Here is a 72,089-nt window from a genome sequence, read left to right as displayed (position 1 = left end):
CATTTCAAGCTTCCTATTGTTCCTGGATTGTGAGGTTACTTCCTTTCAAGGCATGTTTGGGTAACATGAGGCTTAAGAAGGGCCAAAGAAGGTGTGAGAGGTATTATGTCTTGATTATAGGTTGTATAATAATAATAAAGAAGGAAGGGAGGGCAGCATCTTCTTGAGGGAGCTGAAGAAAAATGGGAAAAAGAAGTAGCACTCTTGTGGCATGTAAATTTCCAAAGCTGTAGGAAAAATTACATGGTACATCAAGGGGTTTGAATGTGATGTGCACCATTTTTTGTCAGCAAAATTAAGTGATTTGATAGGCAAAGGGAAGATATGCAAATGGAAGTCTGCAAAAAGCAACACATGATCGACTGCATCTTTGCCTATGCATGCAGTTAGTGACATGGTAGAATCAAAACTTGGAATCCTATGAAAGACAAAAGTGCAAGTGGAGATGCTAATAGTTGATTATTGGAAAGACTCTGTTTGGAGTGAGCAACTCTACCTTTCTCTTTGCGTTCTCGCAGTTTTGTTGTTTTGTACTAGCCATAGAAATAGGCAAATGATGTTACTCAAGGATCTTAACAAAACAGAATCCATTACAAATTTTAAACCTCTAGATTAACTTTTTATACCAAATTCATCTTTGAAAGAAGTTGTAGTCAATGGGGCTTCGTTTACTTGTTGATCATTGAAAGCCCCAAAATTCTAAAACCATGACTGGAAGTATTTTTGAGTGTTGAATATTGATTTTGGTTAATTTCAAGGTGGGTATAAAGGATTGAGTAAGCAAAGAAGGGCATGCCATATATATGCAGTCGAGAAGATTAAGGTAGGCAATGCTCTCCGTACAAAATTTCAACCACCTCACAAGAGGGCACAATATCCTTTTGCCACAAAACCAATGGCACGTGTGCTCTTGCTATTTCCTTCCATTTTATACCAAGATTGGGAGGACTCTCTCAGGGACATCGTCTACTTTGCAACTAGAACGCTGAGGACTCATGATGACGTGCCTTTGGGGTATGGCAAAGGGGTGATTGTGGATAGTATCAGGAAAGGCTCATATAAACAAATGAGAAATATAAAATACATATTAAGGAATTGTTCTTTGAATTGAGCTAGGATGGAATAAGCAAGTTCAAAGGATAATAGACAGATTTTGCTACTAGAAGTTCATCTAAATTGGGTCAAAGAGAGTGTTGCATCATGGAGGAAATAACTCCAGTGAGAGAGTCTTCTTCATGGTGAGATATAGTTCTAGTGAGGTTGTTTTTATAGAGTTAAAGGTAAACATTCCTCAGATTCATGTGCCCATTTAGATTAGAGAATATCGGTGGGGGAAATAAGCAAAGAGCACCTAGGTTCCAATTACATAGCAAGCATAAGTTACGAACACTTCTTGTGATAGGCTTACAATGAAAAGATAAAATTTTAGGAGTTGTAGGTTTAGTGCCATTCAAAAAGGTATCAAAGAAATATCGTAAAGATCCCACATTAGTAAGGTATGAAACTAACAAGATTCATTTGGGATCTTGGTTCTTTACTACAATGTTGAGCCGCATCCCAAGCTAAGGCAAAGTAATAGCATCCCAAATCCAATTGCAAGTTTCAAGTTCATCATCAACCTTTTCCAATTAATTGAGAAACAAAAATCATTTACCAAATGCCTCCAAGTGAATGGCACTAAGCTTCCCAAGTACGAAAATTCACTATGTTCTTTGCCGTAAAAACAAGAGTCCTGTAGACAAGAAGAACAATGCCATACATATAGACCAATGGAGTAAACTCTTCTTGCCATTTGGGCATTCCTCATACACTTTTGAAACCCATTAACTACCATATAGGGGGCTTCTTTGGCTTATTTTCATTTGTTGTTCTCTATGTTGAACCTTTGACTAATGAAAAATTGAAAACTATTTTTGAAAACAAAAACACACTTGTTGAATGTATGGAATGGTGATAAAAAGCCTTTCACCAAATGATGGATCAAAATATTTTATAAAACATCACATAGTATTATAGTGTGCTTGATAGGCTTCATTAAGATCCATCTCTGAAGATGTTTTCGAAAGTCCAAAGAGAATAAGGTCTACATTAATCTCAAAGCGAGATAATTCCAACAATTAAATACAAATTTCTTTAATCATTGTAGGTCCTAGCTAATGGTTGACACAATGGGCAGATATTTTTTGAGGACAGAAGATTAATAGGGCCCTTCATCCCACCCCCTCGTTCAGTCCACATAAGTTAAGGACAGTTTGCGAAACACACTTATGCATGCACATCTAGTGTGTGTAAGCCAACCAAGTTTGTACCACATGCTTAGGAAATAGATTAAACATCCACTGCTGTCTCCCACATTTCAAAGTAAAAAATGACAGGATTTAGACCAACATTGCCAGCATGTAAATCTTGAAAGTGAAGTAGAATTTCAAACAAAAACTTCATTCTGTAGATGTCCTTTCTTGACAGCTTTTCTATCAAGATGAATTGCCTCGAGCAACCTTCAAAGCTCTCACATGAAAAGCAAAGATTATTAAGAAACGTAAGTAGATGTCCTCCACAATCTGTATAAGCTACAACTCATTATAGCCTAACTACTTCCCAGTAAGAACCTATTGGAAATTAAACTATGGCACAAGGTCAAGTTCTTGCTTGCCAATTCCTTCCTGATACACAACCCCTCATTTACTAATTGTCTTTCTCATTCCTCCATCTGAACAAATAGCCCACTCTTGCAATCACCCAAGTCCACAAAGCCCTATACCAATGCCTTCTTTGTGGCCAAATATTCCCTTGTATAGCTCCCTCTGCTTCATATATAATTGCTTGTCTTGTTCAGCCAGTGACCGCAGCTCCATAACAACGGATGTATCTTTTGGAGCCAAAGTTTGGAGTTTCTTGAAATTCTCTCTAGTTTCATCTGTTTGATTCATAGTAGCACACACCTTGCCTCTTCTGTGTAATGCGTTGACATTATTTTCATTCTTATGTAGAACGTGTAAACAAGGAAAGTGATTTAAGAAATAAGATTGCCTCTCCAAGTCATGGATGGCGTCCTTCTAAAACACATGCATATGAGTGTATGCATCACCACAGATAAAAGCCTAACGCACACATGTACCAGATTTTTAATTCAATACAAATTTCTCTTGGGCCACTTACTTAAATCAAAGGTGGAGTTTCCATGCACCTAACTAAGGAGCAAGAGGAAACAAAAAAAGAAAAAAGGATTTTTTGACGTGATGGAAAAGCCGTGAAGCCTAAGGAGGACGATAGTGCTTGAAGGAAGAGGAGCCAACATAGAAGGGGCTGATTCCAGTGCATGAAGAGGGTGGTCTTTGGAGGGCAATGCACACATAGGGGGAGGAAAGGTCAAAGGTATGAAGAGGGAGGGCTGAAGATAACGCTCTTGAAGAGGAGGAAGAGGTAGTGAAAGCATGGCATGAAGAGGCAGTTTCATGGCGTTGCAAGCATAAAGACGTGGCACCTTTGGAGCATGGGGGGACCATGCCGAAGGGAAGGAGTTGATGTGGCGTGCTACAGACGAGGTGAAAGGGGTGTTGAACAAAGGGCACACAAGGACGAGGAGAGAAAGGCTCATGATTGGGCACAAAAAAGAGCTATGCCAATGGAAATCAAAAGTACCCCGTTCTCGTAGACGACCTTGTTATTAGACATGTTCACAAAACCACATCGCAAGCTTGAAAAACAAGAGACATTTATTGGGATTTTACAAGTGTTTTTTGAAGCCACCATAATTTTGTATTGAGCCATGTATGCCTACCCATTATTGAATCATCTTGTTTCTAAAAATTATATGCACCTTTTGGCACACGCCTTTTAGACTGCAACACAACTTGCATATGCAAAGCTCCAGACATTTAATGCACATGTTTTAATCACAACACTACTTGGGATGGTTTGGGACATAAACATGTAAACATTCATGGCTTTACTTAACTGCAATATTTCCCTTCGGCTCGTACAGATGATACGTTCACCAAACCAACAATTTATAACTGCTTAAGTGCTTATAATTTTTGCATCTACTCTTGTGGCATGTAAATTTCCAAAGTTGTAGGCTAAATTACATGGTACATCGAGGGGGTTTTAATGCGATGCACACCATTTTTTGTTGGGGCAATCAAGGGTTTGATAGGAAATGGGAAGATATGCAAATGCAAGTCTGCAAAAAGCAACACATGATCGACTAGATCTTTACCTATGCATGCAGTTAGCGACATGGTAGAATCAAATGTTGGAATCCTATGAAAGACGGAAGTGCATGTGGAGATACTAATAGTTCATTATTGGAAATACTTTGTTTGAAGTGAGCAACTCTGCCTTTCTCTTTGCATTTTTGCAGTTTTGTAGTTTTTAACTGACCACTGAAATAGGCAAATGATGTTACTCAAGGATCTTAGCAAGACAGAATCCCATTACAAATTTAAAACCTCTAGCTTAACTTTTTATTCCAAATTCATGTTTGAAAGAAATTATAGGCGATGGTACTTCTTTTACTTATTGATCATTGAAAGCCCAATAATTCCAAAACAATGACGAAGTATTTTAACGTGATGCACACCATTTTTTGTTAGGGAAATCAAGGGTTTTGATAGATAAAGGAAAAATATGAAAATGGAAGTCTGCAAAAAGCAACGCATGATCGATTGCATCTTTGCCTATGCATGCCGTTAGTGACATGGTAGAATCAAAAGTTGGAATCATATGAAAGACGAAAGTGCATGTGGAGATGCTAATAGTTGATTATTGGAAAGACTCTTTGGAGTGAGCAACTCTACCTTTCTCTTTGCGTTCCCGCAGTTTTGTTGTTTTGTATCAGCCATAGAAATAGGCAAATGATGTTACTCAAAAATCTTAACAAGACAGAATCCCATTACAAATTTTAAACCTCCAGTTTAACTTTTCATGCCAAATTCATGTTTGAAAGAAGTTAGAGGCAATGGTACTTCTTATACTTGTTGATCATTGAAAGCCCCAAAATTCCAAAACATGGTATTTTATAAGTCATTGAGTGTTGAATATGATTTTGGTTAGTTGCAAGGTGGGTATGAAGGATTGAGTAGGCAAAGAAGGGCATACCATATATATGCAGTCGAGAAGATATAGGTAGGCAATGCTCTCATTACAAAATTTGAACCACCTCACAAGAGGCACATTATCCTTTTTCCACAAAACCAATGGCACATGTGCTCTTGCTATTTCCTTGCATTTTATACCAAGATTGGGAGAGCCATCGTTTTCTTTCCAATTGGCACAGTGAGGACTCATGACGACGTGCCTTTGGGGTATGGCAAAGGGGTGATTGTGGATAGTACCAGGAAAGGCCCATACAAACGAATGAGAAATATAAAAGATATATTAAGGAATTGTTCTGAATTGAGCCAAGATGTAATAAACAAGTTCAAAGGGTAAGTGAGGTATTCCTCTGCTAGGAGTTCATTTGAATTTGATCAAAGAGAGTGTTGCATCATGGAGGAAATAACTCCAGTGAGAGAGTTTTCTTCTTGGTGAGATATAGTTCTTGTGAGGTTGTTTTTTTAGTGTTAAAGGTAAAAATTCCTCAGATTCATGTGCCCATTTAGATTAGAGAAGGTCACTGTGGATAATAATCAAAGAGCACCTAGGTTCTGATTACACCCCAATTACATAAGCAAGCATAAGCTACGAACACTTCTTGTGACAAACTAACAATAAAACAATAAATTTTTGGGGAACGTAGGTTTAGTGCCATTCAAAAAGGTATCAAAGCAATATGGTAAAGATACCATAGTAGTAAGCTATGAAACCAATCAGATGCATTTGGATCTTGGTTCTTTACTACAATGTTGAGCCGCATCCCAAGCTAAGGCAAAGTAATAGCATCGTAAAGCCAATTGCAAGTTGCAAGTTCATAATTTACCTTTCCCAGTTGAGTGAGAAACCCTAAAAAAAAAGAGTCTTGTAGAAAAGAAGAACAATGCCAAATATGGCATTAGACCAATGGAATAAACTCTTCTTGCCACTTGGGCATTCCTCATGCACTTTTGAAACCAGTTTTCTTTGGAAAAAAATCAACACACTTGTTGAATGTATTGAATGGTGATAAAAAACCTTTCACCAAGTGATGGATCAAAATATTCACACATCACATCAAGTATATGCATTGAAGTATTATAGGGCGTTTGATAGGCTTCATTAAGATGCATCTCTATTTTTTCCCCAAAAGTTCAAAGTGAATAAGCTCTAAATTAATCTCAAAGTGAGAGAATTCCAACAATTCTATCAAAACTTTTGAATTTTGTAGGTCCTAGCTAATGGTTGACCCGAGGGGCAGATATTTTTTGAGGACACAAGATTGATAGGGGCCCTTCATCCCACCCCCTCATTTAGTCCGCATTAGTTAAGGATAGTTCATGGAACACACCCTATGCATGCGCATCTAGTGTGTGTGAGCCAGCCAAGTTTGTACCGCATGCTTAGGAAATAGATTAAACATCCACTATGGCCTCCCAATTTTCAAAATAAAAAATGTAACAGAATTTAGACAAACATTGCTGGCATGTAAATCTTGAAAGTGAAGTAGCATTTCAAACAAATACTCCATTCTGTAGATGTCCTTTCTTGACAGCTTTGTTGTCAATAGGTGAAGTAGCATTTCAAACAAAAACTTCATTTTGTAGATGTCCTGTCTTGACAACTTTGCTATCAAGATGAATTGCCTCGAGCAACCTTCAAAAAAACACAGGAAAGGGACGATTATCAAGAAAGGTAAGTAGATGTCCTCCACAATCGGTATAAGCCACAACTTAATTCAAACTACACACTTCCCAGTAAGAAACAGTTGGAAATTAAATTATGGAACTAATTCCCTATTGATACACAACCCGCCATTTACTAATGGTCTTTCTCATTCCTCCATCTGAACAAACAACCCACTCTAGAAATCCCCCAGCTCCACAAAGCCCAATACCAACTCCTTCTTTGTGGGCTTACTATAGGTGGAGGGGGCCAAATATTCCCTTGTATAGATCCCTTTGCCTCATATATAATTATTGGTCATGTTCAGCCCCAGTGACCGTAGCTCCTTGACAACATACAGTTTGGAGTTTCTTGAAATCCTCTTTAGTTTCATTTGTCCGATTAAGAGCAGCACATCTTGCCTCTTCTGTCTAATGCCTTGACATTATTTCCATTCTCTTTTAGAACCTATAAACAAGTAAAGCGCCTTAAGAAATAAGATTGCATCTCCAAGCCATGGATGTCGTCCTTTTAAAACACATGCATATGAGTGCGTGCATCACCACAGATAAAAGCCTAACACGCACAAGTACCAAATTTTAGTTCAATACAAATTTCTCTTGGGCCACTTACTTAAATAAAAGGTAGAGTTTTCATGCACCTAACTAACAAGCAAGAGGAAGCAAAAAAAAAAAAAAAAGATTTATTGACGTGATGAAAAGGCCATGAAGGCCTAATGAGGATGATAGTGTTTGAAGGAAGAGAAGCTAGAGTACAAGGGGCTGATTCCAGTGCATGAAGAGGGTAGTTTGTGGAGGGAAGTTCCCATTGGGGTAGAAAAGGTCAAAGCAATGAAGAGGGAGGGCTGAGGATAATTCTCTTAAAGAGGAGGAAGAGGTAGTGAAAGTATGGCATAAAGAGGCAATTTCATGGCGCTGCAAGGAGAAAGATGTGGCAGCTTTGAAGCATGGGGGGCCATGCCAAGGGAAGGAGGTTTAAGTGAAGCTACAAAAGAGGTGAAAGTGGTGTTAAAGAAACGGCAGCCAAGGCCAAGGAGAGAATGACTCATGAGTGAGCACGAAGAAGAGCTACGCCAATGGTAATCAAAAGTACCTCGTCCTTGTAGATGTCATTGTTTTGAGACTTGTTCGCGAAACCAGATTGCAAGCTTGAAAAACAAGAGACGTTGATTGGGATTGTACTTTTTTTTTTTGAAGCCACCATAGTCTTGTACTGGGCTGTGTATGCCTACCCATTACTACGCATGATCTCAGTGCATCACCTTAATGCACATGCATGATCATGTCATGCATACTGAATCATCTTGTTTCTAAACGTTATGTGCACCTTTTGGCACACAATATACCATACACCTTTAAGACTGCAACACAACCTGCATATCCAAACGTACAGACATTTAATGCACATGTCTTAATCACAACATTAATTGGGCTGGTTTGGGACATAGACATGTAAACATCCATGGCTTTAGTTAACTACAATATTTTGCTTCGGTTGGTATAGCTTGTGGGAACTTTGTTGGCCGGCACAATTTGGGCAGCATGAGGCTTACAAAGGGCCAAAAAAGGTGTGAGAGGTATTATGTCTTGATGATGGGATGCATAATAATAATAAAGCAGGAAGGGAGGGCATCATCTTCTTGAGGGAGCAGAAGCAAAATGGGCAAAAGAAGCAGCACTCTCATAGCTCTAAAATGACTCTAGAGTTTGGTGACTGTCATCTAATAAAATATTTTGCAAATGATGATAAGGGAAGCAACTTGCTGAATAAAGCCTTACAAGGATATTGATTTTCTCACATCTTCCACACAATGCACAAATAATTTTGAAAGGGTCAAGGGGACACTACATGGCTTCTTGATGATACACCCAAATATGAATAAGACAAGTGCCTCTCTTGAAAAGTACTTCTAGAGATGGTCACGGAAGTCATTTTCTCTAGAAGTCCCTCAAGCTTCATGGAAGAGTATTGATTCAAATTTCATGCACACACGACATTCCCACTTCAACAGATGTTTATGCATTACACATAAAAGGAGAGGGGGGACATGTGCACAATGCTCCAAAAACAATTTTTTTTAAAACCCTTGTAAACACCTTGTTTAGATGATACTTTAACCAAACAAAACATTTATTAATGCTTAAGTCCTTATCATTCTTGCCTCTACTCCTGTGGCATGTAAATTTCCAAAGTTGTAGGCCAAATGAAATGGTACATAAAGGGGTTTTAATGTGATGCGCACCATTTTATGTTAGGGAAATCAAGGTTTTGATAGGCAAAGGGAAGATATGCAAATGGAAGCCTACAAAAAGCAACACATGATCGACTGCATCTTTGCTTATGCATGCCGTCAGCGACATGGTAGAATCAAATGTTGGAGTCCTATGAAAGACATAAGTGCATGTGGAGATGCTAATAGTTGATTATTGCAAAGACTCTATTTGGAGGGAGCAACTTTCCCTTTTTCTTTGCATTTCTATAGTTTTGTAGTTTTCTACTAACCATAGAAATAGGCAAATGATGCTACTCAAGGATATTAACAAGAAAGAATCCCATTACAAATTTTAAACTTCTAGCTTAACTTTTCATGCCAAATTCATGTTTGAAAGAAATTATAGTCGATGGTACTTCTCTTACTTGTTGATCATTGAAAGCCCCAAAATTCCAAAACCATGACTAGAAGTATTTCAATTTTTTATTCTAGAACATCCTCCTCCTCTGTGATCTCCTCAATCACCACTTCAAGCTCTTTTGCCTTTCTTGATGGGGGTATGTTGAGAATATTGAAGGTTTTCTCATCTTGTAGAGGTACTGGCTCAAGGATTTTGTTGAAGCTATACCTTAATCTCTTCAAAATAATCATATCTTTGTCCACAAGTGTTATCATGTGAGAGTGGATTGCACATATGTGTGCAACTTGGAAGATCTCAATAAGATAGTCTTTAGCAACCTCTTGCATATGTGCCAAGGCACCTCTTGTCCATCTCATATCAATCTTAAACTACTCTACTATTTGCCTATAGAGCCTTTGAAAAGGAAGACTTGGTCTTGCAATACTCAAAGTCTTTTGTGCTCTCCTTGTCTCCCTCAAGCATCTCACCTTCTGAGAGAATCTCCTTTTCTTTATAGGTGGGAGTTTTATACCGCTCCCTTTCTGGCTTGTTGCTTGGAGGATGCAGCTCCCTTATCTCCTTGTGAGCTCTCACCTTTGTCCACCTTTGAGCTCTTACCTTTATCCCCATTTGAGCTCTCACTTTTGTCTGTTCATTTGAAATCATTTGGCGTTCCCTTGACATCTCATGGTTTGACATTTTCTCTAGGAACCTTCCTTGCAGTTTGTTTGGCCCTTGCCAAATCTATAAACTAGACCTAAAAGGAGGAAAATATATAGACATAGAGTCACTATAGTTATTCTTCACCCATAAACCTCTTCATTAACTTCAAAAGGACACGTCCTAACAATGTTGAACCAAGAAAATAAGGTTGTATTCTCTCTATGCAAAAATAGTCTAGCCGGCCGGTTACACTATTTTTGCATCGAGAGGACACATTCAAGAAAAGTTATTAAAGTATCTCTAATGAATATATAAAGACAAAGAGTTAAGTTACCTTTTTTCCTTAACACATTATGTTGGATCTCTTTATTACGTTCAAAAGGACACAACCTTCAAAATAGTGTAGTCGGACCCATGTCCGACTACCAAAAAAAGGTATTCAATAGATTTTGTGTCCTCTCTATGTGAAAACAGTGTTGCCGGACCCATGTCTGATTACATTGTTTTCGCATAGAGAGGACACGACCAAAAAATGTTTTTTTAAAAACACACTTGTCGTCTCTATGCAAAAATAGTGTAGTCGGTCGGACATGCGTCCGCCTACAATATTCTTGCATAGAAAGGACACAATTGCTTTAGGAAGAATATACCAAAAAGAACTATCAAAAAAGCACTTATGTCGTCCCTAGGCGAAAACAGCATAGTCGGGCACATGTCTGCCGACTACACCGTTTTTGCATAGTGACGACACGATGTGAAACAAACTATTTCGTAATTTTTTAAGAAAAATTCATTAATAGTACGAGGGATTACCTTACAGCGGGAATCCCTCGTACTAGAATAGGCAAGAAGAAATTTGGTGAAGACGTGAAGGTTTGGTTGAAATCAATGTTGTTAATAAGTGATAGAAGAAAGCCCATATATTTGAATAGAGAAAGCGAGAAGAAATTTGGTGAAGACGTGAAGGTTTGGTTGAAATCAATGTTGTTAAGCGATAGAAGAAAGCCCATATGTAATTCGGCCTTGAATCGACTTTGTGGATCAATATGTAGAGAAGAATGGAGCTAACTTTTAAAAAAAATGCAAAAATCTTGTTCTGGTGCGGGTGCGGGTGCCTCTATGTATAGGAGTGCACAATTACCTAGGTAAAAATTTGAACTAAGACGATATACAATGCATGGATTTGACCATTGTGCATGGATTTGATCGTTGGACACGTGTCCCAAGGTGCATGATTGGCATGATTGACTTCTATTTATAGCTCTGAAAGCGGCTATATATAAGAATTTTACATGAATCCGTTGTATTTTGTGAATATTCTTATATAGATTTTAAAGCTAAGCACCTTAAAATGTTCCTAAGGAAACATAAAGGTAAGCATTTAGATTCGGATTTTTTTTGTAACATTTTTTTTTTGTTTATGTCGTCTCTATGCAAAAATAGAGCAACCGGCGGGGTGCTCTATTTTCGCATAGAGACAACACAATTAGGTGAAGCCAAGACAAGATGAGAAGTATGTAGTATGTTACTTGAAACAAATTGTGTCGCCTATATTCAAAAAAAAGAGCACTGGGACGACTAAAAGAGCACCCAAACAATCATGCGAGTGCTCTATTTTTGCATAACGAACACACAATAAAGAGTAAATAATTTTAAATATACTGTGTCATTTGTATGCCAAAATAGAGCATCCGAACAGCCGTCCGAGTGCTCTATTTTTGCATAGCAACGACACAATAAGGTGAATAAAAGATAAGTTTTCTTTTCGCCCCTATGCAAAAATAGAACACCCAAACATACGTCCGGGTGCACTATTTTTGCATAGCAAAGGCACAAATTGATGTGTATATATTATTTTGTTTGAAACATATTGTGCCGTATGGGAAATTAGGCACCCGGACAGCCGTCCAAGTGCTCTATTTTGGCAAAGCGACGACACAATTAGGTGAATATTAAAAAACATATTTTTTTAAACATTTGTCACTCGTATGTGAAAATAGAACACCCGGATAGCCTTTCAGGTGCTCTTTTTTTGCATAACGATGACATATGACTATGGTTATTTTAGAATCAATATGACCAATCTTTTTTCCAAGTGTATGACATTTAAAGTTTTTGTGCAGAAAAGTCTACTAGGAAGAGTTTGGAGGGTGTTGATATTGAAGAGGTTGAGGAGACGTGCGATGACAGGTTGATGGACCTACTATACCAATTCAAAGTAACTGTTTAAGTTTGCCAATGTGAAAGAAATCTTTAATGTTCCTTTTGAAAAACAGGTGGAATCACTTCACAAAATGATTGTGATGCGCCTCTCATGTTTCCTTGTGAGCAGTCTGGTTGAACTAAGGACCTAGGGTAAACACAAGGAAAGACTATAGCACTCAAAGATACCAACTTGCAAAACAAATATCAATTTGAAAAAAAAAACAAATTTTACCTCACTGCTTTGATTTTTCTGCTGCAGCCTCCACCTCCTCACTTGAGACTCTCAATATTCTTCAACTTCCTTTGTCTTTGTCTAAGTCCAAGCTCTATCCTCTTTCTTCTGACTGTATTCAATAATGATTGGAGGTTCTTTACCTTCTTCTTACTTTCTTGAAGATGATGATTAAGAGAATCCTTGAACTATAGTACCAAATGGTTTTCTAGCTTAAGAATGTCCATATCGGCTGCAAGGTTTTGTGTATAGCCTAATAGCCCTTTCATACCATCTTCTATAAATCTCATCAATGAATGGTGGGGTGCATTTGGTTATGGGTCTATGTGATACAATCTACCATCTGTCCATAGATCAATGTGCTTCTTTTGTTCTAATCTCATTGCTTCTATGGGAGACGGAGGATTTTCACAAAGCCTATTTCTTTTTTGGAGAGGAGAATATTCATCTTCCAACTCGACATGGAGATGACAGATACCTCTTTTGGCATGAGACATGGAGATGATGTGGGGAAGATGGTGATTTGGATATGGTGTAGAAAGATACAGAGAAAGGTGTAAAGAAAGGATAGAATCAATAGAGGGAAATTTGGAATTTGGACCAAAAGAGAAAAATGATACATTGGGAGGAAGAATTTTGAGATTTGAAAACGACACTACATGTGGGGCCCCCTTTTGAGTTTTAAAATTTCTTGTTCATTTTTCCAGAAATAAAAAGTATTTTCTCTCTCTACCATTTCTTACAGAGCGAATTCGAGTGTTTGTACCACATGCTTCGAAAATAGATTAAACATCCACTACTACCTCCCAAGTTTTAAAATAAAAAAGCAACAGAAGTAAGACAAACATTGCTAGCATGTAAATCTTGAAAGTGAAGTTGCATTTCAAACAGAAGCTCCAGTCTGTGGATGTCCTTTCTTGACAGCTTTGCTATCAAGATGAATTACCTGGACCTTCGAATCTCCCACATGGAAAGCAACAACTATCAAGAAAGGTAACTAGATGTCCTCCACAATCTATATAAGCTACAACTCGGTACAAGCTACTTGTCTCCTAGTGAACTCAATACAAGCTACTTGCTTCCTAGTAAGAACCTCCAAGGTCAAGTTCCTGCTTGCCACTTCCCTACTAATACACAACCGGCCATTTACTAATCGTCTTTCCCATTCCTCCATCTGAACAAACAGCCTACTCTAGCAATCCACCAACTCCACAAAGCCCAATACCAACGCCGTCTTTGTGGGCTCGTGTAGGTGGAGGGGTGCCAAATATTCCTTTGTATAGCTCCCTTTGCTTCATCTATAATTTTTGGTCATGTTCAGTCCCAATGGCCGTAGCTCCTTGACAACGGATTTATCTTCTGGAGCCACAGTTTGGAGTTTCTTGGAATCCTTTCTAGCTTCATCTGTCCGATTAAGAGCAGCACGCACCTTGCCTCTTCTGTATAATGCCTTGACATTATTCCCATTCTCTTGCACAACTTGCAAACAAGGAAAGCACCTTAAGAAATAAGATTGCCTCTCCAAGCCATGGACGTCGTCCTTTCTAAACACATGTATTTAAGTGCGTGCATCACCACATATAAAAGCCTAACGCACAAGAACGAGATTTTAGTTCAACACATATTTCTCTTGGGCAACTAACTTAAATAGAAGGTGGAGTTTGCATGCACCTAACTAACGAGCAAGAGGAAGGAAAAAAAAAAGATTTTTTGACGTGATGAAAAGGCCATGAAGGCCTACTAAGGAGGATGATAGTGCTTGAAGGAAGAGGAGGGTAGTCTTGGAGAGCAGTGCCCACAAGGGAACAAAAGGTCAAAGCAATGAAGAGGGAGGGCTGAGGATAACACTCTTAAAGATGAGGAAAAGGTAGTGAAAGCATGGCATGAAGAGGCGGTTTCATGGTGCTACAAGGAGAGAGACGTGACAGATTTGGAGCATAGGGGGCCAAGCCGAAGGGAAGGAGGTTGATGTGGCGCTACAGAAGAGGTGTAAGCAGTGTTAAAGAAAGGGAAGCGAGGAGAGAAAGGCTCATAAGTGGGCACCAAGAGGAGCTACGCCAACGGCCTCGTCCTCGTAGATGACATTGTTTTAGACTTTTTCGCAAAACCACGTCGCAAGCTTGAAAAACAAGAGAAATTGATTGAGATTCTACAAGTTTTTTGTGAAGCCACCATAGTCTTGTACTGAACCATGTATGCCTACCCATCACTAAGCATGATCTTTGTGCATAACCTTAATGCACATGCATGATCGTGTCATTCATACCGAATCATCTCATTTCTAAACATTATATGCACCTTGTGGCCCATAATATACCATACGCCTTCAAGACTACATCACAATGTGCATATGCAAAGCTACAGACATTTAATGCACATATCTTAATCACAACACTACTTGGGCTGGTTTGGGGCTTAGACATGTAAACATCCATGGCTTTACGTAACTGCAATATTTGCCTTCGACTGGTACAGCTTGTGGGCACTTTGTTGGTCCGCACTGTTTATGTGTCTGTTGCATGGTAGATGCTTACATCATTAGAATCTTTAGGTGATGTTGACGCTCTGCCACCATGAAGTCAATGGACATGTCCTAAGGATCGTGTGTCGTATGATGCATTGGTGTTGTGCGGACTTGTTGGGCCAAAGCACCTCTTTGGCTCTCTAGGCATATGCAAGAACCTAACGTTGTTCTTTCCTTTGGGAGTTACCCTACCATGGCTATTTTGGGCACTGAGCTAGCTTTATCCAAGGGTAAAGTGGATAACTTTGCTCAACATACCAATGTTTTTGGAGGGTTTCTCAACCATGCCTCCAACCACACCTATCAACATTTTCGCTTGTTGATAGTGGGTGTATTTCTTCTACATTGGATAGCAGAGGATAGTGGAAGAGGTACAACTATGTGCTTTCGTCAACACTAGATGTCGGCACTGCCTTCATGGGTGCGTTTATTTATTTCACACTTGGCTTGCCACACAATAAGTTGCAATGGTGGGGGACACAAATGGTTCATTACTCTCTCACTCAGTGCCCCACTGCACCAAGCATTGTGGTTAATGGATGCCCAATTTTCTATTTTATCTCCATATTTTTAAGCTTCCTATTATTTCTCGATTGTGAGGTTACTTTCTTTCAAGGCCTTTTGGGTAGCATGAGGCTTACAAAGGGCCAAAGAAGGTATGAGAGGTATTATGTCTTGATTATGGGATGCATAATAATAATAAAGCAGGAAGGGAGGGCAGTATATTCTTGAGTGAGCAAAATCAAAATGGGCAAAAGAAGTAACAGTCTGATAGCTCTAGAATGACTCTCGAGTTTGGTGATTGTCATTTGAGAAAATATTTTGCAAATGATGATAAGTGAAGCAACTTGTTGAATAAAGCCTTACAAGGACATTGATTTTCTCACATCTTCCACACAATGCAACACATAATTTTGAAAGAATCAAGGGACGCTGCAATTCTTCTTAATGATACACCCAAATATGAAAAAGAAGTCTACAAAAAGCAACGCATGAAAGACTGCATCTTTGCCTATACATGCTATTAGTGACATGGTAGAATCAAATGTTGGAATCCTATGAGAGACAGAAGTGCATGTGGAGATGCTAATAGTTGATTATTGGAAAGACTCCGTTTGGAGCGAGCAACTGTGCCTTTTTCTTTGTATTTTTGCAGTTTTGTAGTTTTCTACAACCATAGAAATAGACAAATGATGTTACTCAAGGATCTTAACAAGACACAATCCCATTACAAATTTTAAACCTCTAGCTTAACTTTTCACGCCAAATTTATGATTGAAAGAAATTATAGACGGTGGTACTTGTTCATCATTAAAAGCCCCAAAATTCCAACACCGTGACTAGAAGTATTTTATAAATCATTGAGTGTTGAATATGTATTTTTGTTAATTGCAAGGTGGGTATAAAGGCTTGAGTAGGCAAAGAAGGGCATACCGTATATATGCAATCAAGAAGACATAGGTAGGCAATGCTCTCACTACAAAATTTGAACCACCTCACAAGAGGCCCAATATCCTTTTGCCACAAAACCAATGGCACATGTGCTCTTACTATTTCCTTGCATTTTATACCAAGATTAGGAGAGCTCTTCTAGGGCCATCATCTTCTTTCCAACTGGCACGGTGAGGACTCACGATGACATGCCTTTGGGGTATGTCAAAGGGGTGATTGTGTATAGTACCAAGAAAGGCTCATACAAACGAATGAGAATTAGAAAATATATATCAAGGATTGTTCTCTGAATTGAGCTAGGATGGAATAAACAAGTTCAAAGGATAATTGAGAGATCCAACTACTAGGAGTTCATCTTGATTGGGTCAAAGAGAGTGTTGCATCATGGACTCCAATGAGAGAGTTTTCTTCATGGTGAGATATAGTTCTAGTGAGGTTATTTTTATAGTGTTAAAAGGTCAACATTCCTCAGAGTCATGTGCCCATTTAGATTAGAGAAGATCAGTGTGGGTAATAAGCAAAGAGCAGCTAGGTTCCAATCACATAGCAAGCATAAGCTACAAACACTTCTTGTGACATACTAACGATAGAACGATAAAATTTTAGGAGATGTAGGTTATGTGCCAATCAAAAAGTTATCAAAGCAATATAGTAAAGATTCCACAACAGTAAGGTATGAAACCAACAAGGTTCATTCAAAATCTTGATTCTTTACTACAATGTTGAGCCGCATCCCAATCTAAGGCAAAGTAATAGCTTCCAAAGCCAATTGCAAGCTGCAAGTTCATCATCAACCTTTCCTAGTTGAGTGATAAACAAAAATCGTTTGCCAAAAGCCTCCAAGCGAATGGCGGTAAGCTTCTCAAGTACGAACATTCACGATGTTCTTTCTCCTGAAAACAAGTCTTGTAGGCTAGAAGAACAATGCCAAAAATGGCGTTAGACGAGTGGAGTAAACTCTTCTTGCCACTTAGACATTTTTCATTCACTTTTGAAACATGTTAACTACTATATAGGAGGCTTATTTTCATTTGTTGTTCTCTACGTTGAACCTTTGACAAGTTGGAAACTATTTCTTTTTTTTTTAATTCTACACACTTGTTGAATGTATTGAATGGTGATAAAAAGCCTTTTCCTTAATGATGGATCGAAATATTTCAGACATCACATCAAGTATATGCATTGAAGCATTATAGAGTTTTTGATAGGCTTCATTAAGGTGCACCTCTAAAAATGTTTCCAAAAGTCCAAAGAGAATAAGCTCTACATTGATCTTAAAGCGAGAGTATTCCAACGATTTATTTAAATTTTTTTAATCATTGTAGATCCTAGCTAATGGTTGACCCAAGGGGTAGATATTTTTTGAGGACACAAGATTGATAGGGACCCTTCATCCCACCCACTTATTCAAGCCAGATTAGTTAAGGATAGTTCGAAGAACACACCCTATGCATGCGCATGTAGTGTGTGTGAGGCTGCCAAGTTAGTACCACATGCTTAGGAAATAGCTTGATTAAACATCCATTGCTGCCTCCCAAGTTTCAAAATAAAAAATGCAACACAGTTTAGACAAACATTGCCAGCATGTAAAACTTGAAAGTGAAGTAGCATTTCAAACAAAAACTCCATTCTTAGATGTCCTTTCTTGACAGCTTTGCTATGAAGATGAATTGCCTCGAGCAACCTTCAAAGCTCCAACATGGAAAGCGACAATTATCAAGAAAGGTAAGTAGATGTCCTCCACAATTTGTGTAAGCTACAACTCAATACAGGCTACCCGCTTCCCAGTAAGAACCTGCTGGAAATTAAATTATGGCACAAGGTCAAGTTCCTGCTTGCCAATTCCTTGCTAATACACAACCAGCCATTTCCTAATCGTCTTTCTCATTCCTCCATCTGAACAAAAAGCCCGCTCTAGCAATCACCCAACTCCACAAAGCCCAATACCAACGCCTTCTTTGTGGGCTCACTGCAGGTGGAGAGGGGCCAAATATTCCCTTGTATAGCTCCCTCTGCTTCATATATAATTGCTTGTCATGTTCAGCCAGTGACCGCAGTTCCTTGACAACGGATGTATCTTCTGGAGCCAGAGTTTGTAATTTCTTGAAATCCTCTCTAGCTTCATCTGTCCGATTAAGAGCAGCACGCGCCTTGCCTCTTCTGTATAATGCCTTGACATTATTTCCATTCTCCTGTAAAACCTGTACAAGGAAAGCGCCTAGAGAAATAAGATCCTACCAGCATAAGAACATCCCACCAAGCAGCCAACACTCCCTCTTTGACAGAGAACCTCAATACGATCACCTATCTTCTGTTCCTCTGAGATGACAAAATATGGTGCCATAATACTTGAGAGAAAGGCCCGACAGATATAGCTTTGGAAGTTCGGCCAAAAACTGTTAGCCTTGTCGCTCCTTGCCTCACGAAGCCCGAGAGGGTAAAAAGTGTGTGTATGTTAGGCAGCATGCGGTTTGAGTGGTGTGTGTGCGCGCGCGCGCTTGCGCGTACAATGAGTGCTGAAGTGTGTCTCTCTCTCTCACACACACACACAGGCGTGCACTAATCAAATATCCAAATTTTGTCTTTTTTACCATCAGCATGTATTCATGCGCCATGCGTGTTTGAAAACATGTGTTGTACTTTGGTTTTTTCTTTTTCTTTTCTTTAAAGAGAGAGGTATGCACACAAATTTGTATACATGTAAATAATGTGTGTGTAGGTGTGTGGGTACAAAGGCAAAGCTAGAAAGATAAGAATTGCACATACCACGCTACATTGTGCAATGGCTTCTTCATAACGATTTAGACGCAGCATACATGCCGCCATGTTCAAATGACACGGATGCTTCACTGCATCAGCCAGGTCCTTGTACTTGCCAAACAGCTGAAACATGAAGTCATCGTTCATGTATGCCAATGCCTAGCCACAGAAAAAAAAAAATCACATCACTATATAGAGAACTGAGTAGACAAAGAGTGCAGGTATTTTGTCCTGCGTTAGGTTATTAACAAGTGGTTAGAGTGCTATCGCAGAGAATGTTCCTCTCCATCCATTTTTGTCCCCCTCTCCAAAAAGAAAAAGGCAATTAGGAGGTAGAAACAGACAAGGAGCTCCATATAGGGTAGAGCATGGCACAAAAACTCTCCTCTCCCACTTAATAGACAACAAAAAACAAGTAATGCATGCAAGCGGAGAGATAACAACACCAGTTTCCCATGCCCGATGAAGAATTTTCCCATTAGCAACTAGTTGGAATGTCGCTCCATTGAAGCAGCACTGTTATGCCCAATAACAATAGTTATATAGGTCCAACATAAATGCTAACCATTTCATATTGCTGAATGGCTGCCTCAATCTTATCATCTTTAAAAAGCTGATTCCCTTCTGCTCGCCTCCTGTCTGCAGCGTCAATGCGCTCCTCAACAGTCATTTGCGAACGAGGCTTACCTCCCTGCACCAGAGCACTGGCTCATGATTAGCAAATTTTACTGATTGCAAAACATTCTCAAAATCAGGACATACTTTAGAGCACAGTCTTACTTCTTTTGCATCCTCAAAGCCAATCAAATCGATTTCATAAATTAGATCAGCCTTGGGGGGTACATTGGGAAATGAGAAGTTCCCTTCCTCACCATATCCCAGTTCCCAACCCACATGGAAGAGAGCACTCTCTCCAGCTTTCATGCTCGCAACACCTATTGCGAGCCCCCTCTGCACCGTCTTTTCTGAATAATATGTCACAATATTAGGCCAAAGAACAGGAACATTGACAAATTTGGATTAAATTTCCATATAAGAGAGGCACACATTCAGTCACAAGGCTAATGAAAGAAAGCTTGAGAATAGTGGAAAACTTAAAGATGCTCCATTGTCAAAGCATGAGAAACTGAAAAGGATTACAAACCCACCCTGCCCCAGCACCAGCTCTAGTGGCCGTTGCTCCTGAAACGTGTCATCAAATTTGTGCATGGTCATTTCTGTCCAAGCTCTATAATGTACTGCAATTGCATGAGGTAATTGATTAAGGACTTTGTTCACTAAACCCAAAGCTAGTTAAACTTGAAACCTCTGAAAAGGTAAAACTTTAAGACACAAAGAACATGGTTATTCTTTTGGCTTTGTGACTACTTGGTACAGCTTTCTAGACAGATTACACACTTCATAGAGAAACTTTGTTTTCAATCATATTACATTTCTTTCTGCAGCAAAACAAGTGCACATTTAATCAGGCATATTATGTTTATTACTGCAACCAAACACCACCCAAACAGGTGCACAAAAAAACAAAACATTGACACAGTGCACACAAAGAAACGCATGCCTGTGTGTGACTAATCATCACGGGTACAGCAAAGTTCCAACGTCAATATAACACCACCGGTACAACAAAGTTCCAACGTCACCACAAAGCGTTCTAGCCCCAAACATTTTCAGTACAAAATGTTTTAACCCATAGGAAATAAAAGACGAAACGTCAAACTAGAACGTCAATATACAAAAATCAAGAAAAATATTGTCAAGTGCAGCGGAAGGGTTTAAGGATTTTCGCTCAGATTTAGTATTTCGCACAAACACAAGGTTACTTTACTTCACTTGAGAGAAACTGAGCTGAACACGATGAAAGAGAGAGAGAGAGAGAGAGAGAGAGAGAGAGAGAGATGACACCGCATGTCGAATCCCAACTCAATCCCAATCACCCACAAGGGCCCCCTTGCTCTGTTGCCAGAGCAAGTACTTGCTTTGATTGCTTGCACAAATGCTGATACAATGCTGAAATGCTGAATGCTCTGCTTTATGAGATCTGGTACTGATGCAAAAATGCTAGGCTGATACTGATGCAAAAACGCCAAGGCTGACCGATGTAAAAACGCAAGGTACTGATGCTGCTCTAGAGACGCTGGTTCTGAATCTGGAAGGGCTGGTGCTGATGCTTGAAAACATTGATGACAAGGATGATGCTGAGAATGAAAACGCTAGGGGATGCTGAGGGAAAGACGTTGGTGCTGATCTGCTGGGTACTATGGCCACTTGCTGCCAATCATGCAGGTGCTTCAGATGCTCTAAGGGAGAACCCTAGGCTCATGTAAATAGGCTCAGAAGAGGAAGTCGAGCAGTGCTTTATAAGATAAATCCCATGATTCCACTTATTGAAGGGTTATTTATTAATAAGTGACTTTAGGGACTGTTCACATGCCTATATGACTTTATAAATGCTTGTGCAAGCACGGGTATGCAACTATTGACCTACCTGATCATGCATGTCCTTCTAGAGGCTCACAAAGTGCCAAGCTAGATTCCTAAACTATACTAGACTAAGACTAATAACCTGTAGGACTAGCTTGTCCACGTGGCTCGAGTGCAATGCGCACGTGTGAGACACAACTGCTGAACCAGAGTTTGGAACATACGTGTATGTTTTGAGGTTGCAAACGTTTGCAACGTTGGTATATTTGGAGAATGTTTGACCCAAACATTCTTGTCATTTTGGAAAGTCTAACAAACCTTACAACTTGAAAAGTTTGGACTTTGGAGCTTTATGAGCAATGAAAGCTAGGATTAAATGTTCAATATTAACTTGTAGCTTGTAAGTTTCAGCATTGTTTGAAATTTTAATGGCTTTATGGATAGCATATTTACCTACAAAATTGGCTAGAATTTAGGGTCAAGTATGTTTCAAGCAACCCCTTTAAAACATACTTATGACATACTTCCATACCCATATGCGTATGCTTCCTATATGTTTCAAACTATGTGCCGAACTTCTTCCTGTTGATGCTTTCTATACTTCTTATGCTTGTGGATGCATAAACCGATAGAAACTCCTCGAAACTTACGAGACAGCGGATGTAGGTAATGCTGCAATGTAAAACACCAACCATACGAGTTAATAGGCACTCTTACTATTGTTGCAAAATACAAGCCTCGATGTTGACTCTACCTTGCGAGCAAGTATTGCCACCCAAATAGTCCCGTTGTGAGGGTGCTCGGAATTGGATGCACACTACATGCAAATGAGACTACAGAAAAGGATTAGGGATCCGATCTCCAACTCTTTCCATATACACATACAAATCTTCGACTCAAGATCTGGATCTTCGTGTATCTGTGCTAATCTTCATTCATGATGATGAGGGTATGCCTTAAGGGTATCGGATGAAGACGGGAACACGCCCGATGCACGATGGACTAAGGTGGGGGTGGCTAATATTTGTAGGCAGTAAGTATTAGTCTAGGGCAGGGACACGAACTTCTTTGATATAGAGAAAAAAAATTCTGAGAGAGGTTCCTCGGGTTTTTGATTCTTCCCTTGAGTTGGCAAAGCCGAAGCACGTCTAGAGCTCTAATACCAATGTCAGGTGCAGCGGAAGGGCTTAAGGATTTCCGTTCAGATTTAGTACTTCACACAAACACAAGGATACTTTACTTCACTTGAGAGAAACTAAACTCAACACAATGAAAGAGAGAAGTAGAGAGAAAGGAGAGATGGCACCACTTGTCGGGTCCCAACCACCCTCATGGGCTTCCTTGCTATGTTGCCAAAGCAAGTCCTTGCTTTGATTACTTGCATGAATGTTGGTACAATCCTGAAATGCTAAGGAGATGTGTTACTGATGCAAAAAAGCAAGGCTGATGCTGATGCAAAAACAACAAGCCTGAATACCCATGAAAAAATGTAAGGTATTGATGCTCCTTTGGAAACGATGGTATAGAATCTAGAAGGGCTGGTGTTGATGCTTGAAAACCATAATAATGAGGATGATGTTGAGAATGGAAACACTAGGGAATGCTCATGGAAAAACGCCGATGCTGATCTGCTGGGTACTATGGGTACTTGTTGCCCATCTTGCAGGTGCTTCAGATGCTCTAAGGGAGAACCCCACGCTCTGTAAATAGGCTTAGAAGAGGAAGTTGAGAAGTGCATGCTTCTTTGGAAACGATGGTATAGAATCTAGAAGGGCTGGTGTTGATTGCTTGAAAACCATAATGAAGAGAATGATGTTGAGAATGGAAACACTAGGGAATGCTCATGGAAAAACGCCGATGCTGATCTGCTGGGTACTATGGGTACTTGTTGCCCATCTTGCAGGTGCTTCAGATGCTCTAAGGGAGAACCCCACGCTCATGTAAATAGGCTTAGAAGAGGAAGTTGAGAAGTGCTTTTACACACGATTCCACTTACTGAAGGGTGGTTATTTTTTTATAAATGACTTAAGTGACTTTAGGGACTGTTCACATGCCTATATGACTTTATGAATGCTTGTGCAAGTGAGGGTATGCAACCATTGACCTGCCTGATCATGCATGTCCTGCTAGAGGCTCACAAAGTACCAAGCTAGATCCCTAAACTATACTAGACTAAGGCTGACGTTGACCTGTAGTAGTAGCTTGTCCACGTGGCTCAAGTGCAATGCACGCGTGACAAAGCCATTGCCCAAAACAGCTCAACTTTGTGAGTCGTAGTCAAAAATTTCAGATGCATTTCAACCCAGGTTTCATGTGGGGCGTCTCAGCACCTCCCACAACGTTTCAGGAGTTTTAAGGGTGTTTCGTCCTAATCACTGCCAACACTTTTTTAGTAGACGTTATGGGGCAAACACACAAAGTGAGATACCTCTATAGCTATGTCGCCCATGACCAAGCATTTACTCTTGAGCTTTAACACCATAAAACACACCCAACGCTCCTCAAGCACCACACACCAATCACATGTACCCCTTTAGGAATTTACAAGCCAGTGCCTGTTGGGTATGCAAGCCCAAGAGGTGTCAGTCCGTGGGTATAGGCCCTATAACATGCAGTCCAGTTTGCATGTTAATCGCATGGCAAGAGTTCAAACTATATATATGTAATAGACAATCAACAATAATATAGCATTGTTCTATTTTTGCATTGAGACGACCTACTCTCTTTTCTCTCTCATCTCTGCACGCTCCTTCTCCTAGCCATGGTGATTCTCAAGCTGCATCCACCCTAGCCCTCTAATCCTATCACATGGTATCAGAGCTTTGGCAATCCCCGGCCTCGGCTTGAGTAGAGACGGCGGGAGCAGCCGCTTACACAGAGAACAAAGGCGCTGTCGACCTGCAAAAAACCGCGCAAAATCGGCATCACAGGTTTCGTCCTAGCCTCAACAGTGATTTTCGACACATCAGGTGCTTCCCAATCGGCCTGTACAGCCCGCTGTGAGTAAACCTACCTTGCTCGCCATCGCCAGTTTCAGCTGCAGCAGATAAATTCGCCTTTTTTTAATACTTGTGTTCACACTTGTTCAAAGTGACCACTCCTTTACCTTGTCAAGTGGGTATTCCCACCTCAGGCATCCTCGACCCTGCAATACAGCATCTCGAAAAGCATCAAGTTCGGAGCAACTCTCACGCTCAAAGTTCCCGACAATATCGGCAATCAAGCATGGGTTTTTTTTATGTGCACTTATTTTGCGGCTCAATATGAATCTTTTGCGGTTTTGCCAACATACTCGGGATTTCGAGACGTCGATGATCGAGACAACCAAGACGGATTTCCTTCGAGATGAATTTACATCGACATGTTTGGTTTTCAAAAGCTTGCATACCCGACAATGCCAACCTCAAGGCAAGTAGCAAGAAGGGGGGAATGGTATCAAACCCTAGGCTTGTCAACGCCTAGTAGATTCAAAACATGACTGGCTAAGTGTGGCTATGTGTTTCAGCCAGCAAGAGGGTGACTTGTTGCGCTTTCATCGCGGAGACCACCTTTGAAGCAACGTTTTTGCCTTCGGAGGGAGCTGGCTATGCTCTACTTCGATTTTCTTGCAAAACTTGTATTTTTCAGCTAGTAGACACCCAAAATGGTGGGCTAAAAATATACAAAATATATATTTGTGAAGCTCTCGTTCAGAGTTACACGGTGGAAACGGTCTAGAGGTAACGTCTGGACATTTACCCTAATACACTCCGCCTCTAGAGTCGTGCCCTTGTATTGACGATGTCGAGAGCATTATTTGTATCTTTCTTCTGGGCCAAAATAGCTTGCTTGATGGCCACCTCCACCTCATTCCTTGTCATCTTGCAGTCCTTCGCTACCTTCTTGCTTGATTTCATGGGAGTGTTCGATTGAAGTGACTTCCCTCTCTCATATGTGAGCATGAGGAGGGAGTGTGTGTGTGTGAGCTAGTGCAAGCGTGTGCCGGAATGAAAGTTAAAAAAAAAAAAGGCTAAAAATTGTGTGTTAGAGAGAGAGAAAGCCTCAGTACATGTCCACACACAAGCAACCTCCCAAACTAGGCTCTCCCCTTGCTTGCAATAACCAAGCACCCCCTCTGCACACATGAATTTGACACAGAAATGTTGAATCTACCTCTTTGTAGAAGCTCCCCCTCTGCTAAGTTGTTCCCTTGCCTATGTTAAAATAAAATACGCTTTAGCGTACGATCGTTGAATAGATCATATGGATAGACAAAATTCTGTGACGTAGACTTGGAGCCTTTGGAGTATGTACAGACTGCTAGTTGCCTATGTAGTGCACCCTTGTACCAAAGTTGATCCCAACCCTTTGGGAGCATTTTTAGCACTATCAAATTCTCAACCCTTCACGAGGCCATCACTTTCTGAGAGAGAGAGAGAGAGAGAGAGAGAGAGAGAGAGAGAGAGAGAGAGAGAGAGAGAGAGAGGAAGCGCCTTGTAGGGAAATCTCCACACACAATAGAGGATACAAGGCTCCACAAACTTTGCCCGAATGGGGTAGCCTCCTCCCCTATATAGGGATCTCGACAAAAAATGTTGGACTCACCTACATATACCCTAATTGGGAATATGAAGAGTCACAACAGATAGAACAAAGTGCCCACTTAGACAAAGGGCCTACAAGTGACCAACTCAAACTAAATACGGAAGATACCTAAAACCTAGAAAAACCTCACAAGGTCAGGCACAGTCACAAGGAAGCCCTCGCTCACTGGTCTAGATGGGGAACCAAGAGATGACCTCCAAACTTTGTCACCTCCTCTCAGATCTTGGGTACACAATAGGACTAGGGATTTGGGGCCTCCAAGAGTGAAGAAAGAATCTGAGAAGTCCAATCCACCATTGCATCAAGCACATGACCACTCTAGAGAAAACCACAAGGCAGCTATCTTGTCCTCCGACGAGTGTATGCAATCTCCATCAATGTTCGCCCAAGCTTTGCAAGCCTCTGTCGGTTGTACATGCTAGAGCTCCACCGCCTATACACCATGCCGTAAGGGCTTGCCATCATTAGCTATAGGTTATAGGGATAACGTGTGATGGAGACCGATTAGAGCTCCTTCAAGACCGAGTTGAGCAAACATACTCCAGAAATATCAAGTCGATGATAAGTCATGAGAGAATATCCACGATAGTCAGGTCCAAACCGGGCTTCAAGGCTGGAAGCAACCTTCCATGGAAAGGGAACTCCAAACTCTTTTGCAAAGGCCGAGGGTACTACTGAAAGCACTCTAGCTGGCTCGCTAAAAATCAATAAGGGTACCAAGCGTGACTTGTCGCACAAGTCCCCCCTTGCCATGAAAATGCACCCACAATGTCATCCAACTCCTTGCTAAAAAACAACAAAACTCCTCTATCTTGTACAAGCATTATACTTCATTTATTAACCTTTGGACCACTTGGATTATGTCCAAGTGGCCAGATGGTCCCTTTTAATAAAAAGAATCCCAAAACCTTATCACTGAAGATTTTTAAAACTTCAAGAAATTGTCACTCTCTTTTGCAACCTGCGTTGACAACCCACGTTGCCTCTCTCTATCTCTTTGCACTCAACCTCCGCGCGCACATTACTGCCCAAACTCACCCGCCTGGGTTTGCAAACCTCTTCTTTCAACTAGAATCAAAGCCTCGTGCAAATTCCTCGCGAGAAGTCCGTTGCGAACAGCTAAGTTTTTCAGCCCTACACCCCTGAGAAGCCTTCCCTCTCATTTTAGGAAGTTTTCGTAGCGAGATGTCTCTCCGGCAAGCAAGTTTCCTCTCCGACTCTCTTACTACAATTCCTTTCTCTCACAGCAAGTGCATTTCAAAAATTGCACCTCTTAGTATGCTTCACTCTCGGGTGGAAGCATGTTTCTTATTTAAGAGAATTGTGGAAATTGCTGGAAATTTGTGAGCAACGCGTGTTTTTGGTCCAATTTTGGACAAATTTCAGCATTTCCAGGTCAATTTCAACGGTGAAAATTGGGCGGTTTGATACACATAGCTGTCTCATGTATCAATTTATGGATTGCACCTTGAAAATGTGAAAATCCCCAAATTTTTGAGCAAAAAATTCAAAATTTTAGTTGCTGTAATTTTCTACAGAAAATTACAAATTACCGAAATTAATAAACTTTTCAAAATTTTACAAAATTTGAAGGGGAGCTTCTAGAAGTGTTGTATTACCTTTGTGGCGCTTGTTTTTGCAAAATTTAAATGAAATTTCAACAAATTATTCATTTTTTATTTTTATTTTTTTATTTTTTTGATACACAAAAGTGATAATATGGCCTCCTCCTCTTCGAACATGAAGAATCTCTTCGAAATCAAGAGATTCGGAGGCACTTGATTCGATTTAGGGAAGGACAGAATGCAAGGCATTCTTTTCTTAAAAGATTGCGATGGTGCACTGTAAGTGCAAAGCTTGTAACCATGACAGACGAGACGTGACTTAATTTAAACAAGAAGGCTATTGCATATGTAAAGATGGCTCTTTCGCATGAAATTTTGGTAGACCTTAAGGGTCGTGACACAGCTTATGCTGTGTGGGAAAAGGTCAAGGCCACTTATGAAAACACGATGCCATTGAACCTATCACAAACTGATGACGTGGCACAACCTTTAAGAAGTTGTTCCAACTTATGGACCTGCGCCGAGGGGCCTAAGGACAACTAGGAGTTAAAATAAAGCGAAGGACATGCTGCGTGGCTGCTGTACGGACGGCCGCAAATTACGTTGACTGTACAGACTTGGCACTGTACGGATTTTTCCGCGTTTTACGTTGGCTGGCTGTACGAATTTCCGCAAATAGCGCTGGCTATTTTTGGCTAGCAGCTTTTGGAAGAAGTTTCTTTTGAGTTTAATGCTTTTGGGGCTTTGCTTTTAGCATCCCTTGTAACCTTTATAATGGACCCAAGGGGCTCACTTCTCAGGGCATCCGGACGCCGAGTCTGAGAACAAGCACCCGCGGGCAGTTTTACTTTGTTCAAAGATTAATATAAAAGAAATACCGAAAGGGGCACCAGTCTTTGGGGCCTATCTCTCTTGGCACGGAACTAGGCCGGGCTGCGTCGACTCTTAATTTTGTGAAGTGTTTTGAAGTGAATCTCTGCTGTGTCGCAACAGAATCTTAACTTGGGGTGTCCAAGTTTGTTACAGTGGTATCAGAGCACGACCGATTTCTCTTCTACCGGGAAATCCGATCCCTTTTCTCACGACACAGAACTCCAAAAAGAACCAATCAACCTCTTCTGCAACCACTGAGGCGGGAGGAGGCAACGCAAAAAATCCAAACAACTTAACAAAAGATGAGTACGGGCCACCTCGGCCTACACAATATGAACTTTTGGAGATGCAACGTCGACAACAGGTTGACGAGTGCACAAAGCAGATGCTTCAATTTAAAGATCCCCAGTTTGCAAATTTTTTGACCCAACAGTCCATGGCTGAAGTGCATACTCAGTGGCAGAAAGCCACCAAACCACCAATTAAACCGGCAATCAAGAAACCTCCTACTCCGAGGACGTTTACAGAAGAACTTCCACAGATGATTCAGACCCAGATCGGTCAGCTTTTGGACACGAAGAATCAACCGAAAAAGCAATTGAAGAAGCGCAAGAAGAGAACTGACTACCCCAATTACTTGGGCCGTCAATCTTCTTTTGCATCTGCAAGAAAGCAGAAAAAGCGTGTGCGTTTTGAAGGACTACCCAGTTCTTCTTCCTCTTCTTCCGACAGTTCTTCTAGCTCTTCCGACTCGAGTGAGGAGAAAAGAAAGGGTAAGAAGCGAAGCAAAAAGCAAAGCTTCGGAAAGAATAACAAAAAGGCAAAGAAATTCAAATTCTGACCAGTTTCTGATAGCTCTATGGAGGAGTCATCCTCTAATAGTTCCGACTCCGACGACCACATGTTTTACGCGAAGAAGCAACCAATACGACTTCCTCGAAGATAAGTGTCACAAAAATACGGAAGCGTAAACTGACTTTTAATTGTACTTCAAATACTCAAGAGAATTAGAGAGAGAAAGAGAGAAAGCTTGACACTTCATTGGGGACTAGAAGATGGGCTGGTCCCCCCCCCCCCATAAAGAGATTTCTTTATTACTAAGGGAGAATCTTTACAAGCACAAGAACAAGGCAATAGCCCGTCCTCTATTCTTTCTTTTCTGCTTCTGACTGAGAGAGTGCAAAAGCTACTCTCTGAATATTGAGAGGATCTTCCCTCTACTATGAGATTTTGGGAAGCTCTCGAAAACGAGAGTTTATCTTCCACAAAACTCAACGGAAGCTCTTGAAAATGAGAGTCTACCTTCCGCTGACTAAGTCCCTTTATGCGTAGTTATTCTTGCAACAAAACCAAGGGAGAAACACGCAAAATGCACGCACACATGCTTGCTGTAATTTTCTGCACATAACCTGAAAATGTTACCTAAGCACCTTCCAGAGCCGAAATAGAGACCTTTTCCGCGATGGAATTGCACGAAACTTTATGTACACGTAGTGTAGGTAAAGAAGAACCAAATTCTATATGTATTTTGCTGAAATTCAGCCTAAAGGAGGTGATTAAGGGCTGAAAACAGAGAATTTACAGCCACCACACTCTACGAAGAGAGTGCCTGCTGCAACTTCTCGCGATGAAACTTCACCAAAAGCTGGCTATAGCTATGAGAACCCTTGTTCTAGACAATGGGAGCACGAGGCTACCACATATGTCGCAAGGGGCTGCTCTCAAGCTTCCATGGAGGGCTCCAATGCGTAGAGCATACTCACAATAGGGGGGGTAGGAGCACTGCCAACACTAAAAATGGGGAAGTAGGGCCTCCTAAATAGCCATCAGGGAGAGGGGGCGCTAAGAAGAGAGAGAGAGAGAGAGTGAGTGAGAGAGAGTTAGTTTGCATTGGTAAGTGTGCCACTTGGCACACTTAATAACTTTAAAAACCCTTCAACTTTCACTTTTAAAAATCCCTAGGCTATTAATGAAATGTGCAAATTGACTCACAATTGCACACACATATGCTACTAATGAAATTGTTAGCTGCTCCCCAACGCAATGCCGTACCGACACTGCTCTGGCATTACTTGTTCGCACTTGTCCGGTCATTTGGTCCGGCATAGACAATTTAGAAATACCTTAACTGACTTATCCTAAGGCCGTAAAATGATTCAATCCTTAGGTTTATTATTCTAAGGACCCCATCTCATTCCTGTGCTTGCACTAGCGCGCGTAATTTTCTGAGCCTGAAATCTGAGGCTACTATCTACCCCTTTATTGAAGACACGATTTCCCAATCGCTAGGGCTTCAGGGTATTTTCTGCTAGGGTCTCCCTGAGGTGCACTGGCCCAAACTTGGGCGCACCTGAGGTCCCAGAACTGCTAAATCTATTCTGAAGTGCACATAACTAATTAGATAATTCTTTTCTCGTAAATAAATTAATTATTTACTAAGTCTGGCATAGTTACATCCCTCTTGGTTCTAAACACTTGACCTCAACTGTAGAGCGTCAACATAACTGTGCAAGATGTCTGGGTAGTCCTTAAGATCGGACTCAGACATCCACTTTGCATCTAAAGGAGTGTAATTCTTGAACTTGACTAAATACTTTCGATGTAGACTCCCCGACTTGAGTTGTCTCTCCGAGTGGTGTATTATCTGTTCAGGTTGAAGGATTTCCTCAGTCTCTTCGACTTCTGGAGGATCTTCTTGTACTGGCGCCACTGGAGGAGGTCCAACATATGGTCGGAGGAGACTGACATGAAAAGCATTATGGATGCGTCAGTGAGAAGGCAAATCCAATCTGAAAGTCACGTCATTGACTTTATCTGTAATTTTGAAAGGGCCGTAAAATCTATGGGAAAGTTTGACAACTTTCTCTTTGCCGACCCGCTTTTTCAATCTAGCTTTCTCAAACCGAAGCAGGACATATTGTCCTTTTTCAAGATTGAGATTCCTTTTGTGCTTGTCTGCTTTTCTCTTCTGTTGCTCTTGAGTACGAAGAATCGCTTGCTTTACTTGTTGATGGGCAATATCAATATTACGCACAAATTCATTTGCGGCGAAGATGTTTTCTTTGGTAACCATAATAGGAAGTAAGAGTGGCTTTCCATAAATAATTTCGAAGGGAGCTTTACCAGTTGAGGAATGTATGGTATTATTATATGCAAACTCAACTATTGGTAAGTATTGTTCCCATTCGGATTGTCGTTCCGAAACATAGCACTTGAGGAGATCTAAAACAGTGGCATTAGCGATTTTGCTTTGACAATCTGTTTGAGGATGATAAGCTGATGAAAAATCAAGCTTAGTTCCCAAGTTTTCGAACAATGCCTGCCAAAATAGACTAGTCATGCGGGGATCTCTATCACTGACAATAGTCTTTGGCAATCCATGGTGTTTAAAAATCTGAGCTAGAAATATTCTAGCCATGTGATCAGCTTTGATCGTCTTCTTTACTGGAAGAAAATGTGCTTGCTTACTGAATCTGTCTACTATAGTCCAGATTGCATCATTTCCATTCTTGGATCTAGGAAGATCCGTAATAAAATCCATGGCAATACTTACCCATGGCGTGTTAGGCACAGGGAGCGGCTGAAGCTTGCCATAAACTTTATGTCTGTAATATTTTACTTTTTGGCAGACTAAACACTCACGTACATGTTTTTCAATGTCCGCACGGAGTGTTGGCCAAAAGAAATACCTTTCGAGGGCACTAGTGGTGGCAACAATTCCCCGATGCCCGGCATAAGGAGAATTATGGGCTTCATCCATCACCTTCTGTCGTAAGTGCTGAGCTATGCATATTGCTTGTTGACGATAGAGCGTATTATCCCTAATGGAATAAGGTGGCTTTAAGTGACCAGCTTGAAGATCTGCCCAAATTGTGGCGAAGTCTAGATCTTGAGGATACATCTCGCTGAGAGATTCTAGTTCCTCATGATAAATTGTTGTTAGTGCATTAATCTTTGGACGCCTGGAGAGAGCATCTGCAACTGCATTCTTCGTTCCAGAAGTGTGCAAAATTTGAAAATGGAACATTGAAAGAAAGTTGGCCCATCTCATCTGCTTTTCTGATAACTTTCTCTGTGTGAGAAAGTAGCGAAGACTTTGATGATCTGTCTTGATAATAAAATTAGCTCCTAATAGATAGTGTTTCCAAATGGAAAGAGCATGAATTACTGCCATTAGCTCTTTCTCGTATATGGAGACATGCAACTCTGCATCTTTAAGGCGCCGACTTTCATAGGCTATCGCGTGACCCTCTTGGTTCGAAACTGCTTCTACACAATCTCCAGATGCATAGCAGTATACCTTGAAAGGTTTGCGAAGATCAGGGACGGTGAGAACAGGTCCGTGACTGAGTAGATACTTAAGCTTTTCCAAAGCTTGTTTTTGTCCAGACCCCCAATGGAATGGAATCCGCTTCTTTGTCAGGTCATGGAGGGGACCTGCTATCGCGGCAAAAGCTCGAATGAAACGCCGATAATAAGAACAAAGGCCAAGGAAACTTCGTACATCATGTACTGTAGTTGGCGTAGGCCATTCTACAACTGCTTGAATCTTATCAGGGTCCATTCTCACCTAATTGTGAGATACTCTTCAAACACTAAGGCGAGATGCTTATAGTGTTCGTCTTCCGTCTCTAAGAAGATTAAGACGTCATCAAAGGAAACGCATGTGAAGCTTCTATATGAGTGGAAGATTCTATCCATCATTCTGTTGAATGTGGCTGGTGCATTAGTGAGTCCAAAAGGCATCACTAAGAATTCATACAACCCGAAGGTTGTTCTAAATGAAGTCTTATGCACATCCTGAGGAGCTATGCGGATTTGATGATAACCGCTCTTCAAGTCTATACGACTAAAAACACTTGCTCCTTGTAACTTGTCAAGAATGTCGTCAATCCGAGGGATTGGAAATCGATTCTTGATTGTGATCTTGTTTAGAGATCTACAGTCTATGCACATGTATTTCCCTGTACATCTGGGACTGCATTGGAAGAGGGTGGTTGTGGAGGTTTGGTAGGACGGTCACCCTTCATATGACCAACTTGTCCACACTCGAAGCATCTTCCTTCACTAATGTAGGTTCGCAACTCAGCAGGAGAGAGATTTCATCACTGCTTTTCGCGTAGTCAACTATGGTCAACCTCTATTTTTAGTTATGAGTTCACATCGACCTCTCTTTTTGGAGTCCTTTTCTCTTGGTTATTCAGGAGCCACAAAATAATCAACCCCCACTTTCCTAAAAGTAAGGTCTTTAAAACCTTCTCTTTATTCCTTAAGATATAAAACATAGATTTAAATATAGCTTACGCACAAAATGTCCGATTTTAGAATAGATTGTTTTGAACCACTCCTTAATTATTGATACACTTAAAAAAAATCCAAAACTTAAAATAAGAACTTTGAGTGAAAGAAAAATTTATTGATAAAAATTGAGGTGCATTACATGTTAATTTACACAAATATCATCTTGGTTTGAGCTACATGGATTGGTTGGCCCCTTTTCAATATTCCCTGAATGCACCATCCATCACCCTCACACATTCAAAGGTTAGCAAGATTATCATACATGGTCTCCTTCAACTCGATATTAGGAGGACTTCACTATCTCCAGCACATGAGTTGGGGACGAAGATGGCTTTTTATCAAGACAATCTTCTGTGGACAACAGATGATGGGTTTATCTCACGCCCCGAGTATATAGATACCCACCTATCTCATAGCATTAGATGTGTTATTGGTCAGCTACACACTTCATCTCACTAGTTGGAGATAGAGACTAGCCGATACAGAGCTATACTTCATCTCACCAGTTGGAGATAGAGACTAGCCGAAACAGAGCTATATCCCTAGAGGAGAGATTATGCCAGGTTTGCTAGAGAGTGCTAGAGACAGAGGAGCACTATATCTACCAATGCACAGCATACTATGAGATCCGTAGGCATTTTCATTGCTTATTCAGAGAGGGCATTGGCCCCTTATCCCGCATCATGGATTACTATGATCAGAGGTGCCTAGGTCTCTTCTTGCTGGAGATTTGTAGACCCAGAGAGACTACCCTTAGGAACACAGTGTTAAGAGTTCAGTTTCATGTCCAGTGGTGGCTCCGATATCTCCCAAGAGCAGATTAGGGAGTGAGGGCTGTTTTGTGATTGTGTCTGGCCGTACTTGAGGTAGACATACCTATTCACGGCGGTGCACTTCACTGTGTTGCTCACTCGGTAGGCTGGCATGAGGCGGGACCCAGTGTAACAGGGAACGGGGGGGACACAGCCCAAACGTTCCGAAACGGCGTTCCGAACGAGTCCCGTTCCCGAAACGGAGATGGGAACACCGGAACGAAACCCATTCCGGAACGGGGTTCCGACGGTGTTCCGGAATGGGGGGGAACAAGGCGGAACGGCAAAACACGGGGCAGAACGGGCAAAAGTAGGTATTTGGGGGGAAAAAAAGTGGGCTTTTGGGGACAGATTTGGGACTGTTCGGGGAACATATTTGGTGCAGTTTGAGGGCAGGTTAGGGGACAGATTTGGGGGCAGTTTTGGGGTTGTTTAGAAGTTTATTTGGGACTAAGCTGAATGGAGGTAATTCAAGCCTTACTCTAGGTGGACCGTTCCGGCCCGTTCCCGTTCCGCCCCCCCCCCCCCCCCCCCCCCCCCCCTCCCCCCCCCCTTCCTCCCTGTTCCCATCCCGCTCTGGACCCTCCCGTTCCCGTTCCCGTTCCCGTTCCCAGACCCCCGTTCCTAGGGTTTCTCGGGGTCAAAGCCTCGAGTCTTCTACAATTCTGCTACTAAATATGCGTGTCCGGTCACTTTTAGTGAGTTTACATATTTATTAGCATTATTTAGCCATTTATGAGGATCGTGGGGTTTTGCTCTACCTTTGCTAAAGGTAGAGCAAAACTGAGGTTTGCCTATATATGCACCCCCCCCCCCCCTCTCCTTGTACTTTTGATATATGTTCAACGCAGAGATGCAGCATTTGGGCACACTCTCTCTCTCTAGCATTTTCTCTCTTACAGCGTTTTTGGTGTGCAGTTGCCAGTGAATTCCTCTCTCTCTGGCTTTTCCTCTCTCCACATCGATCTCTCCCTCTCTGGCGATTTCCCCTTGCAATCTGCATCCCTCTTGCTAGCGCTCCCTATTCCCAGCGTGTGCACACCCTCTTCAGTGTGCCATTGCTTGCGGTGTGTTCCCGTGCCTGTTCGGGGGGCGGTACACGCTAGGAGCTTAACGACGAGAAGATCCATCGCGGTAGATCCGAGATCTATTGGTTGCCCAGTGCGGAGAAGTTGTTTGCTCACGGTTGCTGACAAGTTTATGACCCAATTCACCCTTTTCCGCTGCACCTTTGACATGGTATCAGAGCCACGGAGGGCTCTTGAATCGGATCCGTAATTTGTGCGAGTTTGTGGTGATGATTTTTCGCGACAAAAAGAGACGATTTGTTGTTTTTCTGTGTTTTTCACTCTTTTGAGGCTAATTTCGGTTGTAGTGGGCAGATTTGCATATTCTCTCTTCTACCTCGACCTAGCCTTATCACATGCCTAAATTCTCCAACATCATGGAGAAGAGTGATGATTCTAAAACAAGTTCAATCCGTGATGACGAAGTACATCAAGAGGAGGAGACCGAGGGCGGTGAGACCACCATCAACGAGGAGTTGGGAGATTGGTCCCAGTTCTACTCCGGCATAGATGATCAACCAATCAAGATACTTATACTTCCTACCTTTCCCTCAGATCAGCAATTGATTGAAACGAGTCACGACTATGCCATTTGGAACACCATGATGGCGGTCTTTGACTCTTACGAGCTTGGAGGTTTTGTCTCAAGCAAATTTCAAAAGCCAAAGGACCCAACGGGAGCGAAGCTATGGGAGTGTGTCAATGCTCGAATCCGGTCTTTCATTATCCTCAACAGTAGACTATCAGTTATTAGCCACATACGATTGATGAAAGATGCGAAGTTGATTTGGGATCGGCTTTCTTCACTCTATTATCGAGTCTCTCCAATGAAGCGGATAGTCCTTGAGGTGCAATTGAGGACCTTGGGTACGAAGAACTCTTCCATGCAGGACCACATCAACAAGATGCAGGAGCTTCAACAAGAGATACTCATATGGGAAAGCTAAAGAGTTCAGAGGATATGGCCATGCAACTTTTGGCCCAATTACCTCTTCGGCACTCCAACTTCTATTCTTCCTTAATTACGAGTGGCCAGCTGAATACTATCTCTTGGGACAAGATTGTTCTAATGGTATTGGACCAGGAGGAGCGGTTCAATACAGGGAAGAAGTCAGGCTCCGAAGGCTTGACCGGTTCTTCCAACAGCAAGAAGCAGAAGGGTACATAGAAAAGCAACAACACCAAAGACAAGGAGTGATGCCGAGCAGGACTCCAATCATTGTGGTGAGAAGGAACGTTATTGGAGGAAGTGTCCAAAGCGAGTTGGAGATGCTTCAACTTCTTTGGCAGTGGTGGTGCACTCACCAGCCTTTGTTCATTGGGAGATTCTCCCCACAAAGGACTCTCCAGAGATATCGGAGGTCGAGTTGACTCTTGTGGGTCGAGATGATCATGATTGGTTTTTTGATAGAGGTCCTTCACAGCACATGAAACCTTCAAAGGATCTTTTGTCCAACATGCAATGACGCTGTGGTACCATCTTCATTGACAACAAATTTGAGATTCCTATTCACAGCAAGGGATCCATGGAGCTCATTCCCGACGCCATAGGGGGTATGCATACCTCCAAGGTACTTTATGCTCCAAAGCTGGAATTTCATCTTATATATGTGCACGAGGTGTGCAAGCTTGGCATGGAGGTGATCTTTACAAAGGATGCAGTGTCTATTCGGGATCGGCAATCCGGCAAAGAGGTCAAAGGGGGCTCGGTGGAGAATGGACACTACAAGCTCCATGGTCTTTCTTCAACGACTCGAATATGATGAGCGCGCGGCGGTGTGTGCAAGTGATAGAGCACGCGAAGATGTGCAGGCCTTGAGGCTTGAAGCGGAGGCACTGTGCTGCAGAAGGGAAGCGCTAGCAGAACGAAGAGGGAGAGAGAGAGCTCACGTTTTTGGGGAAAACGCAAGAAGTGAGTTTTAGGTTTTCCCACTTTTATTATAAGTGACCTTTAAAAAATGTATCCAGGTTCTGGACAAAGTATAAAAATGTACAAAAAGGGGTTATTTAGGCCTTTAACCCAACAACCTCCCACTTAAAAGCATAAATGACGCCTTTAAGTTAACCAACTCCCACCAGCTGTATGCAATGCTCATGTTGAGCCTTAGCAAGACTCTTGGTGAGAACATCTGCAGGGTTATCCTGTGTATGGATCTTAGTCAAGCTGACTAGACCATCCTCCAATACCTGTCGTATGAAGTGGTAGCGCACATCTATGTGTTTGGTACGCGCATGAAACATGGCATTTTTGGCTAAATAGACAGCACTCTGGCTATCACAACCCAACACGGGTGTATGAGCAGACATGTCAAGTTCTTTTGTAAGTCTGCCCAACCAAATGGCCTCTTTTGAAGCTTCTGTGGCTGAAATATATTCAGCCTCAGTAGTACTCAATGCCACAATTTTCTGTAACCTAGAACACCAAGGGACTGCACCACCAGCAATGGCAAATACATATCCACTGGTAGATTTCCTCGTATCCATGCCACCTGCCATGTCTGCATCACAATATCACTGCAACTTTAAGTCACTTTTGCCATAACAGATACACTTTGATTGTGTACCTTTCAAATATCTCAGAATGCATTTGACAGCTTCCCAATGCGCTTTGCCAGGATTCGACATGTATCGACTAACAACTCCCACTGCATAAGCAATGTCGGGACGAGTGGCAACCATAGCATATATAAGAGAACCACAAGCTGATGCATAAGGGATTCCCTTCATTGCTTTCAATGCCACCTCATCCTTTGGGCAATCTGCTTTGCTAAGCTTAGTGTATGGAGGTAAAGGTACTCCAAGAGGCTTAGCATCAGCCACATTAAACCTATCAAGTACTTTTGCAATGTACCTTTCTTGAGATAAAAACAACAATTTCAGCTTTCTATCTCTTTTAATACGCATGCCCAAAATATGCTCTGCATCACCCAAATCCTTCATAGCAAATGTTGAATTTAGCTTACGTTTCATAGCATCAAGACTAGTCTTATGTTTCCTGGCAAGCAGCATGTCATCAACATAGAGAACAAGTATGATGGGACTACCATCTTCATCCCTTTTCGTATACAAACAATGATCTGCATGGCTGCGTTTAAAGCCTTGAGGCAGCATAAAAGTGTCAAACTTCTTATACCACTGCCGTGATGATTGTCTCAAACCATACAAAGCCCTTTTCAGTTTGCATATGAGTTCCTCACGTGTAGGAACTACAAAACCTTCAGGTTGTTTCATGTATATGTCCTCTTCAATGTCACCATGCAAAAACGTTGTCTTTACATCCATTTGATTCAATTCCAAATCAAGCACCGCAACGAGAGCAAAAAGGACACGTAAAGTTGTAAGCTTTACTACGAGAGAAAAGATTTCTTGAAAATCAATTCCTTCTTTCTGTGCATATCCTTTTGCAACCAATCTTGCCTTGTACTTGGGTTTTTCATCCACAATCTTAATCTTGTATACCCATTTGTTAGGAAGAGCCTTTCTCCCTTTAGGCAATGGCACAAGATGCCAAGTATCATTTGCATACAAGGATTTCATTTCTTCTTGCATTGCAAGCTCCCACTTACTGCTTGACTCACATGTCTTTGCCTCTTTATACGTAAGAGGCTCTCCCTCATCTGTCAACATAATGTAATACAAAGAGGGATCATATCTACTCATAGTCAGTCTTGGACGAGTAGACCGCCTCACCCAATGATCCACATTATCCGGTAATGGGTCTACATCAGGTGGCATAATAAAATCATCAACAATGGGCTGTTGTACATCATTTTCAGCACCATTTTCAGCATTATTTCGTGGCTGCAAATGCCCTTCAGGAGCCTCAATTTGCTTCCAACATCATCTGGCTCAAACACCACTGGATCGTCTACATTTTCAGCCATATGTGGTGCATCCTAAGGGTCAAAAATAGACCTAACAGGTGGCTGGTCATGCTGAAATTTGACCCTTTTATGGTCATGCTTTGAGGCACAATTGTTTTGAAGCAGCCTTGCCTCATTAAAAACAACATCCCGGCTGCGTACAACCCTTTTGAGCTGAGGTAACCAAATCTTGTAACCCATTTCGCCATCTTCACCATATCCCATGAAAAGGCCTTTAATGGATTTAGCATCTAGTTTACTCCTCAACTCAAGTCTAACATGCACAAAAGCCTCGCAACCAAAAATACGTAAGTGATCATATAAAGCAGGTTTGCCAGACCAAACCTCTTCAGGGATGTCACCTTTCAAAGACATGTGAGGGGATCGATTGCATATATGCACTGCAGTTTTAAAAGCTTCTCCCCAAAATCCATGAGAGAGATTAGCTGTGGACAGCATACATCTCACCCTCTCACAAAGTGTCCTATTGAATCTTCCAACCACACCATTAGAAGAGGGGCTGTATGGCACAGTAAGCTCCCTCTTAATGCCCAAATTTTCACAAAATTTGTTAAATTTAGCACTTGTGAACTCCTCCCCATTGTCCGTACGCAAGCATTTTAGCTTTCTACCTGTTTAGGTGGTCACAAATGCATGAAATCTCTTAAACGTAGCAAAGGCTTCATCCTTAGATTTAAGCAAATAAACCCAAATTTTTCTAAAATGATCATCAACAAAGGAGACAAAATAGCATGCACCTCCCATAGACTTAGTAGGCATGCTACATACATCAGAATGTACAAGATCAAGCACACAAGATCAAGCATCAAGCTTGTTCAAAGTACAAAGTTTAAAAAGGCCCTTTTGGCTCATATGGCCAAGCCTCTTGTGCCACAACTCCATGTGAGAGTTAATTTCAGCCAATGCAATAAACTTGGCCAACACGGCCTTTCCATGCATGCAGTAAAGTGTCCCTTTCTTTGTGCCCTTTACAATCAGCCTTGAGTCTTTAGTCATTTTCCATGATCCTCTCACAAACAAGATGCTGTAACCATGCATATCCATCTGACCAACAGAAAGCAGACTCTTCTTGATTCCCGGCACATATCTAACATCATGCAAGACAAGCTCATTTGTGCCATCTACGGAGATATGCACAGTGCCAATACCCTCAATGGAACATACATGATTGTTTCCAAGGTATCCATGGCCACGCTTGCCTGCATCAAAAGTAGAGAAACACTCCTTGATAGGAGTCACATGAAATGAAGCATTGGAATCAACAATCCAAGTTTGGGATAATGCATCATTGACAGTCAACAAAGCATCAATAAGATCACTCTTGGTGATCTGCATGTCCTGTGAATGAACATTAAGAGAGGCATCAATGTCATAAGCATCATCATCTGACAAAGTGGCACACAAGATGTCCTCTACATCTGACAACTCCTCAATCACAACACTAGAAGCCACATTGGCCTTCTCTTTGTCCTTTGAGCTATCCTGTGCATCTGTCTTTACTTCCTTCTTCTCTTTCTTTTTGTCTTAGCCATTCTTTTTCCGTTCTAACTCGGCTTTGTAGTACCTGCAATCGGATTTCTTGTGACCTTTCTTGCCACACTGACAGTAAGTCACATCACCCTTGCCTTTGCTGCCATTTCCCCTTTCCTTACTCTTACTCTTACTCCTTTGTGCATAGGCATTCTTCTTTTCTGTCCTGCCTCTAACCATGTTGGCAGAGCTGCCTCCCTCTCCACTTGCTTTCCTCCTGATTTCCTCATTCAAGATAGAACCCCTAACACCATCAAAGGTCAAATTGGGGTTATTGGACATCAAAGGTCAAATTGGGGTTATTGGACAATGAAACCACCAATGTTTCCCATGACTCAGGTAAGGTCATAAGCAAGAAGATAGCTTTCAGCTTACCATCAAAAGGGGGTAAGCCTGAATCCTGTAACTGCGACAAAGTACCTGTGAACAACAACAAGTGCTCTGCAACGCTCTTGGACTCATCTAGTTGCATGCCAACAAGTTTTCGCATCAAATGCACTTGGTTGACAGACGTTGTATTCTCATACATTCCCTTTAACTTCTCCCACACATCAAAAGCACTTGTGAGACCTTTCACATCAATGACTGTCTCATCGGTCATGGCCATTTTAATGTATGTAACAACCTTCCTGTTCAAGCTAACCCATGCTTCATCCGTCATATTCTGTGGCTTTACCTGTTCAAGTGCCCCTTCACAATCCTTAAGAAATAGGATTCCTTGGATCCTATCTTTCCAAAGATCGAAACCTATTCCATCGAACCTCCTAATCTCAAAGAGATTCTTCACATCCGAAGAAGATGAGGCCATAGTTGCACGAATAAGAGGGCTAATACGCTGAATTTTTGAACAAAATGCACAAAAACTGGAGTATAGCCTCACTGAGGTGTGCACTACAGCTCCAAATGGTCATAAGAGCAATTTGGGGCAAAATAGGTCGATTTAGGCACAAAAACAATTTCTGAAATTTATGTGCAGGAAATTTCAGCAAGCGAATTTGTGCTCAAAAACAACAATTTTAGTTGTTTTTAACCTCATAGAACATACATAAGGCTAATGCACAGCCTTTAGAAGCATGTAAAAGCAAAAGCCCCAACTTGTAGCATCAAATTGTATGAAATTGAGCCACAAATGGTCATACATAGCCAAACTTTGTTAAACGTGCGTAGATTGCTTCAATTTGCACTTCCCCCAATGTAGTCGCATCATAAAAACACTTGCAAAAACCTGTGTAAATCTGAAATTTGCTGAAAACGCCTGTTTTAGGACCTGTTTTTCGTCAATTTCAGTGTTTTCGGGTAGCGGGGACTTAGCACAAGTGTTTCCACACCTTAATACATCATTTGCAAAACCTGTATTTTGCTATCATAACCTGTAATTTGCTGGTTTTGACCTAATTCAGCCTCTAGTGTCCAAGGACGAGTCCTTCGGCGATGAAATTGTAAAATCGCGTGAAAGTTGACCTCCTTGGCTAAAAATCAGCGTTTGCACATTTGGGAGCAAACCCTAAGTGGGCTCTGATACCAGTTGATGAGCGCGCGGCAGTGTGTGCAAGTGATAGAGCACGCGAAGATGTACAGGCCTTGAGGCTTGAAGCGGAGGCACTGTGCTGCAGAAGGGAAGCGCTAGCAGAACGAAGAGGGAGAGAGAGAGCTCTCGTTTTTGGGGAAAACTCAATAAGTGAGTTTTGGGTTTTCCCACTTTTATTATAAGTGACCTTTAAAAAATGTGTCCAGGTTCAATATGAACCTGACAATATTAAACCTGGACAAAGTATAAAAATGTACAAAAAGGGGTTATTTAGGCCTTTAACCCCCACAGGTGATCTTTGGCATTACAGATTTGGTCATTTGAAAAATGATTCTCTTCGGCTTACTTTTCGTGAGCAGATGCTTACAAGCTTACCAGATATTGGAAGTAAGCATGGGAAATGCATTTACTTGCATTCGTGGGAAGCAACATCGAGAACCTATTCCGTGGCTCGCTATACGTCGAGTCATTGCCGTTTTGGAATTGGTTCACACCGACCTTTGTGGACCTATGCAGACCCCTTCCCTTGGCAAGGCTCTTTATTTCATGTTATTGGTGGATGATTTCAGCCATTACTTGGGTACACTTTCTACAGTACAAGTACGAGGCATTTGGCCTCTTCAAGAATCGGCGTTCGCTTGTGGAGAAGGAGAGCAATCAAGTGTTGAAGACTATTCGATCGGACAAAGGTGGGGAGTTTACCTCCAATGCTTTCATTCAATTTTGTCCGGACCATGGCATCAAGCGAGAGCTTGTGAATACCGGATCACCTTCAGAGAATGGTGTTTTGGCAGAAGAATAGGACAGTGGTAGAAATGGCACGGACCATGCTTGAGCATCGAGACTTGCTGAAGTCTTTATGAGCAGAGGCAATTGCGACGGTTGTCCACACCATAAACCGATCTCCAACCTCTTCAGTTCCTAAGAAGACCCAATTTGAAGCCTATTTTGGTAAGAACCCCAACGTCTCCCACTTTCGAATTTTTAGGAGTGATGCCTATGTCCATGTACCCAAGAAGCAAAGTGGGCAGTTTGATCCCAAGTCTTGAAGAATGATTCTTGTCAGCTACAACTCTCTTTCCAAGGGATATCGACTCTATGATCCAGAGAAGAAGGATAATGTACTCAACCGTGATGTTGTCTTCGACGAGATTCTACCTTCAGAGGGGACTTCCGCTCCCAAGTTTTCCACGACCACCCCTGATTTGCCTATACTTGGAGACCCTCAATTTGATTTGCCTCTCGATGAACCCTACTCTACCCCCTGTTCCTCAAGCTTTGGAGGAGAATGCACCTATTCTTGATGATGCAAATGACATTGGTTCTCATCATAGTGCAGAGTAAGAGCCAAATATACCAGTAATTCCTCCCTCGGGGAGCAAGACAGACAAGTGGAAGTTGGCTATGCACAAAGAACTTGATCCAATCAAGAAGAACACTTGGGAGTTGGTTCCGCGACCCGCCAAGCGGAAAGTGGTTGGTGTCAAATGGGTTTACAGGACCAAGTACAAATCTAATGGTTATTTGGACAAGCACAAGGCAAGATCAGTTACCAAAGGCTTTTTTCAAAAAGCAGGTGTAGACTATGACGAGACCTTTACATCCGCAGTATTATGGAGACCTTGGCTAAGGAGTTTGAGATGACAGATCTTGGCTTGCTTCATCACTTTCTTGGATTGGAGACATGGTAGACAAAGGGTGGCATCTTTCTCTCTCAGGAGCGGTATATCCAAGAGTTGTAGGAAGCATTTGGTATGACCAAGTGCAAACATATCTCAACTCCCATGGATCCCTCCCCCTTGTAGCAGATGCTACAAAATATCAAAACTTGGTTGGTTCTTTCATTGGGTACTCAACACCCGCTTTGATATCAGTTTCCCGATGGGACTTCTCAGCTCTTTCATGCAAAAACCTGCCAAGTTACATTTGGAGCAGGCTCTTCGGACTCTCCGATATTTAAAGGCGACCAAGTCATTAGGCATTCACTATGCAGCTGGAGGTATAGACTCCATGATCATTCTACGAGGATAGAGTGATTCGGATTGGGATGGAGATCCAAATGGATGACGGTCAAGTACAAGTTACACCTTTTCTTTTGGCTCAGGAGCAGTTTCATGGAATAGCAAGAAACAGCCAACAGTTGCCTTATCCTCCACAGAGGTAGAGTACGGAGTTGTTTGCAGTGCTACATGTGAGTCACTGTGAATCACAAGACTTTTGGAGATGGGCTTTCCCCAGCAGACGACCATCATGTACTCGGACAACCAAAGTAGTATAGCCATTGCGAGGAATCCAATGCTCCATGCCTAGACCAAGCATATAGAGATACAACACCATTTTGTTCGTGAGAAGACCCAAGATGGCTCTATCCGACTACTTCACCAAACCTCTTCCATAGGCAACATTATCCTCTCACACTAGCTCCCTTGGACTCATTTCCCGTCCAAGAGCTGAGAGGGGGAGAGTTCAATTTCCTGTCCGATAGTAGCTTCAGTATCTCCCAGGAGCAGATTAGGGATTGATGGCGGTTTGAGGGCGGTTTTGTGGCTGTGCCCGGCCGTACTTGAGGTAGATACACCTGTTCACGGCGGTGCACTTCATTGTGTTGCTCACTCGGTAGGCTGGTATGAGGCGGCACCCCCGTTCCTAGGGTTTCCCACGGTCAAGTCTTGAGTCTTCTGCAGTTCTGCTACTAAATATGTGTCAGTCACTTTTAGTGAGTTCAAATATTTCTTAGCACTATTTAGCCATTTATCAGAATCGTGGGGTTTTGTTGGAGATAGGGCTCATGTTTGCCTATATATGCACACAACCCCCCCTTTGTACTTTTGATATATGTTCAATGCAAAGATCCAACGTTTGGGCACTCTCTCTCTCTAGCGTTTTCTCCTACTAGCATTTTTCGTATGTGGCAACTTCCTCTCTCTAGCATTTTCTCTCTCCACACGGATCTCTCCCTCTCTGGCGTTTTGCCTTTGCGATCTCCATCCCTCTTGTTAGCGCTCCCTATTCCCAGCATGTGCACACCCTCTTCGGTGTGCCATTGCTTGCAGTGTGTTCCCATGCCCGTTCGGTGGCGGTACGCACTAGGAGCTTGACGACAAGGAGATCCATAGCGATAGATCCGAGATCTATTGGCTGCCCGGTACAGAGAGGTGGTTTGCTCTCGGTTGCAAACAAGTTCATCACCCGATTCACCCTTTTTCGCTGCACCTTTGACATAGAGGACCTACACATAGAGGATCCATATAGAGCCAAATCGATACTTTACAGAGGGACTACTCGGGATGGCCGCCACAAGTTACCCAGTCACACCCTCATTAGGGCATTCTTCTTGATTGAGCATCCAGCTCTCGACGCTCAAGAATGAAAGGATCTTCACACCGTAGAGGAGGTCTACATCGAAGGCTAAGGAGTATCATCGACCCCCCCCCCCCCCCCCCCCCCCCCCCGACCCCCCCCCGAGAGCTGACCATGGATGTAGAGACCCACGAGAGCTCATGGGATGATCACCATTGTCCACTTTCCCCAATGTGCAAGTCATTCGCCCTCATGTGATTGTACCCCTCCCCATATGTTTTGAGCTCATGTATTATGTGATGAGGATGTTGATGATGATGAGGATAGGCTTACATACCTACCCACTCTAAGTACTGTCATTTATAATTTTCTTTATGTTCCCCTGACACTGTACTAGAGTCACACATGGATGTAACCTTTTGGTCTCATAGGTCATTTTTGCCTTTTGAAGACGTTAATATAACAATTCATCTCTCTCTCTCTCTCTCTCTCTCTCTCTCTCACACACACACACACATGCACACAAAGAGAATCTTACAGAAACAAGTAGAACCCTGAGATGGAGAGTTTCCATGGCCTTCTCTGATGATCTGCTTCGTGACCCCATTGGTAAGCGCCTCCACTTCAGAGGCAGGCTTTGGTGGTAATGAGTCGTCTCTTTCCATTGCTATACTCTTGGAAACCGAGCCCTCCACCTGAATCCCATTTTCTTCATTGCCTACACATTCGACATGCAAATTATTTGCCGAAGATATAAAAATCATCAAAGCAATGATGAGAGAAAAGGAAACACCAAAACAAAATGAAGTGAAGAGTGAAAGACTAAACTAATTCGCCAACATTTTGGAGCTTACAACGATTCTCAAGTTGAAGCCAAGATCAAAATCATAGACTTGCTACCAAATTTCTTCAATGAAAAAACATTTTGATTCAACTAAACTAGCTAACTGACAACATAAATTTGATTGACTGATTCTTTGAAAGAGTCTCAATCTTAAATTTTTACTTCATGTTTCCTATCTCATAATCAGGTGGCTGAGTTCTCACCCATATACAGTAAAAAAACATTAAAGCATTACATTAAGCTCAAATATTCACCTAACCCAGAACCTAGATCAAGTGAGGACTCTGGCAGAATGTGAAGAGTCTCTCAAGAGAGGACCATGGTGTAATGATAAGCGCAAGGAGCTCTGCAGATAACCCTGGACACAGAGGCTTCGGGGACACTGTATCAATGGGCTCCAAGTTTTCTATAAGTGAAAACTCGTTTGGGGGCAGAGTGCAAATCTGCAGAACGGGAAGAAATGTCCTATTCAAAGACACGACAGACCTCTCTCTCTCTCTCTCTCTCTCTCTCTCTCTCTCTCTCTCTCTCCTCCTCAATTCAAAATGGTTAGGAGCTCCAAACGCCTACTACCTTGCGTGGAGTCAGAATCATCCTGATCGATCTCGGAGGTGGAGTGTTGCTGCTCCGAGGTCATACCTGCAGTGTTCGGGAAAAATGTGTCTCAGCTTAATACGCTCCCAGTTGGGAAAATGATTTTGTTGTCTGGAGTGGTGCCAAAAGGGAAGGTGGTCGAGGTAGAAATTTGCCAAGAAAGGGGAAAATCTCCCAATGGAGATATCCATAAAAAGGATTAGTACCGTTTAATAACCAAGTGAAGAGGAACACTATATATATATATATATATATATATATATATAAATAGAGAAGGTAGAACCTTATGTACTCACTACTATTTATGTATAATGTGTGTGCCATGTGGACATGTGGTCACTGCCAAGTTCCAACTTTGAGCTGGTGTTCCTACTTGTACATACTAGTTAGTGGTAACTACAAACTTTAAATTTTGCAAAATTGTGCTATTTAGAAATTGGGCCTTGGCCCTTGAAGTTGCCTCTCAAAAATCCACATTTTAAAAATTCACGTTCAAACTTCATAATCAAGTTTTAAGCTTCAACTTATCAAGCATTAATACTGGCAATATCCTATTAAAGGCTTGCGATGTACCCGTCCAGACTCTCGACTCCTCGATGGCTGAGTAATTTCCAAATTCCAATCGATTGAGCAGTGAGCACATTAGCATAATGCAATCATGTGAGCTTTAGCCTGTAGCCTTCAACTTTCAAGCTCCAACAGACCATTAAGCTCGAACTTACTCTGCGCAACGATTTATCTGAGGTCTACCGTCTCACTGTCGCAGTGCTCACTCACAAGTGACGACTTAGGATTCTGTGGTCGCCCTCCACTTCTAGCCTAAAGTGCACAGTGCACTGAATCCTCAATGCTCATCGACTTGTGGTTCACCTTCAAGCTTACTGCTTCTTGTACTACTCCTCGTCTCATCTATTGCCCAATCAAGCTTGTGAACCTTGGCCCTTGAGGGCACTTCAGATGGCATCACGACAAGCCCCACTCGCTGCAGGGAATCAAGTCTCGGCTCGGAACTCTAACGAGCTTTAAGCTCGAGCTTCACTGCAACGGGCATTCGGACTCAACACTCGAGCACAACCAGCGTGCAACCAGCAAATTTCAAGGTCTCGCCTGATTGCAACCTTAGCTTGGGCCTCGGGGTGACGGCGTTCATCTCCCGACTTGCGCACAGTCTCGACTCTCATCAGACATCACATCAGGATCCAGGTGTTTCTCTCTATTTTATTCTAAATTTAAAGTGATGTGTATATATTATAATCTATACATTATACATTCTTTAACTAAAACTAAACAATACATTGTTTAATTAAAATTTATAATGCATTAAGATAATTCCTATGTATGTTTAATGGAAAGCTTAATTTAATTTTGAAATGTGCTTTGTTTTTTTGCAATGTGCGGAAACACAATTTGTGATAGTAACTGTGTGTGAATGGATCGGTCGGAGCCCGTAGGGTAGTGCAAAACTATGTACCCTACCTAAGGTGCATTCAAGTGGGACCACGGTGGGTTTGAACGAGCTTCGATTCTAACGCATGATTTAAAGGTTGGGCATGATAGAAATTAGAATGGATTAACTTACTTGAAAACACACTTTCTCAAGGATAGGATGCACGAGATGCATAAAATGTATCCCTTAAATAGGAAATAATACGATAAAAGAAAGGAATTGTAGAGTGGAAATGTGTTTCACTTGTAAACAATGTTGTAAAGATCAACGATGCCCACTACTAGGTGATAGCTTAGGCTTGGTTATCAAAGTCAACTGTAATTTCTAACATCTAGCACTCACAAGCACACATACAAAGAAAAATTAGATTAGAAAGATGGAATTGAAGGGGATGAGAAGGGTTTAAACTAGACGTTGTGAGATGATTAAGGCTTTCTATAGGCCACCATAAAATGTGGGGTTGATAACATAGTAGAGGTCAAGGTCGAAGGAGAGAGTCCACTTGACCGTTGACGGGGGGAGTGTCTATAGACCACTATAGAATTACAAGGTCTAGCCAGTGTTTGGGTGATAACTAGTAGTAGAGGTCGAGATCGAAGGCGGATTAGGATCTAGCTTGGCTTGCAACCCCTATGAAGTAGTTATCTCAAAATTTTAGATTTCGAGGTGAGAACCTAAAAAACGTAGAAAATTTAGGGTTTAGGGTTGCACTTTTCGAGAATGTTAACTGATATGGTATAGGGGTTATCTTTGTCTAAGTTTGAGCTCAAATGAAAATTGAAGAGATGCATTGTAACTACTAACTAGCCTTTTTATCAAGCGATTGCTTGCACTTAGTGACAGTGACCGAAAAGGATCTTAAGTTTGTACAAAAGGCGTAACTTTAATAATTGATTAAGGGTGGAGTACAATAGAATATGGCCTCTTTGTAACGTATTTAATTTAAAGGGCCAAAAAACTCATTCTCCTTCTAACAAGTGTTGCTTTTGCTTTTGTTGGAGCTTGAACCTACTCACTTGAATTTAGAGACATGTGCATGCTACTAAAATCCTATTTTTTTATGTTTTCTAAAATAGTATCATGGAACGAAAGATTCATCAACGTTCTTTGGAGCAATACAGCACCTTGACAAAGATAGCTTCAAAAAAAGCACGAGTTGTTAAGGAAACTGGTAAGGCACCTACCATCATTGTTCTTGATGTTGATAATGAAAATGCAAGAGAGGCTAGTACAGAGTTGGATAAGAAGAAGGCTCGTAGAAAACTTTGGCAAGATGAGTGGTTAAATCGTTTTAAGTCTTGGCTTGTATACGATGACAAGAAGGTGAGGCTTTTTTGCACATATTACGTGAACTATCCACAGCTAAATGTAGAAAGGTTCTAAGAATTTTAAAACAAGTAATCTTCTTAGCCATGCTCGCACACAATGCCATAGGGATGCAAGGAATGCACAAGTGTTTGCAAAACCGGCCATGCAAAAGGGTTTTTTAAAAATGCATTCAACTCAAGAGGAGTCATTGCTCAATTTGTTCAAAACGACTTACTTTATTGGTAGGAATAACTTGTCATTTGCATTGTATCCCTCCTTGCTTGCTCTAATGAAGGATTTGATTGTTAAATCCATGACAAGCCTTTACAATGATGATAAGGCTTGTTCGGAGATGGTGCAATGTGTTGGTCAATCCATAATGCAAGAGACAATAGAAAAGGTGAAACATAGTCCATGGTTTGGTGTGATCATGGATGAGTCCACCGATATTTCCATTCACCACCATTTATGTACCTTTCTTATTTAGAAGATGGGTCGATACCTTGTAATGAATTTTATGGCATTATTCACACCACGGATAGCATGGCAAAGGGGATCTTTGATGCTATCATGCTTGAGCTAGAGAGATCTAATTTAGATCTCTCTAAGTTGATTGCATTTGGTTCCGATGGGTGCAACACAATGGTTGGTAGGAAAAAGGGAGTAGCCACACTAATGAAGAAAGTGAATCCAATGTTGACCGCTATACATTGTGTGGCACATCGCACAAATTCAACCACAAGCGACACTAGTAAGAAGATTGCATATGCGAAAAAAATAGATGTGCTTCTGAATTCCATAGCCAATTACTTCTCAAGTAGTTCTAATTGCATGGATGCTTTGAAGGATCTACAAGAGGAATTTGATTGTGAGATAATTAAAATGCAACGTATCTATGAGATATGATGGCTTAGTCGTCATGCATGCATAACAAAGATATGCAAGTCATTAGATGCATTGCTTGTTGCTTTGAAGAAGGAACACAAGGATTTGTATGATTTTTAAAGCACTTTTGAATGCATTTATGCTATGCATTTTCTTGCCGATATCTTGCAAAAGATAACGGACTTAAGCTTGAGATTCCAAAAGGACTATGTGGATGCTACCACCATTCATGGGATAGTCACAAGCACAATTCTATGTATCAAGGATGAGTACTTGGATGAACGTGAGCTAGATTTGAATGCGGCTCAAAGGGGCATTGGTGGATACCCTATTATGCCGGATTATGGTGCTAAAAATGGGTACATGCATGCTTTGTGGACCTCCTTGAAAGGAGACATGTTTTTTGGACAAAAATTTACAAGAGATGTTGAAGGTGTGGATTTGCAAAATGCTTTGGAATTTCAATTCAAATATGCAAAAAAGTTGTATGAATCCCTTGAGAAGCGCTTTGTTGATAATTCCACTTTGCATGCAATCAAAATATTGGTTTTGGCCCAACACCCTATGCATGAGAGATTACTCAAGGAGTATGGAAATGATGAATGTAATACGATTGCTTCGTTTTATGGTACTGCCAAAAGGGTTTCTAATGTGTCCTTTGCTCCTATATATTGATGAGGATGCTTTCAAGGTTGAGTTTAGAAAGTTCAAACGCCAAGCCGGTATTGATTTTTCTAAAACGAGCCTCATGGAAGTGGCCTCATTACTTGCAAACAATGCCACTTGGAAGGATGTCTTTCCTAACATCTTGAAGGTATCTCAAATTGCTCTTGTGCAATGTTGTAGCATTGCAATTTGTGAGCGGAGATCTAGTGCCCGCACAAAGATTAAAACCAAATGGCAGAATCATTTAGACATAGAGAGATTGAATGCATTGATGGTGATTGCCATTGAAGGGAGAGGGTGAGTTTGATTTCTCTAATGCATTGGAGCTTTGGAAAAGTGAGACAAATAGGCATCTCTTCACTCAAGAGGGGATCTCAACAATTGATGTTTGATGCATGAATGTTGGTGGATGTAAGACACTTTTGTGGATGTAAGGCTCTTTTTGTGGATGACCAAGAGATATATGGCTTCATCGCCCCTCTTTAATCCATATAGATTACATGTAAGTTTTTGTGGATGCCCAGTGGGGCCCAAATATTGGCTTCATTAATCTTTTTTGCTCTCCTATGCACATTGCTCTTGGTGGAGGACTTCTTTTTGTACATGTGCATAGCCATGAATATCATATTGAGTACATTTTTGTGGTTATTTTTTTTAAGAAATCCTCTTTGATAACTCTACTTATTCTTGCCTCACAAGAATATTTTGACTCTCTTGTAGACTTTTTCAAGAGCCTTTATGCACAATGCACCTGTAAAAGCAAAGCCTCTTTTGTAAACTTTTTGTTTTTGTTAATTAGGCACATAAAAGACTTTGGAATCTTTTTGTTCAATGAATTTACTTTACAAGTAAAGGCATTTTAATAACACTTAAGAGCTTCGAGTTATGATGTGTTGTTTTTGTCAATGGTTTGCTATGTATGAGTTTCAGGTTCTTAAGTCTCCTACTAAGCACTTGGAAAGTTTGGTGACACATGCACATTGGTATTTCTCATCTTTGCACATAGTGAAAGTACTCTATGTAATGTTCTTAACACTGCAAATGAAACTCTACCTTTGTTGCAAAAAGGAAATGTTCCCGGTATGTTTTGGTTAATAGGGAGAAAAACTCATGTCTTTTGAGACAAAAGGGAAGCTCCCTCTTCGGATTTTATATTGCCTGTTACAAACTATAGGGAAGGGAAATTTGTAAGATTTGGATTTTGATTTTTCTCGAACACTGTACCTCACCCACTCTCTCGACACAACCAACACTCTGTATCTTATTATTTGTACCTATTTGTGTGAGTCCTAAGAACTCTCTCGAGTTTGAGACTCCTTTCACACACGTCCGCCCGAACATGTGTGTTGCTCAAATGTCAAAATGTGGTTGGAAGCTTTGATGACCATCGTTGGGCGGACTTAACAGGCACAATCCCCTCGCCCACCCTGAGGGGTCTGTGGACACTACGTAGTACAAAAAGCAGGGGCACTAATGCAGCTAGAGTGACTTCAACTAGCGACATTCCAGGTTTATTGACGTTGCCTTAGCTCGAGCTGAGCTCGAGCTAATTGGTTGTTGCAGTGGTCTGCATTTAAAATCTATTCTAATGTCCTCCGCATGCCTCGTGACTATTTGACACCGTCTTCTTGAGGTGGGATCAAAGGTGCAAAATCACCGAACAATATGGGTAGCTCGATTGGGTTGAGGAAAAAAAAGAGGGCTCCCCCCCCCCCCCCCACCCCCAGGGGGGCTTCAAACCCTCCACATTCCACTCACAAGGCACTCACCCCACCATTAAGCTATCACACATTCATTAAAAAGGTAGCAGGAGTATAGAATCAATTGATAAAAATGTTGAAATGGAATCTTCATAGTGTTCACATGGTGTTCACTTTATAATGAATATGTTCACATCATGTTCACTTTGTGCTCACATGGTATTTTGTAAGTCACAAGATGTTCACAAGGAGTTCACATGGTGTTCAGCATAAGCTCACTTGATGTTTGCTTTAATGGAGTTTAGTTAGTGCTCACTTATGGATTACATCCAAGATCGGACGATGGAGAACCAATCCCACCATCCCCAACTCTTGAGAATGATAGATCCCACCCGAAAAGTGGGGTGTCAAGTAGTAATGAGGCTCCATCTGTGTGACATAATGGCACCCAAAATGAATATTTTTATGTTTGTTCGACACTTGTGGGGCCTCAGATCCTTGTCATACATGACCAACGGCCATGTGTGACATGGCTTCACTAAGGTACAGACTTCTACAACTCCAAAACTCTCAGTCCCCCCAAGCGCAGACACCATCCACAATCAAAAGTGCAACATGTGCGATAACCAATCAGTAAAATGCATGCCTCCGTGGGCGAGGGTTACCTGGCTTGGGGCGATTGCCCATACTTCAAAGGAAGATGTCATGACTTGGCAGCCACCTCAACAATTGAGAGCAGGCTTTGCAACGAGCGCCTCTCCTCATTGGGCCATGTGAGTGCAGCTACGTTTCCTCTGCCCTGGTCTCACACGGGTCTCATTTTGCTCGTGGCCCCACCCAAGCAATCCTAGAAACTAAACGGATCTTGCATTGAATAAAATGAAGTGATGGGATCAATGGCACAGAACTCGGGCAAGAGTTGTGATGAGATCTAGGCCATCTCATGGTGCGGTAGGTTGCCAGGTTTGCACAAGTTTTGAACTCAGGCAAACAATTGGTCAACGACGGGCCAACGTGGTGTTGTCTAGTGGGTTGATAAGGGCACTAAAGCAAATCTAGTGTAGCTAACACTACCACTTGGTCAAAATTTGAACGAGGCCGTGCGAGGTCACAAGCTTAATAGGACACCCCCAAAAAAAGGGACTCAAGCTGGCAAGCCAGGCCAACAAGCGGATGGAAAATCTTTTCATGCCTAGTTGATTACAAGGCCTTTGCAACTATTTGTGCAAGCTCTCCCTCTCTTTGTCTCTCCCCCCCCTCCCGTCTCCATCCAACCTCTTTTGCATCTCCATCTCTTTGCACATCTAGATGCAGGTGCGTAAACCTAGACATCAATTTGAGAGGTTGCACAGGGCCCAACATGCATGCAAGCTAGCGAGTGTCAATGGATCTTCATACTTGAATGAGCAGCCAACATAGGAAACGGTCTAGGACTTCATGGGGGAAGCATGCTCACTTTGACCCATACAAGGATGAGGTTGATGATGAGAATGAAGTCGGAATAGAGGATAAGGAGATCAAATACTTGTTTGAAGACTCTCATCTATTCACAATCGATGCTTTCAAGTATGCATCCCCAAAAGATACTTTGCCTTTGATAGACCGACATATGACTTCATGCTTGCATGCATACTAGATAGTTGATCGATTAACTTGGAGGCTCTCAAAATCAACAACTGGTGTGGAATACTCAACTTGAAGAAATGGGCAAGAATCTAGGACTCATTGCACATTGCACATCATGAAGACGGGCAACTATCTCTTGCACTTAGCAATGGAAAGTAGTTTCCATGTATAGAAGATTGAGAAAGGATTGTGTCATTGCGCCATTGAAGTAGCCATCGTAGGCTCTTAGATACCATGGCGGCCATTATATCCACTTGATGCACTGACATTCAAAATATCCCCCCATACGTGAAGGAATTTTTGGACATATGTGGGTGTGCAATGCACAGGGTGTCAAAGGAGGTTCATGGGTGTGATGGATGCCCCATTTGTGTGAGACCTCAATGCTCAAGTTTAGAGATCTGCTCTAGGTCCGAGGGTTGTATTGAGGAGCAAGTACGTTCCAAAAGTGTTGGACAATATTGTGATCAAATACAAATCTAGGCTTGTTAGAAAAATGACATCATCAAAGACCTATCTTCAATTAGTTTATCACCGATGGGGGTCATCATTCAGAAAAGGTGAAGATCATTGAAGGCTATGCACATCAAATAAGTGTGGGTGTCCCTTCATGGTTAGGACTCAACGTGGGGCATATGAAATAGAAAGCATCACAATCCAGGTGCATGGTAGCCGCAGAGGGAACGTGGTTGGGTCGCTACAAGACATTTACCACTTGCCAGTGCATCCTATTGTCAAAGATCGGTGCATGGAGGATCTCTTTGATGTTGGCACATGTTGCCATGATGCGAGGATGAGTGGCTGCTCAAATGATGTCTTATCAACTACGCATGAATGACACAATGTTTAGGCCACAACATACTAGCCTATTTTGTTAATCTCACGAGCATGCATGACTTTACCTATATGAGTGGCTTGTTCTAAACACCTATGCATTTTCTAGGCCCAAATAAGACCCACCTGTTGATCTCACAAGCAAGCTACTAGGGATGCCTAGGTGTCCTTGGCTAGGTTTGTCAGTCTTGGAGTGTCAGAGTTTACTTGTATGTTTATCTATAAAGAAATGCTTATTGACATGCAACGAGTCCAATCTGTTTATCGTATAAAATGGCTAGGTTTACTAGTATATTGTATTGATTTGCAACCATGGTTATTTTTCTTGTTGGTACTTCAAAGTTGTGCATTGTGTGTGAAACCGGCCCGTAGGGCGGTAGACTTTGGCTTTCACCCGAAACTTTAGACTTCAAAGGAACTTCACGAATAAACCTGTGAATGGAATTCAACTTCAAGACATTTCATGACTTGGTAGCTAGAGCGCTACCAAGCACGCAGCAACACCATGTAGGCCCCAAAGACAAGCGCCCCTTTCGGTATTTCTTTATTCTTATTAAACTTGAAAAATACCTGTAAACTTCTACAAGGTGTCCCACTTTTATGGGGCTGAAATTCCTCTACTCTAACCTGATTTTGGCAACATAACCACAGTAGAAGTCTCCACGGACAAAATCCCAAGTACACAGTGACTTTCCACGCACTTTAGAGCACTTTACAAAACTTGGCAAGAAATTACAGCATGCTGAATTCTCTGTCCTTGTTTTGTCACTGTCTGGTGCCCAAAGCCTTGTTTAAGCATTCCACGGCTTTCTCAAGGCTCGCCTGGCAAATGTCTTGCAGTTTAGGTGAGAAACCCTAAACCTACAAAAAAACACAGCAGGCTGTAATTTTCTGTCTTGGATCGTTTTGGGTGGAATGAACATGTCTTAGACGTGTGTCAGACGCTCCCGCACGCAATGGGACAGTTCCCCCATAAATCGGACGAGTTTTCACGCGAGAAAAGTCTCCGTTTTTGCATCCCTCTGCAATGGTATGTCAGATGAGGATCAACCAGAAGGTGAGGAACTTGACGAGATCTTGGTACCTTAGTAGGTTTTGGTACATAAGGAAAGAAAAGTTAAGGGAAAAGTTGCATGACGGCATCTGGTGAAGTTCAAGAACTATCCACCTATGGATGCAAAGTGGATGGAAGAGTGTGAACCATAGTTATAGGGAATGGCCTTTGGGTTACAGCCTACGTATGCCCCAACTCAACATATTCGAGAGAGGGGTAATAATGAGCTAGCACACCAAATGTACATACAAATTTAGTGCAATAGAAGTGGACACTTCTCTACAAATGCTAAAGGTATTATGCTCAGTTCTATCGTAGATGAACTGACAAAAGTATGAAGGTTTCACTAAGTCATTTGTATCTATGTTTCATGACCTTTCCTGCAAATACGTGTGATGATAAAAGGGTGATAATCACAAACTAAATCGTCTATGGCATGTATATCTGGCATGCAATCGAGGACGTTTGCGATTTCAAGAGGGGGGTATGTCACGAGGCTCCGGCAACCACTAACCTTAGTTGTTGATTTCTTTCCCTTGTTTTTTATTTTATTTTTTGAATCCTCTTTTTGAAGTCACAAATGACCGGACATTGTGTGGCCAGTGTGAAACAATCAATGGCCGAGAGTTTCAACTACAATTGGGAAGGGCAGGTTGCCACGAGATAATTGGGCTAGTCGGCACTGAAATCCAAACAGTAAAAGGGTGTCTAGCCTCAGTTCAAAGTCATTTAGGCCCCTCGCTACACTTTATAAGTCGGTGGGTACTAGGAATTTAACTCATTAGAGGCAAAGTGGACACATGGCGGCTTCAGAGCAATTTACCGGGTTTGCATGAAGAGGGGGCACCCATTTCGAGAGTAGAGGCTGATTTTTGCTTCTAAGTGAACTCAAGTGTGTGTCAGTAGTGGGTGTAGGTGATCACAACCTTAATGGAAAGATTGCCTTCTCCCTTGTCTTATGTAGCACGATGATTCCGCTCTCGTGCACCTCTCTCTCCCTTTGAATACAAAATCGTAATGCCCCGCTCAAGGACCTTCCATCTATATGTAAGGTTGTGTGGGTTCATGCACGTTTGCCAAGGCAAGAGCCTCTTGTCCAAGTACTTGATTAGCTAATTGCTAATCCCCCCCGTAGGTACAGGTGAATTTGGAGAGATTTCACATGAGAAATCTCGTCCTGTACAAAAGGCAAGTAGCCCTACAGGTGCGAGAGTACGAGGGCTTACTACAAATGCGACCGACACGCGAAACAAAGCCCGAAACAGTAAAATACAACCTGATGTGTACTTTTGCAGGTTTAGGGTTTTGACCCTAATTGATCCCTAATACCTCTAGGAGCTTCGGGGAAGTGATGGGATCACGGGTGTCAAGTAAACCTTGTTCTTGAGCTCATTGGCACCATACAAGTTTTATAGGTCTATATAGGGCTTTGTCCACATCATTAGTTCTAATGTTGTGCATTACTTTCTGAAAGTGTGGTTCACCATTCTCCTTTAGACAATAACCTACCATGCCTTCAAAAGTGTGCATCTTACGTTGTTTGAGCCCTTGACACAACACCATCCCACCTAGATACGTGTTGATTTATCCCATCCTAGATATGCTTTGATTTTCTTGTTGATAGCTATAAGTGACGTTGCCCACAAGCAGACCACCATCTAAGAGCCCCTCCCCTCTCTACTGCACACAAGCTAGCTATCATTTCCCTTTCAAGAAAGGATTGCATGCGTGCCAACAACTTATGCTATGTCCCCACCCCCTACGAATATAGTGACGCTCACTTCTATCACTCTGTTGACTGGTTTTGATAGTTTTCCCTTGCCCCACTCTACTTTAGCAGCTTCGGTTCTCTTTGAAACAGTGCATTGGTCTCCTTTCACTTTGGCTCAAGCTTCCAATTTTAACCAAACCATGGTCTATACCCAGAAAGATCCAAGTTCCAACAACCTTGCAGCAATTGTGTATGTAGAGTTGATTCAGGAACAAGAAAACACAAAGACTTTTGGGTCCTACCACCACAGAAATCACACACTCGCAAACAAAACAATCAAAATAAACTTCTTTGAGAAGCTTTAAACAGTCAAACTCAACACCTTGCGAATGAAGATACTTGCAAAATATGAGAGCCACACTCGCAACTTGGAAAAGCCTAGATGTGACATCACAAACATGCAGAACATCACACAATCAGCGAGCCCACTTACATGCAGCTCTCATCACCATCTGTGGCGCTGGCCCATGGTCGTGATGCTGTTTGTGTGATCGTCCTGAGGAATGCGAAGGAGACCACCTCCTGCGATGCGTCCGACTCGACCCACCTTGTGCGTCCTGCCACGCCACGTCCTAATTCCTTTCGTTTTTCTTCTCAAGCTCCCCCTAATTTGCAACACATCTCCTCAGATTCTCCATAACAAGAGCAGCTTCAAAAATGTTTGATATTACTACTCGAGCACCTACTACTCGCTCTCTTTCAAATAAAATCCAGTAAATGAGAATATTCAGCTTGTCGCCAACATTTGCCCCCCTCTCGTATCGTGCCCTCCTCCCACACCCGTCGCTTCCTCCACTCTCCTAAGCACTGCATGGAGCACTATCTACCCATGTCTATCGTGCCTTTGCACTCTACGCATTTGGCCATCTACCTCACTTTATCAAAGGCTACACCACGAGAGAGCAAGATCCCCCTTCCTAGCACCAATTGCAACAATCCCTGCATAACAGTAGAGAATTCACGTCGAGATTGTTAGTGTGTGTGTGTGTGTGTGTGTGTGTGTGTGTGTGAGAGAGAGAGAGAGAGAGAGAGAGAGAGAGAGAGAGAGAGAGAGAGAGAGAGAGAGAGGCACTACCCTCGCATCATGCACATGTCAAGGGAGAGCTCTTGCTGCATGCAACTACAGACAAGCAATTGTAGGCACACTTGGCTTGGAATAGAAAGGGAATCCATGCTTCGGTCCAGAGAGAGCGAGAGATAGCATTTGCATCTTGTTTGATTCTCCTCCTATTTTCTTTTTCAAAAATCGTAGCACCTATTGGCTTCAACATAAAAATCATCGTAAGCTTCAAAATGTTGGTGAATTAGTTTAGTCTTCCACTCTTCACTTCATTTTGTTTTGGTGTTTCCTTTTCTCTCATCATTGCTTTGATGAATTTTTATATCTTCTGCAAATAATTTGTATGTCAAAAGTGTAGGCAATGAAGAAAATGGGATTCAAGTGGAGGGCTCGGTTTTCAAGAGTGTAGCAATGGAAAGAGATGACTCATTACCACCAAATCTTGCCTCTGAAGTGGAGGCGCTTGTGCCAGTGGGGTCATGAAGCAGATCATCAGAGAAGACCATGGAACCTCTTCATCTCAGGGTTCTACTTGTTTATGTAAGATTCTCTTTGTGTGCAAGTGTGTGTGTGTGTGTGTGTGTGTGTGTGTGTGTGTGTGTGTGTGTGTGTGTGAGAGAGAGAGAGAGAGAGAGAGAGAGAGAGAGAGAGAGAGAGAGAGAGAGAAATGAAATGTTTTATTAACGTTTTCAAAAGGTCAAAATGACCTATGAGACCAACAGGTTACATCCAGTGTGACTCTAGTGTGTGTGTGTATATATATATATATATATATATATATATATATATATATATATATATATATATATATATATATATATATATATATATATATATAGAGAGAGAGAGAGAGAGAGAGAGAGAGAGAGAGAGAGAGAGAGAGAGAGAGATATGAAATGTTTTATTAACGTCTTCAAAAGGCAAACCTATGAGACCAACATGTTACATCCATGTGTGACTCTAGTACAGTGTCAGGGGAACATAAAGAAAAATATAAATGTGGTACTTAGAGTGGGTAGGTATGTAAGCATATCCTCATCATCATTAACATCCTCATCACATAATACATGAGCTCAAAACATATGGGGAGGGGTACAATCACATGAGGGCTAATGAGGTGCACAATTAATAAAGTGGACAATGGTGATCATCCCATGAGCTCTCTTATGGGTCTCTACAATATGGCCTCAATGGAATCCACGGTCAGCCGAGGGGGGGGGGGGGGGGGGGGGCTCAATGATACTCCGTAGCCTCTGATGTAGACCTCCTCTACGGTGTGAAAATCCTCGCATTCTTGAGCGTTGAGAGTTGGATGCTCAATCAAAAAGAGTGCCCTAATGAGGGTGTGATTGGGTAACTTTTGGCGGCCATCTCGAGCAGTCTCTCTGTAAAAAGTAGTGATTTGGATCTGTATGGATCCTCTATGTGTAGGCCCTTTGTGTCAAAGGTGAAATAGAAAAGGGTGATACGGGTGATGAACTTGTCTGCAACCGTGAACAAACCACCTCTCCCTACCGGGCAGCCAATAGATCTTGGATCTACCGCGATGGATCTCCTCGTCTTCAAGCACTAGCAATGGGCATGGGAACACACCGCAAGCAACGGCACACCAAAGAGGATATGCACATGTTGGGAATAGGGAGCGCTGGCAAGAGGGATGGAGATCGCAAGGGGCAAATGCCAGAGAGAGAGAGATTGATATGGAGAGAAAAAACTCTAGACAGAGGAAGTCATCGCACACCAAAAACGCTAGTAGGAGAGAAAACGCTAGAGGGAGAGTGTATGCCCCCAAACACTGGATCTTTACATTGAACATATATCAAAAGTACAAAAGAGTTGGGGGGGGGGGGGGGGGGGGGGGGGGGGGGGGGGGGGGGGGGCACATATATAGGCAAACCTTAGGTTTTCCCTACCTCCAGCAAAACCCCACGATCTAGGTGTTCTCGTCTTAGAGTAATGATTTTCATGGATTGTGGCACATATGATGGTTGAGTGTAGTTGACTATTACTCTACCATCGTTCAAAAGAGGTGGTTGTTGCCCTAGCATACGTTGCAGTCTCGGTTGAGTGTTACACCATGGGGTGGGATGATCCCCTCCACAAGTCTGGCATCTCCTCAGTTGAGGCTATCTTTCAAATGTAGGTCCTTTTTTAGAGTCTCATTCCTCAAACCCTCTATGAAGAGAACTGATAATCTCTCATCTTGCGGCATCTCTTGTACATGACACCTCTCTATGTATTGTTTAAAGGTAAACAATGCTTCCTTTACCTTTTTGTTCGCTTTTTGTTTGAAAGCATAGATCTATGACACCGTGTTGTGCTTGATCCCCCTTTTCATGAATTCCTCTATGAATTCGCGCAAGTGTTGTTTTATGGGTGGAAAATCATCTTTGTTTAGTGATTGAAACCATGTCAATGTTGTTCCTTCTAATGTCAACCCAAATCTTTCGTACTGGGTGTGAAAATCCGCAATCTGCTTAGCTCTCAAAACTTGTTTGAAGAGTGAAACATGAGCATATGGATCCCTTGACCCATTTTACTTTGACTTGATGCATTGGGCCACATGAGATGGTCTCATTTGGCGTGGTTTAGTCACCCATCTAACCAATTCAGGGTCTCTCACAAAGGAATCTCTCGCCTTCTCTTCTCGACTTGGAGAAAATCCTAGTGGAATCCTCTCTAATATATACTCTGCATCATTTTTGGCAATCTATGTTCGACACTCAACTAAATGTAAGTAAAGATCGGAGCACTCTTGTATGTATACCTCCCTAGGTAGCATAGAGATTCTTATGGTCTGTCAACTCTTTAGCATTGGGTTCTACACACTTGTAGAGGGTATGTTGCTCCCCATTTGTGAACCTATACAATCTCTCATGAGTGTAATTTGTTAGGCTTCATTGGTTTTGATGATTCTCTTGTTAGGTTTCTTGATCAGCGGATGCCTCTCCTCTAGATGCACATCTCTGAGTTCGGTAGAGAACCCTGGTGGTGGATGATTGGCCATGGTTAAGAATCACTCAATACTCTCAAGATAGTCTTCAACAAGTCCACCTTGGCTTAGTGCAACTTATCCCTTTTTGTCCTTGTTCAGGTCTCTCAACAACAGGACTTTGTGATCCTTTGGTCTCTAGAAGCTGGTTTTGGGTACCCTAAAAGTTTGGATTTAGGAGACCTGAAAAATTTTAACATGTATCATAAGAAACACTTAGCGAGCAAAGCTCCAAAGACTAAAGAAAGAGCAACAAAACAAAGCATGAGGAGGGAAGGCGGGGGGGGGGGGGGGGGGGTTAAATGAGCAAAAGAGATACACCAAATGCATTACCTCAATCCTAGAGTCCCTTCTCTATTCCTCTCCTAGGCCAAGATCTTGTCACACTTAATCATCCTTGGCAAGAGCTCTCCAATTGCTTAGGAGTGATAGGATCATAATCATTAAAGCCGTGGATAGAACCTTGGACCCGTTATCCTCTCTCAAGCTTGGTACTTGCAAGAAGCATCTCGTCACCTCTTGGACCCTCTTAAGTATGCTCCTATCCCCTCCACACCCCTCAAATTTGTGCAATCCCTTTTTTTATTTATCCTTTCTAGGTTCCCTACCCTTCCTGTTAATGATAAAAAGTATATTTTTGCACCTCCCAAAAGCATCCTTAAGCCTTGCCCATTCTTCCTCCTTTCCAAAATCCACAAGCCTATTCTTGTGGGGCACCCTATTTGCTCATATAAATAATATATTTTGGAGAATGCCTCCAAGTGGCTTCATTCACAACTCTACCCTATCCTTATTTCCAAAAAGCAACACCTTAAGGATTCACATTCACTTAGTGTGGACATTTCCTCTCTCCCCCTTCCATCGCATATTATCCTCTTTACCTTTGATGTGGAGTCTCTTTACCCTAGTATCCCTATCACCGAGGGACTTCTTGCTTTTAAATGTGTCATCTTGCAGCACTTTCCCACTCCCAAACTCAACCTCATTCTAGCCTTGGCATCACTTTTCCTCAATCATAACTACATTTTTATCAATGGTAGCACTTGGAAACAAGTGAAAGGAACCGCAATGGGGTCTAATTTTGTGGTATTATATGCTTGTTTATTTTTGTGTCATGTAGAAGATAGCATCAAACTTCTTGATGCTCCACCCCTTCTATATTACAAAAGATATGTAGACGATGCTTTCGATATTTGGCAGGGCTCTCACAATAGCTTGGCTAACCTCCTTAATCATTATGGGCATCCTCTGCAAGAGCACATCAAGATCACCACTTTCATTTCCTCTCAAGAGGCTGTTATCCTTGATGTAAACTTCTATAAAGGAGAGTCCTTTTCTAGTTTGGCTATCCTTGACTCCCATTGCCGCCAAAAAACCCTCAATTCATACAGCTACATACCTTGGTGCTCATGGAACTTTACACACAAAAAAATTGCCTTCATCATCTCGAAACTCAAGCGTTATATCATTAGAGAAAGCTCCCTCTCAAGATTTCTTACGATTGGTGATAGCTTTTTTTCTAGGTTGAGGGCCAAAGGTTACCCCATACCCCTCCTTTTGGCATGGTTTAAATTTGTCTCCTACAACTTTAGGCAATCTCTTCTTCAGAGGCGTACTCCTTGGAAAGCCTCCACACTGTTGTAAAATTACCTTTCTCACCCCTCAGCTGTAGACTCAGGTTGTCCAATTCTGTCAACAGACCTCTTTCAAAACTCCTCTCTTCTAATCCAAAACTTTCCCATTTTCCTAAAACCATCCTCTGTTGGCTAAATACTCCAAACCTAGGGGCTATCCTTGCCTCTAACTTCAATCCCTAGTCCACACTTCTCCCTCCCTCCTCCCTCCCCCCCCCACCTTTTTGCTACCTCTGGTAATTACTTTTTTACTTTTTGTCCCTTTGCATTGCCTAGTAAGTTTATGTGGTACTTAAATTTTTTTGACTAAAACTTTCTGCACTTTCTCTTCACTTACAAAATGGAAGGCTTGATAGCTAAGGACCTCTCTTGATAAGTGGAACCCCCTCTAGTTTTTCTTGTACTCCCATATTCTTTTACATGAAAATATAATACTTGACATTAGCCTCCCTCTCTTATTCTCCTATTCCCTTACATGACAAGGCACTTTGTAATTGTCCCTCTTTAATGCGTAATATTGTCCCAAGGAAAACCTCCAAGTACCTTTTTTTCACTCCCTATATAACTTCTCTCTCCTTTTGTAAGGGACTACACCACTGTTGAGCTACTCAATAGAAAAACACATTTGGTGTATCCCCCCCCCCCCGGGTCCCTCATGCTTTGTTTTGTTGCTCTTTATTTGGTTTGAAACCCATTGGTAAGCTTCACTCGCTAAGTGTTTCTTATGATACATGTCATTGATGTGTCCTATTGCTTGCAAGCTTCCTTCTTGACTATATCTAACTCAATTTGGAGTTGTCTATCAAAAGTTAGAGCAATTTTGGTGAATTGCACTTGAACAACACTCAAAACAGTCTCAAGATTAGGACACAAGAATTTTGGCTTGTATCTTGGTCTCCAAAATTTATTTTTAGCTCAAACTTGAGTTTTGACGTGTACTTAAGTATATCTATAAGCTCAACAAGTCACAGACCCCCACTATGAAGAGGTACATGGATCGCGATCCAAGTTCCTCTATCAAATTTTGACTTGACATTTTGAAAGTGGATATAGAAGGTCATGCACAGTCTCTATATCAATTTTCAGCAAATTCTGAGGTTGGGGTACATGGATCGATGTTCAACCACATATGGACTTGATCTTTGGGGAGCTTGCTACACTCTATGTCCACAAGACTGTTGGTTGTCTATGCCCTATAGAGGGTAATGCCCGACATTTTTTGAATTTGGATTAGGAAATCTCAAGATATGCCTAATTTTGTGTTTAAAATCCTTGTTTCTACTATTTTTGCCCTATCAACCAATTTTGATGTGATTTTTGAATTTTTCTTACAAACGAACTTTATCAGAGCAATGTCCTACTTATGCAAAGTGCCACTAATCACTTTTTTTGCAAAAATGGCCTCCAAGGTACATGGATCGCGATCCCATGTTTCTCCACAGAATCTGCTCAAACTTTCCAGATGAGTTTTTTAAACCCCTTGATTACCAATTTTTTTTGTTTTGGATCAGTTTTTAGGTCTCTACCATCAAATTTTTAGTTTTTCAGAGTTATGGTTATTTTGGCCAAAATATGGTTTTCAACCCTTTTTCCCCTGATCTTTGTAGCCCAATTTGATGATGTTGGTTTCTACTTACCCTACTCCTATGTACTGAAAAGAATCTAGGAACAAAAATGGACAAAACAACGTAAATGAGAGTTGAAGAAGAAAACGTAACAAAACTCTAAAAGTAATGAGAAAATCAAAGAATAAAATGCTTAAGGCTATCTCACTCACAACTCTCTTTTTACCTCTCAAGAATAAATCTAGCAAGACCTCGACTTTTAGACTCTGTCAAGCACTAAACTCCATGTCTAGCTGCTTTACTGCTAAAATGTAAATGGAATGGAAAGATAAATCTTTGAAAAAGAATGCTCCAAATACGCACTAGGTCACTCACCATCTAAGGATCATTCCTCGACAAAGACGTCAATGTTAGTAGATCGTCATGACGGATTTCTATAGCATAGCTATTTGGCACTAACATAATGTCAATACTCAAGGAAGTGACTCAAATGGGGCACGGTGACTCTTTAAGATTGTCAGTCTTCAAAAAGTGAACTTAACAAGCAAACACATCAACTCAACAAACAAATCACCACTCAATGATGATAAAATCTCCCTATGTTCTTTCTCACTGCTCTCAGTCATCATGCCATTTTAGTGACTAAATGGACTCAGATCGTCACGAAAGTTAAAGGGAAGCTTCACTAGGTGTAAAGGGAGAAGTCTATAAAGTTTGGTCATGTTCTGACAAGGTACATGGATCGCAATCCATCATGACTTATGTCATAGAAAATGAAACAAAATAGTCCAGAAAGGTCGCCCCATGGTCTAGGAACACTCTCCTATGGTTAAAACGTCTCTCGTATGGTCAAAATGCCAAAAATGGGTGATTTAAGCACTCAGATCTAAAGATTAGGCTCACGGACGCGTAGTCACAAACCACAACAAAATTTGCAATGCTTACACTTCATTGAAAGATCAAAGAAAGAGAAACATAATGCAAGTTTCAAAATTGAAATATGATTACCTAATCACAAGATATGTTGATTACAAGTTGGAGCAGCTTCACCGCTTGAACGTACGTACTATAGATGTCATTTCTCTTCAAAAGATAAGCGTCTAATAGTGTGATTGATGATGTGTAGATTGGAATTTTGGGAACTAAGGAGAAGGTGTGAGTTTTTTAGTTATTTTGCCAATATAGTTTCATTGTATATATTTAATGAAAACTCACCCTATAAAGGGTCATGCAAGAATTGATAGCCACCACTTATGGACTAAAGTGTAAAGAGGGACCTCAAATTCTTGGCATCTAAAAATGATTTTCATAATAAGATTAAATACTCAAGTCCAAAAGAGGGGTCGTGGAGTTTTTGGGGCTAGGATTTAAGCCATTCTTGTGCAAGATTCTCCTCTCTCACTCTTATGCTAAGTGTATGTGCAGAAATCATGTGTACATCCCCTTCTCTTAAATGCTTTCACTAGCTAGTCTATTCTACGCGTGCGCACGCGCGTGTGTGTGTTGTCCTTTGGTTGTCTAGTTGTGTGAACTTGGATTTTGGGAGAGATGGCGAGAGGTTGATGGTTATGTACGTGATGAAAGATTGTATAGTTCTAGCTTTCGTTCTCCCGGACTCCCACCATAAACAAGGATATTTGTTGTCACTAACTCTCTTTGATCTATGCATTGATCGATTGGAATAAATGGTACCTGAATTTATGCAATATTTTGTTGTCACTAACTCTCTTTGATCTATGTATTGATCAATTAATATAAATGGTACTTGAATCTATGAAACAAGAAGGCATTGAAGAGGTTACTATTTGCAATGTTGCAATCATGCTTTTATTGTATGCGGATGACATAGTGCTTCTATCACACACTTTAGAGGATGCACAAAAACTTATGGTTGTCCTCTAGAACTTTTGCTTGCATGGTCGGCTGGCTGTGGATGAATCCAAAACAAAGTTTATGCTTGTGAAAAACAACTATAAGAAGAAGCCATGCATTGTGTACAACAATGAGACACTTGAATGTTGAGAGCTTTAAGTACCTTGGTCTTGAGGTTCCAGCAGATCACAAGTGTCATAAATGTGTTGTGCATCATTTGGAAGTTGGGAAGAGAGTGTACCATGCCTTTGGGAACATGTGTAATGCGGGTATGTCAAATTTTGGGTTCTCAAGAATTACCTTATTGACACATTGGTGACATCTATTCTTGTTTATGGAGTTGAAGTGTGGGATGAGAGCATCTTAAAGTCTACTCAAAAAGAGTTTGAGAAATTTTCTTACAAAATTTCTCCAAGTTAAGACACAAACACCATATATGCTCGTACTTCTTGAGTCATGATCTCTTCCAATCGAGGTTATGTGCATGGAAAGGGTTGTAGTATACACAATAAAGATGCATTCCTACAATTGCATGGGAAGCAATCAAAAAAGTTCAAAAGATGCATAAAAGCAAGATCTTGAGCACAAGATGAATGTAAGACATAGAGAAGTGGTTTGGGAGATGGGATGCATGACACTTGCTACATGATGCCTCTCAATAGACTCCCAAGTGACTGAAGCTTTTCTACAATGCCAATGTATTACAACGTAAGAGGAATCGAGTGGGTCACACTTCATACAATACACCACCCATATTGCCCCAACTACAAAATCATGTTCTACAATGCTAATGTATTATAGCTAAGAGGAAATGAGTGGGTCATGCTTCATATTTTACACCACCCATATTGTCCCCAGCTACAAAACCATGTTCTTCACTGAACGAGGAAATTATACTCTCCCTTATATGCTTGCACCTATCCCCTTGTCAATGATACACACTATCATGGCTATTTGGCTTAGCCCCCATGCCTAAGCTGAGATCTAACATCGTCGAGCCGTATCCACCTCCGCCGAGCTCAAGCTACCATAGGCAAGCTCTAGCTCTGATACCAATTGTGACTGCACAAATGCGGTGCATGTGCGGAGAGTGAGGAGAGAGAGAGAGAGAGAGAGAGAGAGAGAGAGAGAGAGAGAGAGAGAGAGAGAGAGAGAGAGAGAGAGAGAGAGAGAGTACACAAGATGTGGGTGGAGCTCCCAAATCTCACTGTATGAGCACAATGTGAGAATGAGTGAGAGCTCCTTATTCTTTGTATGTTTAAAGAATAAGGAGATAAGCAAAGCATGGTGAGGCACACCGCCTTTATCTAACACTACCCTAATTGGAATTGGTTATGGTGCCTTCTAGTCATGTGATTCCGATTTCGGAGCTTCTGGGCATTGGGCTGCAAAATGTCCATATTTTTTGCATGTATAGCAATTGAGGTTTTGCTTCTCAAAATTTTCTCTACCATGGTACCTGCCCCTCCTAGTGTCGATACCTCAAGTACTTGTGCTGGCTTCATTTTCCTTGGATCCACTAGCCCCATCTGGCTTGACTGCTTCATGAGTTGTCAGTGCAATCATTGATAGGTCCTTTCCTTTCTTGAAATGATGGATATTTTCAAGACAACTGGTCCTAGAATAAGAAGAAGGAATTGATTTTAAGAAGTTTGAAGTTTACCATCATTGCTAGAGCACTCTATAAATTAGGTAGTGATGGTGTACTTCGCAAATGTGTGCGAATGAAAGGACAAATGCAAGTTATTACTGAATCTCACAATGGAGATGTAGGGAGACACTTCTCAACTGATATTACATGTAAGAAGATCCTCTAGGCAGGTCTTTGGTGACAGACTATGATAGCCAATATCAGAGATTTCAGTAAGACTTGTGATAGAGGATGGGCATGCCAACAACAGGTGATATGACACCAGTACATCCACTAGGAATATTCATGAAATGGTATCTAGATTTTATGGGGCCATTTAAGAAGATTACACTATGAAAGAATAAGTACATCATCATGGCCATATGTTATGTCAGCAAGTGGGTTGAAGCCAAGTCATTACCAGACAACACTGCCAAATCCACGTCTATATTCCTGTATGAGAACATTATATGTAGATATGGATGTCCAATCAAAATTATCTTAGATTAGGGAACACATTTATCAATGAAAACATTCAGATACTGACTGAGATCTTTTCAGTCAAATAGAGAAAGGTGTCAGACAATAACTCAACCTATTGAGAATTTTAGTATAATTCTAAATCAGACACAACCAGTAGTAGTAAAGTTTGACAACCTTAATGGTCATAAGCAATTGTTAACCCATGGCAAAATCTACCAGGTACTAAGTAGGTTGTTGGACAAATGGCTGAATTCCATGAGGCAAACGATGGTCCTAAACCCAAGAGAGCAAGATTATGGAGCATTCATGGCGCATATAAAGATTATTATGTGAAAGGTACACGACCTTGCACTTCTATCCCAAGCTATCGCGAGCCTTACTTCTCATGCAGACATTTCTTTACCTTCATCGTCTAGAACACACACAACAAGTCCCACACCTTCACAGTCTTCACCATCCACTGCCACACCTTTCCACCATAAATCTGACACTTCAAAGCTATTCGATTTCTTTCTTTCTACCACCACATCAACTTATTCATCTTCACAAGATAGCATAGAGGACAAAGTTATGGTCAAAACAAAGAAACCATTAGAACAAATACATTCTCACCATTAGAACCAATGCAGTAGAATGTGGATGTGGATGAAACCACACAACCTATAACTGAGAAAGTGGCACACACACAACCAGAAGAGTCTGTATCCCACACCAAGATCGAGAAATATGTTTTCATCAGAAAGAGAGAGCACTTCTCAAGCTCTAGGATCTAGAAGTGGTACTGGAGGCCACCAGAATGGAGTTTGATGCCGCCATTGCCAAAGTTCTAATTGACACTTTTGACAGTGAACATAATTCTGCTGAGATCAACGGTCGAGAAATTCAAGTTACAGCAGTAGCTCTGGGACAAATTCTTAGATACCCATACAATGACAAGGCCAAGGTATGCACATCATACAAAGTCAGTAAATTCTACATGAAGATGTTGAAGCCCTCAAGAAACGCAAAAAGAGAGCCCAAGGAGTTCTAGCTGCAGCTTTGCAATTTGGGCCAGTTTACAAGTTCATTGATGAAGCCATTATTCTAAAGAATAATCCTACATTTATCGCTGAAAAGCTTTTTGAAATGATGCTCAAGAGATTGAAAGACCCTAAAGCACAAATCAATCTGGCAAGTTTTCTTCAAAGTAGCCTTCTTTAGCAAACAACAAAGGTAAAAGCTTAGAATGAGAGGATATTTAAAGGATGGTATGCCTATCAAATTTTGTACTAGGCAACACACAAGTTATTAGTTCAATCACTCAAGTTGACTAGTCTTAGAATCAAACTAAAAATGAGAGTCAGTCTGACCAACATCAGACTCAAGACCAATCTTAGACACATGGGCACATTGGTTCCCAATAGGCGACAACACAACATGGAACCAAAAAAAAGGCAAGGGCAAGTTAGTGAAGTTTAGATCAGACTCTGAATTTGAACAGGGTTATTTGGCTAAGTTGCTAACTTTAAATAAGGCTCTAAGATGACAAAAAATCACTTCAAATCTAGGAATTTCTTGATGATAAAATGGCCTACTCAGTTTTGGAGCGCTTTTAGATGTTGTTTGTGGGAGCAAGAAGAATGGTTAATTCTTGGAAATCAATCAGCTACCACAACCAAAAAGTCTGTCAACTACCTCCACATCCAAGTTGCATTCAAGTCCCGAAATGATTCCCTGAATGGTGTGTCACAAAAGAAGACCTTGTGGTCAATCCTCATCTCCACAACCCCTTTACATTCAATCTCAAATATCTTAGCTTAGAGTTGGGAATGCTCTTCCCCATATTATATGATCAGTTTAACATGAGAAAATCATTTTGGAGAATTGGATATTAGTTTTTATGAAAAAATCTACTAGCATTCTAGAAAGTCTTTTGTAGAAAATAAAGATCTAGCAACATCTGTGATATTTAGTGCATTGGCAAACACACTATTACTCATTTCCATCCTAAAGGTATTCCAAATCTCTAGCAAAGTAGTATGTAAAAACATTAAGTTCAATTGATCTACA

The 72,089-nt window shown here is 41.5% G+C and overlaps 1 protein-coding gene and 1 pseudogene across 1 annotated transcript; one reads left to right on the top strand and one right to left on the bottom strand.

Annotated features, from left to right (window-relative positions):
* Positions 1 to 18,034: 18,034 nt before the first annotated feature.
* TWD1 (FKBP-type peptidyl-prolyl cis-trans isomerase family protein) lies at positions 18,035 to 47,648 on the bottom strand. Its single transcript, XM_086490265.1, has 7 exons — positions 47,493 to 47,648; positions 46,614 to 46,793; positions 20,356 to 20,445; positions 19,988 to 20,172; positions 19,773 to 19,898; positions 19,214 to 19,366; positions 18,035 to 18,648 (listed from the first exon to the last, which is right to left on the bottom strand). Exons 1-7 carry the CDS (start codon positions 47,554 to 47,556, stop codon positions 18,319 to 18,321), a joined length of 1,128 nt encoding a protein of 375 aa, XP_086346391.1. The 5' UTR covers positions 47,557 to 47,648; the 3' UTR covers positions 18,035 to 18,318.
* A 2,783-nt stretch (positions 47,649 to 50,431) lies between these two features.
* On the top strand, positions 50,432 to 52,218 carry LOC147433589 (uncharacterized; annotated as a pseudogene).
* Positions 52,219 to 72,089: the final 19,871 nt, after the last annotated feature.

The sequence above is a fragment of the Adiantum capillus-veneris genome, chromosome 19, assembly GCF_014529385.1.
Source record: "Adiantum capillus-veneris isolate H3 chromosome 19, ASM1452938v2, whole genome shotgun sequence".
NCBI classification, from domain to species: Eukaryota; Viridiplantae; Streptophyta; class Polypodiopsida; order Polypodiales; family Pteridaceae; genus Adiantum; species Adiantum capillus-veneris.
The sequence above is the reverse complement of the archived record's forward strand: the minus strand, read 5'-3'. Positions and strand labels throughout refer to the sequence as shown.

Excerpts from the sequence above, each read along its gene's own strand:
- TWD1 (XM_086490265.1), bottom strand. The coding sequence starts at position 47,556 with ATGACCTCGGAGCAGCAACACTCCACCTCCGAGATCGATCAGGATGAT. Across the intron at positions 20,446-46,613 it reads TCAGGGTTCTACTTGTTTCT|TACATTATAGAGCTTGGACA; the intron begins GTAAGATTCTCT and ends ATGCAATTGCAG. Across the intron at positions 19,899-19,987 it reads GCTTTGAGGATGCAAAAGAA|GGAGGTAAGCCTCGTTCGCA; the intron begins GTAAGACTGTGC and ends GCTCTGGTGCAG.